This window comes from Phoenix dactylifera, unplaced genomic scaffold (genome assembly GCF_009389715.1).
Source record: "Phoenix dactylifera cultivar Barhee BC4 unplaced genomic scaffold, palm_55x_up_171113_PBpolish2nd_filt_p 001333F, whole genome shotgun sequence".
In the NCBI taxonomy this organism is placed as follows: Eukaryota; Viridiplantae; Streptophyta; class Magnoliopsida; order Arecales; family Arecaceae; genus Phoenix; species Phoenix dactylifera.
This window is the reverse complement of record NW_024068663.1, coordinates 10,612-82,700: the sequence shown is the minus strand read 5'-3', so window position 1 is coordinate 82,700 and position 72,089 is coordinate 10,612. Positions and strand designations below refer to the sequence as shown.

Sequence of the window (72,089 nt, the reverse complement as noted above, 5' to 3'; positions counted from 1 at the left end):
TAGAAGATTTTGAAAGAACTGCACAATGGTGTCATTGACCTCACCCGGAGTCTCCACCCAAGCCCCATCATCAATAGAAATAGATGTGATCTTGCTACGACTCTGAAAAAGCTTCATAGATTGGAAGAAGAACCTCGAATTCTTGTCTCCCAAATTCAGCCACTGAACCCGAGCCTTTTACTACAAAAAACTTTCTTCCGCTCTGCTCAACTCCAAATAATCCTTAGTGAGCCTTGACACCTCGGTGTGAAAAGTCGAGTCAAAGGGATGACGCTGAATCATACGTTGTACCTCCTCCAAAGCCTCTTTAGCTCGCACCACTCGTCGAGGCAAATTTGCAAAGAACTCCTTATTGAACTTTTTCAACTCCCCTTTCAAATGCTTCAACTTATGGCATAGTTGATACATCGGACTTCCTTTTACATCTATAGCCCATGCCTTAGCTACCACGGATAGAAATTGCGGATGCTCAGCCCAAAGATCAAGGAATTTGAATGGTGTTTTTCGCGAAGGTAAGGCAGCAAGTGTTACCACCATTGGAGAGTGATCCGAAACACCGGAGGGAGGAAAGTAAGCTTCAGAGCCTGAAAAGTCACACTCCCATCTCAAATTGGCAAGGACCCAGTCTAGCTTCTTCATAATAGGAGCCTTGTCCTGCCGATTAGACCACATGAAGAGACAGCCATTCTATCGTAAATCACTTAGGCCAGATAGAAATAAACAAGTAGCAAGGTCATTCTGACAAGAAGGCCAACTATGAGAGCCCCCAACCATCTCCTCTTGTGACTTTATAGCATTGAAGTCCCCCATGAGCACCCATGGAGAAGATTCCCATCCCACACTGCGAGAAACTAAATCAGGCCACAATTCACTCCACTTAATAGGGCAATTATCACTATGCACAATCGAGACAATGAAAGAGGAATTCTTAGCAAGATCCCTAACATGCACATGCATCACTTGGTCGGATGAATTTATAAGAACCACATCCACCTCCTGAGGATTCCAACCAATCCAAATCCGTCCATGAGAAGAAGCAATATAGTTGTACAGTAAACCCCAATTTCGAAAGATGGTGTTCGCCATCTTTTCTTTATCTCTCTTTAACTTTTGTTTCCACCAAACCACAAAGTGACAATCTTTCCTTTCGAATAAGTTGTTGCACTTCTGAATGCTTGAAAGGATCATTCAAACCCCTAACATTCCAACAGCCAATAATCATTAAAACTAATAAAAAAGAGAGAAATTAAGCTCCATAAAGGATTACCTCCATTTACCCCCCCTTGAGGAGTAGTATTTCCGCCCTTTCTTGCCCTTGCCACCTGACCCTTTCATCTTCTTTTTTTCAAGCGAGTCCTTTTCCTTAATAGCCAATTGATCAGCAGAAATAGCTAGCAGTTGTGGAGTAGCTTCATCCATTTTGGGTGTATGCTCTTCAACATCATTTTCAGAAAAATAACACTCTCCCTCTTCAAATTCCACATTATCCTGAAGGTCCTCAAAAGCAATGAATGGAAGCGTGGACTTCTCATCCATCCTCTCTGAGCTAGGTGAATGTAAAACAATCGCATTAGATGGTGTTGCTTCCAATTCATGCCCACAAGGGGCTGTCAACCCTTTATTCTCACAATGAGAAGTTGAAGGTACCCCACATTCCACGGGTGACTTTCCTTTTTTACGCCTTGTAACTTCTTGCCATTCACCTTCACTAGTAGAACCCACCTTAGGCACCACTTTGTCACCACCATCGATCTTAGGAATCCAAACTTGCTTTGTTTTCTCCTTGGCCACCTTAGGGCAAGTGCCATTCGAATGGCAAACACTCCACAAAGTCCACATTTACGAGGCAGCCACTCAAAGTCAACAACAACACATATTTGCTCCCCATTAGGGCATTGCAAATCAAATTCCTTAATGAGATCCTCAGAAGCATCAATCTCCACACAGACTCGAACAAAACAAAGTCGCTTCCTTGCAAGGGTGATGTGATCCGCATGCAAAGGAATCCCAATAGCGCTAGCCGCAAAGCTTAAGCCTTGAACCGTCCAATATTCAAGTGGCACATTGTAAAGCCGAACCCACACCGGGATCTTCCGCATATCTTCTTTGGCCAACTTCAAGTTAGGTTGCCATCTTTTAAGCACTAGCGGCATATTCGCCATATGCCAAGAAGCCTTGTCTAGGATGTTGCATGCATGCTCAACGCTATCAAACTTGAAGAAGAAGAAGCCACTTTCAGAAGCTAGAACCTCTTTCAATCCCGAACTACCCCATATCTTATGAGCAATCGAATTTACAATTGGAAATGGGAGCTTATTTCCATCAAAGTAGCCAATGAGAGTAGCCTTCCATACCTCACACCCTTCTTCAACAATGCTAGGAGGTGGTAGCACCTTAACCCGACCTTCTCTCAATGGTGGTTCATAATGCAACGAATGAGAGGTCTTGAAATGTTCTACCAATTGAGGCCCACGCAATACATTAATAAAGCTAGGCTGAACTTTAGGATTTTCAGCCACAATCACACTAGGCCCATTGGTATGCACGGCCCCCACAAAATCATAGCCCACGCTGAGGCCTTGAGCTTGATTCAAACTTGAAGGAGAGGCTAGCTGACTTTTTTTGGAGATAAATGAATCTCCCAAAGGAAACTGATCATTCAAATGATTCCCAAAAGTAGTAGCTTGCACTACAGGAAAGTTACCTAGTTGGGCTTGAGAGACAATGGAAGGAGAGGGTGGATGACTTAATTTGGAGAGATTTGAATCTTCTAAAGCCAGCAGATTTTTGAAATTCTTCCCACAATTACTAGCTTGCAAGGAAGGAAAGTTTCCTTCATAATCAGCATCATTCATAGGTAGTAATTTACTTTCGAAAATAGCTCCTTTGCCATCAATAGAAAAATCTCCATTTGAATTTCGCAGCAGTTGTTGAGGGAAGAGTAGTGCCGCTGTAGGAGGCTGTATTGCCCCTTGAGGAGGCACACCACCATCACCAATGGCTCCAAACCGACTTGCATTCTCACCTCCAAGTGGATGCACCATATGATCCAACCCAGCAACTTGAACGCTACCGTTAACATCTCCAACCTTGGTATTTGGCAACCCCAAGGCTATTCGTGTAGAACTAGCATCCACCACTCCCTTCTTGTGAAGTAGTAGCACCACCATACTTAGACCCACTTGGATCAAGATTCAAAGCACCGCAACCAGGGCGTAAACAACCAATAACTCCACCACCAACAAGATTCTTCTTCACCTCACTATCATTCGAAGGAGAATCCATCAAAGAGGTGAAAAGAAGAGCCCACCAGAACCAAACAATCCTACAGAAGAAAAAAAAACACCAAATAATTGGATGAAAAAGAGGCTAATCTAACTACAGAAGAGAGAAAAGAAGGAACAATCGTAATTAACAAGAAGAATCAAGGATGATCACGAAGGAAGAAGAGAAATAAGAGAGGGAGGGAGGAAGAGAGAGAGGTCCTCATTAGACACCCTCTATTCTTCGAAGGAGGTAGAAGTTTGTTCCTTCTTTCTCAGACTGTGGGTGCTTTCTCCCTCGTGACGCAATAGAGAGAGAGCCTATTATCTTTCTGCCGATCCGCTTTTCGGAAGATGAGCTCGATTTACGGAAACACTCAATGCAGATGAAGCCTCTTAATCTCGGCCTTTCCATACTTTCTCGATTCGCTTCTTTCCGCTACTTTCTTTTTCCGGTCTTTTCTTCTTTCTAAAGAACCAGCAATTTGAGACTATTATACGTCAACACTCACGAATGCATCTTTTACAAGAAGACGAATGAAGATTAGAAAGAATAATAAGGGACTTTATGGCTTTCACGCTGAATACGCTACCTTGATCCGCCCTATCTAATTAAGTGCTTCGGGAAGGTTGTCTACGCTGATGATAAATAAGGCCGGTACGCACCTACCATTGACGGTCAAAAAGCCTTGCCTGTCCGAATCGTCAGCCGATCATGCATTTCTTGATTGCCGAAACAAGCACATACTCATCGGGCCCTCCCGGGTAGGTGAAAAATAGGGGTTTCATCATGATTCGAATCAGGAAGAGGGGGTTCTTCCCTTAAGTAAAAAGGCGTCGATGAGGTACTTCCAAGGAGTAGGGTAGGCCTTTCCGAGAGGTAAGTCAATCTCACTTTGAATCTTTTTGGGTAGGGCCCGCCGGGTGGACTTCTGTATAGTGATTTTGATTCTGGAAGAGTCTACGACAAAGTCAGAATATGATCAATTGAATAGATAGATAGGCCGTCGCTTTAATTATACGGTTAGGCGGGAGAGCGGAACTTCCCCCATCGGAAAAACAGAGCAGTAACGAGAAAGGGAAGGCATCAGTGAGGGAAAGCCGAGGCCCCCTATACTTCGAGTAAAGCTGAAAGCACTACTCCCTTTGTCGCTTGGGACGCCAACCTTCTTTCTAAAGGCCAACTGCAGATCGGTAAAGTCTCTCTCTCCTTTCTATCCATGATCTTTTGCTTTCGGGATTTCTTCTCCCCTTGTCCTTCTCTCTGCCCTAAAAATAGAGACAAGAGGATCAGTGGAAGGGGGATTTGTCAAACCCAGGGAAGGGAAGAGGCCTGCTCTACACCTAGAACAGCGGACCGATGACTGAAAGCACATGACTGAGCAACTCTTGTTGTCCTCCTCGAGCGATCTTCTTCAGCTCTTGAAAATCGGTATGATGGTTCTGTTCTATTTTGGCTGTGATCAATTTCGAAGCTGCTGGTTCGGGCTTTAATTGGATTTTGACGATCCTTGCTTCATCAATTTCGAGCTTAATAAATTATTAATTTGGCTGAAAACTACTAGTATTTCTAACTTGGGATCCGTCTATTGGTTGTGTCCTCCTACTTTAAGAAAAACTTCCTCTTTTGTCTGACCTCTCGACCGCTTCTCGTCGAAGAGGCAGGTGATTGAAGATCCGCCTAAAAAATGATATTTCCAGTTCGACGATAACCCGGGTCCCCTCCTTCTCCGGAAAGAGATCAATTAGTGATTGGGCCATGAAATGGATAATTGAGTTCACCTCATATTGCACGCGATTAAGCATTCCTATCCGCCTCATAAACCTATTTATCGGTAAGGATTTAATGGTTCGCTCCTCCCCCTTTGACCCGACGGCATGAAAAGCAAGAGACCTCCAATAACCGGAAAGTCCAGCAAGAGGATGCTCCTAAGAGAAAGGTGGAACCTCCTGTTGAAGAAGAGCGTGCGGTAGTTCCTGAAACAGTCAGAAGAGTTACCCCTTCATGATATTGTATAGGACAGTGATTAAGAGGATGTCGACGAAGAAATACAAATGGAAGGACCTCCCTCTATCTATAACCACACAAGAACCTGTGGGAGAAAGGACGGAAGCACTAACTTCTACTCCTGTCCTGCTGTGGAAGTAGTGGCCTCGCCCTCTCCAAGCTCTAGGTAAGCAGTTTGTCTGATGGAGCTGATTGATCTAAATGTTCCGCCGCTACTGATGGGGTTTTCGACTCCCCCGCTACCGGATCGCCCGAATCACCTGCTGGATCTACTGCCGGATGATCTACTTTAGTATGGACCAGTGCTGCTACTGGATCGGCGGAATAGACAAAAGCCACTGTTGAAGCGTTGACTTGGTCAGCTGGATTAACGACTGAATCTGGACCTGGATCTACTCGTGCTAGCTTTGGATCTTCCATACATATCCGGATACTTGTTCTGGTGGTTACGGAAGCAAGCTAAGGGATACTACTGGATGTGCTGCTACTACTACCGCATACGCTGCTGACTAAGGACTGGGACTGGCTCCGCTCTGCTCTAGCTTGCTTCGTCATCAATGTCGTAGGCTCCGGTGTTGCATACGGATACTTATATCGACCCGTAGGATACAGAGCAAAAGGATATAGTATAGACAACATTCCGCTACTAAGAAGGGATGCAACTAGTCTAGTAGTAAAGACAGTTAGAGAGAAGCAACTGCTCTAAAGCCGGAAGGCAGGAAGCAGAGGTCTTTTATCCAAAAAAACTACCTTAAACCAGTTGGAATAAGCTATCAATACTGGCGAAGCAAGAAGAGAAGCAACCATATTCTCCATTAGAAAATGGCTACTACTTTTCTTTAATGAGGGGCGAAGCTAGGGATTAAAGCAGGGTATTCTACAACACTAGGTTAAAGCCGTCTTTTCAACTCTAGCATTACTGGGCGAAGTATGGGACAAAGGCTATTCAAAAAAATTGTACACAAGCTTTTTTTAGGATATTTACTAGGGCTCCGTCAAGCTAAGGATACGAGCTCCTAGAGATTTGAGACTTAAAGTAGCTAGCTAGTTAGGAAAGCAGCATTATTACACCTTCAGATGAAGAAGGTTCCTCTTGAATTCAGCTAACAAAAAGAGGAACTCACTTCACTAAAGTCGACGGTTTCAATCAACTCGTCAGTTAGAGGTATAATGAAGCTAGTAGTCTATCTAGTAAGAGAATCAATAAAATGAAGTACTTGCTAGCCAGAAAGCCGATAGGGAAAGCCACAAACATACGCCTTTGGATAACTAATGCTTGCTCCTCTTGTTTACAGCTTAAAACTATTAAATATATTCAAAAGAAAGAGAAGCAACTGCTCTAAAGCAGTAAGGCAGGAAGGCTAAAGTTGCTAGTCTGAAGGCGATGGTTGCTGCCCATTGCTTTGCGACTAAAGGTTCTCCTGTGGACAGCTTGGGCTCGCCCCTACGATGGGGACACACGTGGATATCTCGCTTCCCCGGGGACCCCTTCTTCTCTTTGGGTTGTGGTATTCGACATAGGGAATTGATTTGACGGTTCCATTAGTGTGCTGTTTCCTCTTCCTACGCCTGCCTGCTGCCCCGCCTTAGCTGCTCCCCAATCCTATCAAGATGCTGGCTTGTACGAGTCTACCGGAATTCGTGCTTTTACTCGACAAACCTGTTCAATAGCTGCCTCTGCTTCTTTCGCTGCGTCGCTAGCCGGGATAGGATCCCGATGTAAAACTATAGAATAACCTGCTCAATTCACTGCTGCCGGGGGACATGGAACTGCTCGTCCGACTTCAACGTTTCCATCCAGCTTTTCATCTTGAACATCTGGATCAACAACTGGGTAGGAACAAATGGGGAAGAAAGGACGAAATTCAAATAGTAGACCCTGGAGCAAGTAGCCCGCATCTACTGCAGCTATTACGGCTATCTATGCCGCTACTTTCGCTACTACCAAAAAAGTGGCTGAGTGGTCAAAGGTCGGAGCCTTTTTTCGGTGGTACAAGCGCAAAGTCGACCTAAAAATTTTGGGTTCCAGTTATCGAACTGGATCAACCTCCACTACTCGCTCGACAGAACTACTTGCTTAATCAACTGATGCTTCTGGAACTACCCCGACCTAGCCTCTGCAGGTAATGAATCTCTTGGATCGCTCCTACTCGCTACTTTTTACACCTGCTGTGCTTCATGATTCGGATTAGGAGCTCCGTCAACTATGAAGCGGTCGCTCTTTATACGATGCTCGTTGCTCGCAATACTAACCACCCTGAATACTTCCACTTGCCTGCGCATCTCGCTCTCGCTCGTTTGCTCTTTAACTCACTTCGCTCGCACCACTCGCTGCTCACAGGCTCCTCATCCGGGAGCAGCCTCCATAGGATACAATCCCTCCATAGTCATCCCATCTTTAAGGGTCGGTCAATCCAATGGTGCAACCTTAACATCAGAAGGGGCAGTGGTCGACAAAGAATCGTCGAATGGGCATCTATGTTTCCAAATCTAACATCTGAGCAACATTCCTATCTATCAGGAGGCTTATCCGTCACCTCTGATCCCTAACCTCCTTTCTTTCTTCGGCGGTAGGGTGGGTCGAACAAGACAACTCTGAGTTGCTAATCCGTTAGCCGCTTCCAGGGAATGAAGGAGAGGTGAAGAACCATGAGATAGTACTCATCTTCTTTCCCCCCATCTTGAAAACCTCTAGTGCCTACCCCTATCACTCTGTTCGCTGCCCCCTGCTATGCGAATCCCTCGACTGCGGAATCCAACCTCCTACCATAAAGGAAGGAGTTGATCGGGTTCAGTAGCCCACCCTAACTAAAAGGTAGGTAGGCGGGCTTTGAAAATGCCTTACTTACACCTTACTGATGATGATCAAAAAGCCCTACTAAGTAGAGGACTAGCGTTGAGTTCCCAATAGTTATGACCTTCTCTTTCTTTCCCGCCTCACCCGAACCATTATTGATACGATGTAGCTGACTGATTCTTGGAAGGGGGGAATGAACCTTAAGACTCTTTTTCCTTAAGCCCTACAAGGTCGAATAGGGGTGCTAGCTATGGCCGGGTCGACTGCGGAGAGCCACTGAACTTCATTCTTTTCTCCGGTTTGAAACCAATCCTGTCCTTCCAGTCGAGCAAGGCCCTTATCCCGGCTTTGAAAGGCGAGGACCAGCTCATGAAAGAATTGAGGGAGAAATAACTTGCAAAATGAAACGTCGTTCCTCAGGCTATCAAGTCCAGTTCCGAAGGCGTCAAGTCATGAAGATCACTTTTCTATATGAATTTCGCACATGACTCCTCATCATGTGTATTCCGAACCACTTTTCGAAAGTTTTTTTATTTTCTCTAGTTCCCGTAATTCGCGAAACTCGTGATGAAGAGGGAAAGTCTTCGAAATCTGGCATCTCGCATCGATTTGTGTGATTTTTTTTTCTTTTTTCTTTCTCCTCTTCTTGGGACTTGCTTTAGGACTGTGTTCGTAATCCTCTATTCCCTCTGTTTGGATCCCACCTTGTTCTCATCGTCATCCATTCTTCTTGTGTTGAGGTCGTCTTCCGAACACTTCCTAAAGCATGCTTCTGTAATACCTTTTCCTACTCCTGAGCTACCATGAGTTTAGAATCTTCATTGAGCTTTATCCGCTTCAATAAGGTATTACACTAGCCTTCTCAATAGCCTTACCAGCTACGTTGGAGGAGAAGTTCTAGCCGCTTCCCCCTTTGCCTATCTTCCTGCTCTGCCAGTATACCTCCTTGCAAACCATCCTTCCCATCCAATTCGGTTAGTCTTCGTAAGAACAAACCGTATGCTTTTGTAATCATGCTATTGTAATGGGCAAGTTCCCTATCTTCATTGCTCAGGGCGAAACTCTGCTTTAACAATATCCTCGGGTTGCAGGATTTTTTTCTTTCTGGCCGCGTAGCCCCTTTGTTAGGAATACCAGAAAATCGAAGATGCAGAGAATACGCTGTTGCTGTTACAGAATATGTTGCATATAGTTGAATAGGTTGTTTTGTTTGCGACGAATACGCTCTTTGACACATCTATTATATAGATGCCCAAAGGAGGATGCTAGTGAGTTGTTAAGGAACTTCTTTCTCTAAGACTGACTATTGCTATTAGTAACAGTCTTGAGGCCCTTACTCCACTTATCTCTCTAGATGCGGCCGGTCTTTGGACTTTTTGATAAAAGCGCCAAAGCCATCGAAAGGTAACTGATGCAAAGAAGGAGCTGTTCTCTTTTCACGAATCCAACTGACATAGGGGCAAGATCTTGACTATTTAAGGTATCCCAATTCGATTAGCTCTGACACTAGGAATAGTTAGTCTGTAAGACCTATAGGGCAATTAGACTGAACATGGCATGTCTGACTGATTGACCTCTATAAGCCAAGGAACTTCTTGCATTGCACATAGGGAAGGTGTGGAGCGGTTTTTTATCTTATCATTGCCCTAAAGCTTGGAACTGAACTGCAGTATATATATAAGTAAGGATATTGCTCAGAGTTAGCAGTCGAAGGGAGTTTGAAGTGTGAAGGAATTACCGGTGCGCACAGAGAAGGAGCTGTGAGGGAGAGAATATAGAGAATACGCCCTTGACTATACGGAGGATAAGGAATTAGGCAGCTTAGGGACTGATTTCCTTTCTTATCTTATTGTTGAGACAGGAAAGCAGGCAAAGTCAAGCAGTCAAGCGGGTCGGCATCTATCTGCAGTAGGAGTAGGACGTAGCGCATAAGAGGGTCTTAGGAATCGATCTAGATGCCTAGAAGAGGATGCTATCGAATGCGCTCTTGTCGCAATTGAATCAATAGTAAAGATACCCACGATTTTGACTGCCACAGAAGGAGCTCTTACTATTTTCGCCTTTTTCGCTGCTCTAGATGCTATCGAATCGGAGTTTCCTGGAGGGACTAATAGAGGGAGAAATCAGATTGATGTAGAGAGGAGTAGGAATTTTTTGGACTACAAGATCAAGCCAGATTATAGAACAGGACCTAATAAGTAACATTCCATCCTTTCTTGAATCGTAGCTCTCTCACTTAACCTGACCTGCCTACCACTTAGAGGATTTTTCACCTGTGTCTCTTCGTGCGGCAATGTTGACGCACCACCCTTGGGGTTCATACAAATCAAAATGACTGGAGATGTCATTATGGAACCAGGCCACCAATAGATCGGTGAGGCTTCGTTTTATGATTTATTCTGTAGGATCTAATCATGATCACTCCGAGCAAACCCTGCCTGGATAACCACTATGCTGAACTTCTAAAACCGACGCTCGAGGATTCGCTTGCCTTGCCTTACTAGCAAATGTGTAGATTGTTCAATTGGTGAAGTATACAATCATAGAGCCCCTCCCAAGACCCGACTTAACACTCACTTAATGTTCTCCGCTCAATCCTCTCAAAGGGCGAGGGCACTTCAGCTCTAGTCTCACCTCCTTATAGAAGAATGGAGCCTTTTTTCTTCGATTCGATGAGGTTGCCTGAATTGGTCTAAGATTCAGGGCTGTTTATTCCGTCAGGTGTTTGCCTCTATGGGCGGATAGGCTATAGAGGATCTATCGGCCTACAATAGGAGATAGAGGCATTGTAGCGAGCCTCACTAATACGCATCTAAGGGAGGTAGGGACTACTAATGGACTAACTATCATGAACGAAGTGAGGGAAGGAGTCTAGACCACAAGCCTAGTGTACTATAAGGGTACGGAACTCCAGGATATACTCTCGTTATTACCGTACCGACTAAATTAAGGGACATCTCGATCTCAGGGACGACCCATATTCCAGGACCATACAAACCTGTTACATGAAATGCGCCAAAGCCAAAGCAAGATTTGTTCTTTGAGAGCGATTAGGAGATCATCAGAAGCCCCTTCCAAGCCAAGGCGATCTAATGATCGTAGGAGCTTTGCCCCTTGGAGAGTTGTCGGTTCTAACTTCTGCAAAATGCGCATAAGTTCAAGCTCTACCTCCGCTCGACGGGATCTAATAGTGCATCTGTCAGGAAGGAATTGTGGAGGGATCCCTCGTGTTGTAGTTACATGGTATGGCTAACGCTCCTTAGAGGACAGATCTGCTTCTAATTCACTTGCCATTACTTCATCAAGACCATGAATACGAGCAATGCCTTCGCCTACTTGAAGTACGGTGCCGGTATTCGCAATCTTTACTTATCTATATATTGTTAAAGGGGCCAGGCCAGGTTTTGTTTCTACTTACCGCCCTATCCCCGCTTGGATGGAGGGAGTGGAGAAGGCCTGCTCGCTGAGCTCGGCAGGAAATCTTATCTAGGACCCGATGCTTCGTCTCTTGTTGCTACTTCGGCGGATGCACTTTGTCTAGGAAGGTATCGAAGGTCGACGTTTTTAGCAGCAAGAGATTGGTGCTAGAGGAAGGGCCCTCCTCTTGTGCAATTAGTGAGTTGAGTAAAGTAATAGTAATAAGAACTGTGTCGTGTAACTTCATTCAAAAATGTCCGATTAGACTTTCCGCGGGGTAGCAAAGGAAACTTGCTGAATCAACTCCTTGGAATCGGAGGCCTGACTGAGGGTCGATCCTATGGTAACCTCAACCTAGGAATGCCTGTTTCACTTCCTTGACAGCCTGGTAAGGTACGTGCTATCGGTTCAACTCTTGCCAGTTAGTTTTGCGTATCAGTTCCTTGCTTTCCTTCCCCAGCTTGAAGTTCAGTTCCAAGCCTTAGGTCTGTCGGGTACTTACCACTTCACTACTGGGGAAGAAGAGTCCCCTACCCCACGGAGGATCATGGCACTCCCGAACCCCGTTTTACACCTCGGACCCAAAGAACTGCACTGCTGCTGGCCGAGTCACTCCTTGCTCTTTGCTTTTTTTGTGATGGCATGCTTCTTTAATTCAATCTTTCATTTCATTCAATCATCGAAAGATTGAGCCTGTGTTCAATTATCGTGACTTACCAATCCATCTGTCTATCCTTTTCCTGTGTTAAGGTCTAGTGGTCATTCCTCGCCCTCGATCAAAAAACCAACTTCATTAGTCGTCTGTATTTCCTCCTTATGGTGTTCAGTGGCTCGACTGGACCCACGTCCTTTCGAAATCATCCATCCATCCCATCCGAAAAAACCGAAATCTTCCTACTCGAACAATAAGTCCTTTTGTTTACAAGTCTTCTTTATATAGTAATTCGACCTATTGCTCGCCTTTTTCTTCTTTATCCTTACGAACCGAACCATAGAGGTTGACTCCCGTCTTTGCAAAAGACGACAAATGAGATCTCAGACCATGAGTCTGAGGCTATGTCTTGCAGACTTGCTCAAGTAGGAATAAGAGCATTGGGGAAGGGCTGCAGTTGTCGATTCTAAGCAAATGGTTTTATGTGAAGAAGAGGTGGTCACTTTTATAAAGAATCTGATCCCGTTACGGTTGGGAAAGCAAGTGCCATCCGAGAGTCTGCTTTGTCTTCTGCGGGAACTATTTTATCTAAAGGTAGTAAAGTGATGCCAGAGGAGAGAGAATTGCTTTTTTGAAAAAGCGTAAAAATAAGCTCTTGCTCATGAAGCCCTTTCAGGTGCAGATGAATAAATATGCCGTTTAGCTTTGGACTACTTGGCCTACGACCGAAAGATCCTATCCAATAGGCTGAGGAAAAATAAATAGAAACCCTTATCTTATGAGTGTACCGATGCCATCAGGAGGATCAACGAAAAGGTAAAGAAAACTACTTTGTTCAGTTCAGTAAAGTTGACCGTCTTCCATGCATAGCTGTGCCCGGCCGATGCATTCCATTATTGCTGCATTTAACTGGAGGAGACGGATGATGAGGATTCATCGACATCTCGGAGGAACTGGGATTAGATGATAGGCTATGATCAGATTTTTTTTGCCTGCATCTTGGATTGAAGGGGAGAATTTGATATATCTGATCCATGCATAATATCATGAAAAATGGATACAAATTTTTGACTGCTACTTAGTATCGGCAATGGGTGTCTTACCATATATTAATGGCATAAACAATCCTTTGACGAGCTTTCTCGTTAACAAAGAAAAACATCTTTCAAAGAGGAAGAGACTTCACCAATGGCTGTAATGGATTGCAAATCCCCATTTGCAGTATGAATTTGTATATTGCCATTATAGTGTTTGACATTAGAATGATTCTTGGAGGAATGGGTCATATGGTTTGAGGCTGCAGAATCAAAGAGCCAAAGGTTTGAAGGAGATTTACCATCACCAGTAAGTCTAAGAGCTGAAAAAATAGAGAAGATCATTTGTTGAACCATTTCAGGTGTTAGAAAACCAGAGGCAGCAACTGTAGTTGAAGAAGTTTGTGAAGACATCGTTGCATTAGAGAGAGAATCCAAAGAATCAGAAGCTGGAGAACTAACAATAGCTTGAAATGCTCTTTGATTGCGATTTTGTGGTCGCATCAGACATGTTGTGATGATGTGCTCTTTCTCCTTGCAGTAATTTCAAAATTTCTTCTGACAGTGAGTTGCAATATGGCCAATTCCTTACAACTGCAACATTTAACATTCCTCATATCTCGACCTTTCGCTTCCCATTTGCTGCATAGGCAATATTTTGAGAACCTGTGGAAGCCTTCTGTTGTTCCATAACTGCCTGTGTAAAGCAGCGCTGTTCCCCTCACAAAAGCTCACTCAAACAAGTATCCAAAGATGGTGTAGGAGATTGGCTCATTAAGTTAGAGTGAACAATTTCAAAATCTGGATGCAATTTCATCAGAAACTGATCTCTCTTGCCTATTTCATTGACCTTTTGAATAGCAAACAATGACTCCATAGGAACTTTGGCATACACAATATCAGAGTATTCAGTCCACAAATTAATAAAACCATAGTAGTATTCTTGAATAGACAAGCTCTCTTGATTGTAGTTTGCAATATCAAATTCCAATTAAAACCTTCTAGCATCATTCTCTTGGTTATAAACCCGTTTCAAATAATCCCACATACCTTTGGCTGTTTTATAGGGGCAGTGATTCAAAATTATGTGGGATTCCGTAGTTCCCAAAATTCAACTCCTAATGCGTGCATCCTTCATCTCCCACTCTGCTACTTTAGCACTGCCAGTAAGTCTAGAATCAGACCCATCAAGGTGTCCCTGTAGTTCTTTGCCTTCGAAAAATGTTTGGAATTGAAATTCCCAAGTAAAATAATTCTTTCCTGAAAAATAGATGCAAGAAGACTTAGATTTTTCAAAAGACATGTTGAACAAAGAAAGATTATGCAACAAAATTATGCCACTCTGAAGCTCGAAGAAATTACAGAACCAATTCTATAATGTCCAGTACCAAGAAGACAAGAGAATCACGAAAAAAATGGCTAGGCTCTAATACCATGTCATTATATAGAAAAGAGATTAATTACAACAATTAAGACTCCTTAATCTAAACATGCAATAAATATAATATAGCCTAACTATGGAAAATACATTTTAAAATCAAATCTCTATTTACAGCAATATATACTGGAGATAGGCTGTCATCGATAGCTGGCTTTGACACAGACTTCTTTCCAAATATTTAAAGTATCATTGGGCAAATCTAGATTAACTAGTTAGCTTGATTGGCTTGGCTTAGTTTTGAGCAGATTAGCAGGCATTTTTGACTTGATGGGCTCAGGAAGATCTTAATTTCTTGACCCAATACATGACAACTTCAAATGATGGAATTCCTCTAATTATCTAATATTGTATCCAAACAAGCATATTCTCTAGCCGTAGTTCTCGAATCTAAGTGTGTTATCCTTCTGTGGAAATCTCTACTATTTTATTAAGAGAGGCTTCTGTTGTGGTTGAAATATGGCCTGAGGGTGATCACGCCGGAGGAAGCCGAGAAGACGCCGGCCGAGACGGAAAAAAGGGGAGAAAGGGAGCCATGTCCTGCGCTCCAGGGTACCTACACAAAGTCTTGGCTGAAGATTCCGGCAAAGGCCCTCCGATGACTAAGTTAGCAGAGTATTTTGAAAAAAAAATGTCCCCGAGTGTTTTTGATATGGTTTATTTATAGTCCTCACAAGGGTACCTAGGTGGTTAAGGTATGGTCTATCCTCATCGTAAGAGGAGATGGTCTTGGTCAGGTGGTGTGTAGCCAAGGCTAGGGCTCACTTGGGGCACACGGTTTGGGCGGTCCTTGTGCATGGTATGGTGTTGGCCGGTGTGGCAAAGTATGGCTCTTGGCAAGTGTGGCAGGATATGGCTCTTGGCAACAAGCCATGGTCCTTGGTTGGCATGTCATGGCGTGGTCAGCAAGTCAGGATGTTCGGTCATATGTGCGAGCGTGGGCGCACGCGCGGGTCGTCGGGCAGGCTTGGAGGCCGCGACATGTGTTTGGTGAGATCAGCTCGACTTTTGGCGGGGGCTGAGGTCGGCTGGGCCTCTGGCCGAGGTCGGCTCGGCCTTCGGCGGGGTCCGAAATCGGGCTGGCTCTTAGTGGGACTGAGGCCTGCTCGACTCTGAGGTTTGCTCGGCAGGAATTGGGTGGTTCCACGCTAGAGCAAGACGATCCATTTTGCCTCTCATCAGCTTCAAAGATTCTGGATGAGATTTACTTTCTAAACTAACAAGTTGATACAAGCTGCTCCTATCTGCATGTTGCAATTTTCACAATCATTCAAGTACGCGCCCCCCCCCCCCCCCCCCCCCCCAATTCTCTCTTCCTATCTCTCTATGTTTGTGTCGCTTTTGTCATATTGGTTCTCTTTCCCTCTGCTATCTTTCTTGGTCTTTCTCTCTCTCTCTCTCTCTCCAGCGCCATAAGTGAGACCACTTACACTAGCCCATCCCTATGTCTCTTCCTTTACAAAACCTCCCTCAAGACATCACCTAAACCCCAAGCCCTAACCTCTCTTTCTTTTTATTAGACCAGGAGAGGTTAATCCCCACTTGCTATCTATTCCCACCCTACACCATCTAGACTAGAGCCTAGGTCCAAGCAAACTAAGTCCGAGCTCGCGGAATCATGGCTTTGCCAATAAAAGGTTGATGCGAGAGCCAATGCCGCTTCGAATCGAACCCAATTACCATTCGAGCGATCGTTTAGCAGTCTAAGCGCCTAACAAAAAATTTCCCGGTTCTGAAAGTTAACAAATGAAGGCTAATCTGCTTAACTTGGTGCTGGCCTTTGACTTTATTGCAAGGTTGGGCCTAAAGTTTCAAATATCAAGCCAAATCGAGGGTTGGTTGGGTTCAAAAAAGAACTGTGCGCCTTGGACTGGGATGTGGCTCAATTAAAAAGAACCCAATTATCCAAGCCTAGAAATATAGAGTTCTAATTTGGCATTCATATCCAACCACAAAAGGATCTAGAGAATATAGGAAGATGAGCAACTCTTTAACATTTGGAGCCAGGTTCTAGATGAGCATATGAATTTGTATGCTCTTAAGAAATTGAGAAGCAATTATACACCTACATACATATTCTTTGAACTCAAATTCATGGAAAGAGCCCTACTTTATAAGGCAGAGGTCGTTGACATCAATCACTGCATCATCGTCCCTTAGGTTAGCTAAGAAAATCTTGGGCTCTCATTCCGCTCTTGTAGCATCCAGAATTGTGCTCGTATCCTAAAAGCCTCCACCTTCTGGTTTTTTTAAGATGAACTTTGATGGTAGCATTGAGCAAGGTGGATGCAGTAGCGGTGCTGGGTTTGTCATCAGAGATCAGGAGGCCAGATTAATGACGGCCAGGGTTCGGCGGATTTTCGATTAGTCCATCGTCGGTGCCGAGATCAGAGCCGCTTGAGTGGGAGTCTCCTATGCTAGGCAGGTGCTTGGTGCGGACAGTATTATCCTTGAGAGAGATTTAGCCACGGTGATCGAGTAGATCCAGGATCTAGATTGTGCTGCCAGTGGGATGCGGCTGCTTCACGACATCTGTAGTTTTTGGGTGAGTGCGCCTCCCATCAGGCTATTTATGTTTACAGAGAAGTAAATAGTATTGCGGATTGGGTGGCATTCTATATGGCTCATCACTCCGGCTATTTTATCTGGAAGAACCACGTCTCTAGTCCATATTCCTTACAATTTTTTCTCCTTTCTGACTTTATAGGCTATACCATACTCGTTGTACGTAAGTCGCGGATGTACCAATATATATATATATATATATATATATATATATATATATATATATATATATATTCATCAATTAATATGGGGAATCGTTCTTTTGCGCGAAGTATACAACCCCGGTCCCCCTCTCTCGCATATTTTGTGTGCTTAAAAAGCAAAATAGTTGAGTTGAACTGGAAAAAAAATAGACAACGGGCTTCCCATGATGAACCACTCATTCTCACCTTCCGCCACCCAGACCCAGCCACGGCCTCCGCTATCCATAAACCACGCCCACCTCGCCGCCCTCCTCCAACTCTGCCAAACCCCCCGCGAGCTGAACCAAATCCACGCCGCCTCCATCAAAACCGGCCTCTTCCCCCACTCTCCCGCCTTCTCCTCCCGCCTCCTCGCCCTCCACTCCCGCCCCGTCCTCGCCACCCTCGACGAAGCCCGCTCCGTCCTCGCCCGAATCCCCCACCCCACCGCCTTCTCCTGGAACGCCCTCATCAAGCGCTGCGTCGAAGAACACCACTCCCACACCGCCCTTGCCCTCTTCTCCGACATGCTTCGACGGTCCTCCGCCGCCCCCGACAACTTCACCCTCCCCTGCGTGATCAAAGGGTGCGCTCGGTTGAATGCCGTCCAAGAAGGGAAGCAGATCCATGGGTTGATTCTGAAGCTGGGTTTCGGCCCGGATGGCTTCGTTCAAAGTAGTTTGGTCAGCTTCTACTGTAAATGTGGCGACTTGGTCTCTGCCAGGGAGGTGTTCGATAGAATTTCGTGTAGAGATTTGGTTACTTGGAATTCGATGGTTGACGGGTACGCGAGGAATGGCCAGATTGAGGTGGCGAGGGGGTTGTTTGATGAAATGCCGGAAAGGGATTTGTTCTCATGGGCATCATTGATCAATGGGTACTCGAAATGCGGGGAAACTACAATTGCTCGAGAGATTTTTGAACAGATGCCCGAGAAGAATGTGGTCTCTTGCAATGCGATGATTGATGGGTACATGAAAAATGGGGACTTTGAATCTGCTAGAGAGTTGTTTGATCGGATGCCCATGAAGAATGTCATCACTTGGAACACGATGATCACAGGGTTTGATAAGAATGGGCGTTTTAAAGAAGCTCTTTCTGTTTATGAGAGGGTGCTTGCAGCAGGACTTGTTCCGAATATGGTGACATTGGTTAGCGTCCTTTCAGCTGTCTCTGGGTTAGCTCTGCTCGAAAGGGGCCGGTCAGTTCATAGTTACATTAGGCAGAATGGATTTAGGGTAGATGGTGTTCTTGGAACTTGTCTTATAGATATGTATTCGAAGTGTGGCAGCATTGAGAGTGCTCTCTCCGTTTTCGAGGAGATTCACAGAAGGAAGTTGGGGCATTGGACTGCGATGATCATGGGCTTAGGAATGCATGGTATGGCTAATGATGCTATACAGTTATTCATGGAGATGCAGAGAGTTGGAATAAGACCCCATTCTATAGCATTTGTTGGAGTGCTGAGTGCCTGTAGTCATGCGGGAATGGTGGATGAAGGGCGTCAGTATTTTGATCTCATGAGCAAGGAATATGGTATAAAGCCAACAGTCGAACACTATGGTTCTCTGGTGGACCTCCTCTGTCGAGTTGGGCGTCTAAAAGAGGCGAGAGATGTGATAGACCAGATGCCCATGAGACCAAACGAGATAATTTGGATGAATTTACTTAGCGGATGCAGGAAATATGGAAAAGTTGAGCTTGGTGAATTTGCTGCTAAGCGTGCGATTGAACTGGCACCTGAGGCTTCTGGGTGCTATGTCCTTCTCTCCAACATATATGCTTCTGCTGGCCTCTGGGACAGTGTCTCGAAGATGAGGGGTCTGATGAAGGAAAGAGGAGTTAGAAAGGATCCAGGTTCTAGCATGGTAGAACATGGAGGTGTGGTTCATGAGTTTGCTGTGGGGGATACTTCTCACCCCCAGACTGAAGCAATCTATAATAAACTGAATGAGATGGGTAAAAGATTGAAATGTGCAGGATACATTCCTGACACCTCACAAGTTCTGTTGTGTATAGAAGAGAGAGATAAAGAAGCAGAGTTGGCTCTCCATAGTGAGAGATTGGCAATTGCTTTTGGTCTTATAAATGCGGAACAAGGGTCGCCGATCCGAGTTGTAAAAAACTTGCGAGTTTGTAATGATTGCCATAATGTGACAAAGCTACTTTCGGGTTTTTATGAACGTGAAATAATTGTTAGGGACAATAGCCGCTTCCACCATTTCAAAAAGGGAACATGCTCATGCATGGATTACTGGTGATTTTTCTACTGCTATGACTGTATTTAATCCTACATAAGGTGCAAGTGACATTGGGCTATCTTTAATAAAAGTTGGAGAATTTTTTGCAACGAATGTTGTAGCACCGACATCTGCTATCATATAAAGATCACTTGCTTTGATAATATAAATCAGGTAAGTGATAGAAGAATGGCAAGATTCGCTGACCTTAAAAGTAAGAAAGCGGATGAGTCAAAGGACCACAAAATAATGTGGATGTACATTTTTTGCAGTTTGGGGGCAAAAAACAGATTAAATACATAGGAGAATTTGATGAATCAGGGATGGTCTTTTACTAATGGTTGTGTGCTGTATAGTAACACTTCAGAAACATCTGCTTTATTTTCTTCTATATTGTCCCTTCTCCAAGAGTTGGTGCTGCATTAGATCCTCTGCGTTTCTGCGGTCAACCTGCTAGCCTCGCTTTTCTTTGGACTAAATGAAAAAATCATGGAGTTAAAAGGTTTCTTCAACCAGCTTGGCATCACTTAGTTCAACTGTCACTTGAGCATTTGGAAGAAGCATAATGCTCATATTTTCCTAAAGAAACACTCTTCCTGCCTATGTTTTAAGATTGGCTATGAGGCTTCTCAAGGATTTATCTGCGCGCTCTGCAATGAGAAGCAGATGAACAAGCTAACTATCAAGGTTCATGCAGAACCAAAGCCAGATTCACTACAGAGTAGCAAAGAGAATACTCAATACATTCACGGCATGAAAGAGTTCGGCATATGCTACAAACCCAACTGACAGTGATTTGGCTGGATCAATGAACGACAAAAAAAGCACTTCAGTCTCTATGCTTGCGCTAGGATCTGAAATTTTCTCATGGGCATCGAAGAAACATGACACAGTGGCATAGTCATCAGCTGAAGCAGAATATGTTGCAACAGTAAGCTCGACTTTTCAAGCAATGTGGCTTAGAAGAATACTTGCAGACATCGGAGAGCTATAGAAAGAGTTTACTGAGATATTCGGCAGCAACAATCAGCAATCACAATGGCAAAAATTCATGTGTTTCACAACAGGATGGAGCATATTGCAATCAAATATCACTTCTTGCAAGGATCAACTACAAACAGGGAGATTGTGCTAAAATACTGCAAGACAAAGGAGCAGGTTGCGGACATCTTTACAAAAGCATCGAGACAGCTAAAATTCAAGATTTTATGGGACATGCTTGGAGTATCGAAAAAGTAAATTAAGGAGGGTTAAAATATTAATATACTTTTTGCAGGATAAAATAAACAAAAAAAGTAAAAAAAAATCAAAAATATATCTGGAGCTTACTCAAATGATCTTGATATTTATAGTAGTCTCTAAAAACTTGATAAAAAATTATTATATCTAGAAAGCATCAAAACGTGGTGCTATGTTTGGAGTCCTGTACGTAAACTCGCATGGAGCTTCAGTTACAAATGTGTGACCAATTTACTTGTTTGGATGCTTGCAACTTAAATTACAAAGTTAAGTTGGATGGCTGCAACTTAAATTGTAGAGTAAGTTGAGTTTTGCTTGTCCTGCAATTTAGGGTTGTCTTGCAGTAGGTTGACTTGTGGTTAAAATGGTCATAAGACAAGTTACAGCAGCTCGACTATATATTTTAATTATTTTTTTTTCCTATTCTATTTCAATTAAAATCTTAGCACCACACTCTATGTCATCGCGTCCCTCTTGTCTAGTGCCCCATTTTGACCTTGTCCCATTAGACCTCACTGGTTGCGCCTAGCCATCTCCGTAATCTCTTCTTTCCCTTTCCCTTTCCTCTCCTGCCCCATTCTTGAGTCCTTCCCTGCCACCATCCTTAATGCCTCCTTAGGTCTCCCACCTTTGGACGCCCTACGGCTACCTCATCTATCTTGACCTTTATTGCAACAACTTCCTTTTTACCCTCTCCTCATCTTCTCCTAGGTCTCCTAGGTCTCCTTTTTACCCGCTCCTCAACTTCCTCTTGGTTGCCCTCATTTGCTGTGCTGCCCTCCTCCTTCACCCCATCTCCTCATTCGTCATCACTATCCACATGTTCCACCACTACACTGTTATGCACTATCTTTGGCTCCTTGCCCCCATCTCCTTCACCTTCTCCGCCTTTCTCAAGGCCTGCACCATTGCATGCTCCTTACCAATGGGCGTCTAGGTCCATACCTATGCCCTTGACACTGATAATTTTGATACCAACCTCTTCATTCAAAATACCCTTTATCTCTGTAACAACTCAGGACCTCACCCAAAATGGCTAGCCGGAAGTTATTGTTTGGATTCCTTGATCCTGTATAAGTACCCAAGATCTACCCAGCGAATAACCGATGTGGGACTAAACACACGCCCGCACGGATCCTCACATACTCCCCTCGTTCAAGCCCTGACGTCCTCGTCAGGCTAAGGGTTCAAATCCATTCAAATCTAATCACAAACACCACGATCGGTCCGTGGTCAACCCTAATGGATCCGTGCTGCAGTGTCCCCTAGTCCACATAAGTTATGAGGACGTCAGGCTAAGGGTTCAAATCCATTCAAATCTAATCACAAACACCACGATCGGTCCGTGGTCAACCCTAATGGATCCGTGCTGCAGTGTCCCCTAGTCCACATAAGTTATGGGCCGGGTCCGCTCTGATACCATTTGTAACAACCCAGAACCTCACCCAAAATGGCTAGCCGAAAGGTATTATTTGAGTTCCTTGATCCTGTATAAGTACCCAAGATCTACCCAGCGAATAACCGATGTGGGACTAAACACACGCCCGCACGGATCCTCACAATCTCTATGTACATCAAGTGCTTCGACATGATGTCCACTTGCAAGGTGTTTGAAGGAATGTCTGTTAGCAATACCATATCTTGGGCTTTGTTGATCCTTGCCTATATCAAGACGTAGGACATAGACTCCATTGAGGGGCTTTTCAAGAGGGCCCTAGTGAAGGACATAGTGCCATGGACTACCATGGTCATGAGGTGAGGTAAGGCCACACCCTCTCTCCTCTCCATCTTTTTCGTTTCATCTTTATTTTGCCCAAACTCTTCTCTAAATACAAGAAGTGAACTTTCTTCTAAGTCAACTAATGCAATTTAAGTTGTAAAGCTACTTGAGCTGCAGTGCAACTTTAATTATAAAGCTCCAACGAAGCATAGAAAAACTAGTTGACCAATATCCTCCAACTAGAATGTAGTTAAGTGCCCCAACCACCAATCAAATAAAATCTTTTTTTGTCTTCATATACCAGCTCTTTTTACCTTGAAAACTATTTTATCTTGGTCCAACTACTCTTATTAATTAAAGTAGACCTTTTTCTCTTTGTAAATATGAAAAAGGAATAGCGCATCGTAGAGCAAGGTGAAATGATGGATGAAGTTTTTCCAGCAATTACCAGACAAAGAAAGATGTACTCTCACCAACAAAAGAAAAAGGAAAGATGTGCAACATCTACTTTACTCCAGTCAATCTCTGTATTCCCAATCATGTCCTACTGGGAGGCAAAATTTCAAGATCACACATGCTATGATCACAAGTGCAAGATGGGTCATGTTTCACGGGCTCAGCCCAACTAAAACATAGAAGCAGCCCCAACAGTCACAGCCACGAGTCTTGCATTCTCTTGCTTGAACAATTCACAACCCCAAATAAAAAACTAGTATGGTTAATCCAACTGATGAAGACAAACACACAAACTTTAAAACTACACAAGGCAATTTCTTGATTCAAAATAATCATAAAATTTCATGTCATCAATTAAGATATCTTTAGTTTTATCTACATGAGTATAATGTTAAAACAAGATCAAGCTCTTACGCTAAATCTTGGCCAAAATATATACAAAATATTTACCATATCTCAATTCACGAACAGGGGGCCTGAGAAGAAAACTGGCAAGAAGCTATTAGAGAAATAAGCTTATCATATTTTTAGCAACCTGAAGCCACATGTTGTTGCCTCATTGGTGTGAGTGACCTTGCAAGTGGAAGGGGCACATGTGCTCTCACTACAGTCCCATTCTCCATGTATTCCTTCAATAATTAATATATATATATTTAGGAAATTAAACATGAATATTTTCTTTCTTTTGAGATAATAACATCTTCCAGTTATTTTGTCACAAACATCTTATCCACTTGAAAGAGCCACACAAAGATGTAAGCAACAGGAATATCGAGATATTAAATTTGGATAGTGAAGAAGCATATACAGAAATCATTTTAAATGGATAATGAGATGGGAAGCAATGTACAAAAAAGTATTATGCATAAATCACGGCTTTTGATTATATAAAGATGTGTGCATACATTGGTGGCTCGTTGCAGTTCCAAGCGTAGGCTAATTTCTGACAGCATAACAACATGACCTATCTGTCATTATGATCTGGAAGGACTTCAAATGCCATTCTTCTCATAGGCAAATTAATACAGGAGTACTTGTCATCGGGGCTTTGCATAAAGAAAGTTTACTAAGTGAATCATGTACTACTACTGATCTTAAATTCACCTTTCCCCTTTTCCCAAAAGATCATGCCATTTGTACAGAAGGTAACTTTAAATATCTCCTCGGCCCTTCATTTTTTTTTTTGTTGCATCTTTTCCCTTTTTGGTGCACGATAGGTTTAAAGAAAATGTTCAGCGATTGTAAGAGAATGGGGAAGTGTAATACCAACAGGGAAGGAATTTGCTCACTAGTCTGGTAGGTGTAGAAAGGAGACAGATTACATTTAGATAATGGTAACTTTATTTCAGTGGCAAATCCGATGAAAGATTGTAACTGTAAAATAGAAGTGACAATCACACAACTTTTACTCCAGACTGGTGGCATATTTCTACCTTGTTGGTGGATCTTAAACCATTAGAAAAAGATATCAAAATATTCTGGAAAGAACTCAAAGAAGAGTATGGGAAAAAGAAGAAAAATCTAAGCAGACTAGTGGAGTAGCTGACGCATTATTTTTTTTTAATAAATACCAAAGAAAACGAGTTAGATGATGGATGGGGGGTGAGACAGAAATACAATGTTTAAACTGGAGTTTGGCTAGTTGGATCATACTTTAGTGTGGCATTTATCATATATTTTCTTCCTGACAACTGAATGAAGTAAATTATAGTGAAACAAGCCGTAGTTCCTCCCAGTATAGGCCCTTTTAATGCTTGGGTTAACATTGGGATGGTTTCATAGTTTCGTAAGTTTGAACCTGTGGCATATTAAGTAATGACAACACCTGCCTATGAGATCTCCAAATCACTATTAAAATCATGACCATCAGCATGTCAGTTCGAGATCCAAGGGGTAGTCTCAAGGCCCTTAGCTATTGTTCTTGAGAAATGGTTGAATCAGGTGCATTCCTTGAAAGACATTTATAGGATTTCTCTCTACGACAATTTTCACTTCTGGATCTGGCTAGCTCAGTAGGTTCTGTTCTGTAGCATGTATTTTTATTACCTAAAGCTGCCAAACTGAGAATCCTGCAACAATTCAAAGGGTCAATATCAAGTTGAGAGTTGGTAGTAAAATATTCTCGAACATCAATCATATGATGATCAATGAAACCAATTCGATATGAGGGTGGGAAAACAATGCATGATGGTGAAGGTGAAGGCTGAAAAGAAATACTGATGGTCTAAGATCAACCAAGAAAGGTAAGCACTTTTAGGAAGAGCCACGTGCCATTGGCACAGAATAAAAGAGTCATCCTAGAAAGTTTCAGTACCAAACCTTGGAGAAGAAACATAGTAATTTATTGAGAATCATCTTGCAAAAATTGTCTGCTTTCGGTTTACTAACTGGGTGAAGTACCAAATAGAAAGCTTGACAGAATAACTGAATTTTGAGTATGCTCTTTGAGTGCTAACAGGATGCAGGAGAGTTGTTGATCACATGGTACGGTTCCAAACTATAAGATCTTAGTCATAAAAAACTCTATTGTATGTTAACTCATAAAAGATTATGGTGTCCAACTTGATTGGTGAAAGAGGTTAGTATGGTAAACAATTAGAGAACACTATAGCATTTGGCTAGGATGTCTAAGCAATTTGATATTCTTATTGAAAAGGCTTGGTGAATTATGAACCAAACTATTAATCAATTAACATGTAGAAAGAATGTAATGCAAAAGCTTCCCAAAGGTTGCAGAAGGCCTTGAGTTCTAATACCGAGCAACACTAAGTACATTCTTAAAGCGAGAGGGACAGAAGAAGAGGAAAAGGAAACAAAGGGTCTTGGAAGGATACATGACTCCTCAACCATAATGGACCTACCAATAGCTTCATGTTTCCCATTCAAATTAATATATAAAAATACTCTTATAAAGCCTATCATGTTTCTACATAAAGATTTAAGGCATATAAAATCAAACCCTAGACAATTCTAAACCCTTACAATGCAAACAAACCAAATACTATATCTCTTTAAAGTAACCAAAAATTAAACCAAAATTAATGCCAAATTTGTAATCGGTCCCTTGAAAGGAGTCATATCCAGCTACTTCAAGCTGAAAGAAACAGTTTTGATGTGCCTAAAATAGATATCCAATCAACATTGAAAAGCTCAGAACTTGATCCAAAATTCAACTCAATCAATTCAAAGAGTAACCAAGTTCTTATTGAATCTTAAATTTCAAGACTAGTCCAAGTGCTTACTGAATCTTAAATTTTGGACTTAATAATGACATGTACACTCTAGTATGAGGGGGAGTGTCAAACACCTAATATAGTAATTTCTTCTGTTAGATGTACTATAGGGACATGTTTGTCATCATCTACCCTTGTTTAGTGGTCACCCTAATTTAATAACATAGAAAATTATCCAGTCAAATTTGTGACTGAACAACTCATCTCTTTTCTGTTTCCACCAGCCCTTCTAGTTCCTATGTTCCCTGTTCTTTCTCATACCTTTTTCTTATTGTCTAATAAAAGATCAGCTGGATTTCTCCTGTTGCAAGAGATGACAGCGATTTAAGAACACGACAGCAGGCTGTTCTCTCTGGAGATTGGATCTAGATCTAATAAAGTGCAATAGATCCAGATCAAGTAAGGAATTTTCTTGGCATGTACACGTGATTATCTTCATGACATCCTTGGCACATGCAATGTATGTGAGAGGTAGTGTGGGTGTTTGTGATCCTCCAATATGATTGAAGAGTTTTTTTTTTGTTTCCATAGTTCAACATAAAATTGATAAACACAAAGTTTGAGCATTGCACTTCTCTTGTTTCTCTCCCTTAAGAGTAAGAATTGAAGCATTGAACTGTAATGTATATTTATTTAACAGTGGTTCAGCTGTAACTAAGTTAAGCCTCAGGAACATGGAGACACTCAGAATCGCTAGCATTTTAAAAAGCAGCCTATGCAGCCACATATGCATATGCAGCCTCCCAAGTTCCCCACATAGAGTCTAGGCTGCCTTGATATGCAGACAAGTTGCATAATGGGTGCCCAGGTGGCCCGCATAAGCCCAAGCCTTAGATATGTAGCATTCTACCTCCTCCATAAGTTTTTCTTATTTTCATGGATTTTTATTGATCTGTTTCCACATTTTTCTTTTTTTATTATTATGAATTTATCTATCTTTTAAATATTTATAGATATGAATTTCATAGATGCCTACCTAAGAATGCTTAAGCACCATGTGGTACCTTGTTTGCCAACATCCTACAACTGTTTTTCTGAAACTTTGCTCAGAATTTCAGCAATTTTATTAGCATAGATAACTTGAAAGGTGTTCAAATTTTTAACAGTTGTTTAAACAAATGAAGTGCATTGAGATCGCTTGCCACTTTTTATTCAACACCAAGATCCAACTACACCACTCACACTAAGTCAGCTAGGAAGCTTGTGGAATTCTTCCAAAAGAGAGATTTTTATAGCATCCACTAAGAAATGCGCGCTTCATACTCTCTCTCTCTCCCCCCCTCTATCTGTCTCTGTGCGCGCTTCAAATGAACCAAGTCTATTAAAGTCACCAAGTCATCCATGATTTGCCAATCAACATCAAGCCACATACAGATATGTTTTCAGTTTAGGTATTTATAATGTTTTGTAATTTGTACCAAATTATTAGCAAGTTTATAGGTCATTAACATGATACTTACTGTTTCCTCCACCATTCCAACTTGATGTATGGTATTTAGGAGCATCCCTTTGTCATATGGAACAAAAGCTTCAACTGGTACCAATGAATCCTATGAAAATAATTCCGAATGAAACTCAATGACTAGAATTAAGCCCTCCATATTGAGACTAAATAGATTATACACAAATCTTAGAAAAATAAGCAATGGAAGCAACTTATACCTTAAGTTTTGTTTGAATTGCATTGCAGAATTGCTCTAGACCATCACCATTTATTGCTGATATGCAAATTACACCTTGTTTTTCAGCTTGAGTTTTTACTCTTTGTGGATCATCAGTCTTGTCAACCTGCAGCAAGCATCACACAGTTATAACTACGCAACTGGATTCATGTAGCCAGCATTTCTTATTAGTGCATCTGCCAGCATTTAAGGTGATATCTCGCAATAAAATTAGATAGAGAAAATACCAGAAATTTGCCTTACTACAAAAGGAACCATCAAGAGTGTGACAGTTGATAGTGGAAAAAATTATCATCCCATATATGTTCCTTTTAAGAAAATAAGGTATTAACTCATACTACTTACCAAAATATTCTGAATATAGAATAAGCAAATAGTTTATTGCTATACATAAACTAATAATATTCACAAATATGACAAAGAAGAAATTTAATATAGTCCTACCTTATTCCACACAACCAACTTTGGAATTGACGCCACATATAATTCTTGTAGAACCTTATCGACAGCATCCATCTGTTGCTGAGCTAATGGATGGCTGAACTTGGTAGAATCAAAAAGAAAAAATTCACCATGCTTAGTAACTGGATGTGAATGCAATATAAAGCGCGGTTATTCATTCATGTGACAAGATGTTACCTGATATCCACAACATGAACTAGAAGCGATGACTCAGATATTTCCTCTAATGTTGCTCTGAATGCGGCAACCTGTACCAGAATATTATTAGTAGCGAAACAATTGGACTTTTAATCTTCATGCTCTCTAAGAAACATTCAGTTATTAACCAAGAATAATGCAACTTTCTCATCCACGTATCAGCAGAACTTCATGGCATTCATAAGTTCAGGGCCGGCCCAAGCCCTAGGCGACCTCGGTCGCCTAGGGCCTCGGGCCAATGGAAGGCCTCCGGGAGGCTGACCAAAAGGAAGCAAAGGCCCCATAGAAAACGGGAACAGGAGCTGGCTACGCGTCTTCCCCCTTGATGGAAGGGAGGTGGAGAGTTTCCTGGCCTGCAGAGGGTTTGGGAAGTTGGGGACAGTAGTTTTGTTTTGGGTGGAGAGAGAGAGGGGAGGGATTTGGTCGGCTTGATCCACGTCTGAAGCCACTCTTATCTTTCATCCCTTCTCTTTTTTGGTTTTGGTCTTGGTTTTCCTTCCCTCACATTACTCCTGATCCAGCTGGGCCATCAGGAAGAAAGATAGGGGGATTGGAGATGGACTTCTTGGAGGGTAGAGAAAGAAAAGGAGGGAGGGGGGGTTGAATGGCTGCTGTGCGGTGATGTTGCAGTGGCTGCTTCGGTACTCACTTGAAGGGGAGATGGTGGGATGGGACTTTTATTAATTAGATAGAGTGAATTTTCCATAATGCCCCTACTTTCTCTCATGGAGAGGCTCCTTTCTGGACAAATTCTTTCCTTTACCTTGACCATGAAGTGCCATGGGATAACCTTTTCCTACTCTGCTCTTGCTTGACATGGTAAACAGTATTGCGAAGCATTATCTCAGTTATTTAATCAGTTTTATGAGCCCTTCCTTAAGCATATTTACTTTTCCGTGCTTTCATTCAAAAATTATATTAAACTGAAAAAACTTTTTATCTTGCATACATGCATTTTTGTTGAAATAATGTACTTGATGGCTATCTATTTTCATATCTTTTTTCTAAGTATTTTATACTTATTAAAAAAATTTATTATTAAAAAAAAAGGCCTCATTCACTGAATCCGCCTTAGGCCTCCAAATGTATTGGGCCGCCCCTGCATAAGTTCCAGAACATTAACTGAATGTAAGTTTAAAGTTATCTAAAATACATCAAAGCACTAAGAAACAAACTGTGTGGATTATATTAGATGAAGCATAAGTGAAGCACTGCTACCAGGAAACATGGTTTCCTTAACTATGGATCTCTCATGCCTTTCTTCATTCATGGTTCGATATTCTGGTGTCCTAGGCGTAGAGGAACGCCGGAGAATCTAACATAGACATTACTGTCGAGATTCTGACCAAAAAATTAGACATTCCATACCCTCGGAGAGCGCTTTGTCGTGCAAAGTCACTGACATATCCTGTGTCTTTTTCGGACCCCAAGAATGCTCATTATCAGACAATCACTTATTCACAAACCTCGTGTGGGGCTAATAGTTTTCATTTCCCATCTCATGGAAAACCCTTTTCGCTAGAAACAAAAAGATGAATCAAAAGAGTTCTGCACCATCCGCGTATATCACTTAGACAGACCTCGGAAAGTAACGTAAGCAAGAGTGAAGAAATAGAATAAATATAAAAGAAAAAGCGAAATTCCGAAATAAAAAGGGATTGAATTTTATTTGTACTGTGTCTGAAATGCATCCTGTCTATTCCTATCCTTTAACCCCCCTATACTTTTTTTAATGGAATTTCGTGTGTAGGGGTGAAATCCGTAGATCTACGAAGGAACGCCAAAAGCGAAGGCAGCTCTCTGGGTCCCTACCGACGCTGGGGTGCGAAAGCATGGGGAGCGAATAGGATTAGATACCCTGGTAGCACTTCGAGATATTAGCAAGTAAAGCATATGCATGTGTACCAGGTGTGAAGAGGCAAGAATTAGATGCGACTTCTGCCAAATTTTCACAGGCCGAATGATAGAGGAGATGATGATCCTGTGACAAAGAATGTATTTGTTGCAAGAAGTGCAGAACTCTTTTGATTCATCTTTTTGTTTCTGCTCATACAAAATAGATATGATCTTTTCCAAATTCGGGAATAGCAATGAAGCCTTTTTTAGGCCTATCCAAATTCCTTCTTTTGACTAAAAATATGAAAATGATCTGTTTATGTAAAAAGATATTCATAAGAACTGGAGATAAGGGGCTTCCCCGCTGTATTCCTTTTTCAATGAATGCAACACTTTTTCGAATATTTATAGACCAAAAGCCCTTGGATTCGCTACTGGTTCATCAAATCATTCTTTGCCCGATCCTAGCCTTTTCCTATGGCTTCTGAGAATCATTCATTCCTCGATCCGAACCGAACCGAGCTAACCAACCTTCTTTGAAGAGTCAATTACTTTTGAAACTCTTCCCCCTGTGGCCTCTTTCCAACCCCTCTGCTTTCTGTAAAATGGGGAAACATTAATAAAATTGTATGGATTATACACATCTAGACAATGGAAAAACCATCTTTGTTTTGGGACGCACTGGCTATTGCTCATCAAAATCTGGGAGGAACGGACAAAAATTTGACAATATTTTGAAATTTAAGGTATTTCAATTTGCTTTCCTTTCTGGGCCCTCTACTCCCAGATGCAGCAAAACAGCTAGTGCATCTCCCCTGGCCTAATCTCCTTCATACAGGAATTCTAGCAAACAGACTGGTGTTGGAAGGAGGAAATATCTGCTGACTAACTGCTTGAGGGAGACAGAAAACATCACAGTTGCTTGAAGCCATGGAGTCAAAATGACTAATGTGACAAGCAAATTGATGGTCAATACCATTCATTGTAAACTATGACATCTAAAATGTCTAAAAATACAGTTTCAATCAAGGTACGTTGAACCGGTACTGGTAGGCGTACCAGTCGCCTACTGGTCCGGTTCGAGATGGTTCATACCGAAACCGGTCTGGTACGAACTGGTTTTTTTCTTTTTTCCTCTTCGGTTCTCGTCCGTGCATCCGGGCACAGACGCGGGTAAAAAAAAAGGGCCACAGGGCGGGTAAAAAAAAAGGGCAAAAGGCCATTCTATGGCATTTATGACCCGCGCGTTGCCCCGCGCGGATAAACTGGCCCACGCCCGCACAGGCACGCTGCCCTGTGCAAGCTGGAAAAACGCTCGCGGGGCGATTCCCAGCGCGGGGAATCGCGTCTGCGTGCCGTGGAAATGCGCTGCGTGCGGAAACGCATGGGGCAGAACCGCGCCCACGCGGGGTGCTATGCCTCGAGGGAGCTCGTGGCCCTTTCGGGCCACGCGCTCTGCACCACAGTGCGCACGCTGTGGTTAAAAAAAAAAAAATCGATACCGGTGCGAACCGGCCTTTAAAGGCCAAATCGACCCAAACCATATGGTTCGGATAGTACCAACCGAACTGGTCAAAAAACGGAATGGTTCAAGCAATCTAGTCGATTTGGCTCCTCTCTTCCTCCTCTGAGCCTTTAAAGCCTCTTGAGCCCCCCATGCCCACCCTTCTGAGTCCTCTCTATTCCCCCTCCCCTCCCTTGATGCTCTCCAAGGTCCTCCCTCTCCCTCTCCCTCTCCCTCTCCCTCTTAAACAAAACCTTGCCATCGATCTTTGCCCACATTCACGCAGACCCATCCCCTGTCCCTACGGTCGCCCTCTACTATGACCTCTCACCCTATCCCCACGTCACCACCTCTCTCCACGTCTACGCCACCCTCGGCCTCCTCAGCACTACTTGGAGGGTCAACCAGCATCGGCACCTATGTAAGCCCCGATACTAGTTCGGCGAACCTTAGGTTGATCCCTATAAGTCTGAGAGTCCCCTTATCAATAGCAGAACACTAACACTAGGACAAGACCTCCAACCAACCATAGAAGAAACCATTCAATACCTTGAGGGGTAAAGAGGAAGCTTCAATATTTCATCAGTCAAGTCAAATTTAGATCAAAACACAATTCATTGACATGCCTAGGAAAAGGATTAGAATCCCATGCCACATGGGCCATGCGTATGATGTAATTAATCAATGATTGGATGCGTTAATCTATGGTAGCAACGCAGTCATCATGACATATATGTTTGCAAAAGAATGACCTATACAATCATTGTGTTGGATCAATTATAACAACACATGCTATTGTCTAAAGGGTCTATCAAGTCTAAAAATCCCCAACATGACATGCATATAGAAGTGCTAAGATGATGAACACTTAAAAATATAATAAGGGAACGAGAGCCTATTCGAGTGCAAAACTAGGGTTCAGTACACTTGTTTAGCCAAGTGGAAACATATGAGACGGGTTATGTAATTACCCAGTATCTTAGCATCCTATTCAAGGTCAAAAAACTTGGTCTCTATTTCCATTTCAGCTAGGTTTGTGGAGTTTTTGTTTTGGCAACTTCAGCGATTTTGAAAGTTCCACTCCAAGTTTTTGAGTTTTGGTTAAAAAAAAATAAGCCAAGAAATTTTACCACAAGATTACAAAGTGTTCTTGTATTATATAGGTTCTTTGTGTAGTTTTGACAATTTTACGCCCTAGTTAATATCAGGTATAAGTGAAATTATTAAATATGCTCGTATTTTATAATGTGAATATATATTATTTACTCTTTGAACTTGAATTGTTCAAAAATCAACTGCATTTAGAAATTATGAAGCATTTTAGTGGCTCATGCATTCAAATATTTTCTTCAACTTTTCATAGAATTTACGAATATATTAAGCCTTTTAGCATGATTAAGCATCTCTAATATACTTGACATCAAGTGACTATGTTAGTCCTATGAAATGTCTTGTTTCTAGTTGTTCTTTGTCCTTATAAAGTACTGTAATAACTAACAAGGGCCTTTCTGGAGGTCTTAGCTCATTGAGTATCATGTTTAATGCACATCTCTATTTTCAGTTCAAAAGAAAGATAGAAAAATCACCTAAATTTCACATCTTAATAGTCCATCAACTTAAATAAGTTAAAAATTATCACAATAATTGTTGAGAATAAAAGAAATCTAAAACTCAACTGGCTAAAAGCACCGAAATTAAACTAGAACAAAACAAGTTTGTTTCAGCTGAAACCGACTGAAATGTGAAATTAGGGGGCAGTTTTGGTTCCATGTCAACCAACTGGATCGGTTTCAAAATGAAACTTCAAAAGCTTGGTCTTATTTATGATTTATTGATAATTTGAACATACTTTACAGCATTAATCAATGTGTCCACATAGAATCCCTTGGAAATAAATTATTCCTGCAGGATTAGTTTAGGAATACAAATCCAAGGGATTAGAGAGGGTGTCCTAGTGCACAAGCCTCCCACCATTATCTTGGGGGGATTAGATATATGCAACCAAGGTATGTTGAAACAACACGTACTAGTTTCAGCACCAAAAAAAAAACATGTACCGAAACGGTACCGACACCGATCGGTCCGGTTCGGCTATACAAAACGGTTCTGGCCCCTAAGGGGTTGGAACCAGCCGGTACAAGGCCGAACCGGACGGAACCGGACCGGTTCCATCCGGTTCGGCCAGGACTTGGCACCGAGTCCGGTTTGATCTGTGGCAAGGCTGTGGCTAATGTCACAGCTTATTGGTTGCAGGGTCTGCTGAACCGATCTGTACCGGTCGGTTCAGCCCGAACCGGACCGGTACCGACTGGCACCGGTCCGGTTCCGAGGTATAAAACGGTTCCGACCCAATAAGCTGGTTCGGTTTGATGGTTAAACCGGTGCGAACCGAGCCGGTTCGCACCGGTATATACTCGAACCGGTGCGAACCGCTCGGTTCGCACCGGTATGAGATTGAACCGGTGCGAACCGAGCCGGTTCGCACCGGTTCGGGTATTTTTGGTGGGCCAGAGGCCTCTGGCCAGCCAGAGGCACTTTGAAAGTGCCTCTGGCTGGCACTTTCAAAAGTGCCACACTGGGGCACTTTCAAAGTGCCGCTTTGTGCGGCACTTCAATCGAAAGTGCCGGTGCGGCACTTCGTGCGGCACTTCGAAAATGCCGCGCTGTGGCTCACAGTGGCACTTTTCAAAGTGCCACAGTGCCTCAAACCCTCAACGGTTGGCTATAAAAGCCGACCGAATGCTGAAGCGAAATCCATCAGCTTAGGTGAAGTATTTTGCAGAGAGAAAGGAGGAGGAAAAGAAGAGAAAGGCAAAGACAGGCATGAAAAAAAATTAGAAAGGTCGGAGAGCGTCGTTTTTCTTGAAGAAAAATCCAGCAAAAACTAAATAAGGTAAAATTTCTTTCCCCTACATTGTTTTTTTAATATTTCATTTAAATTGCTTAAAAAAATTAAGTCAAAAATTGCCAAAAAATAGGAAATGATTCAATGATTCTATTTCGTCTTGAATTTTTTATATGTTGTCGATATATGGACGATGTTAATGGTGACATTAACTTTTGTTTTTACAGAATTTATATAATTTAAAATTTAATTAAAAAATTTAAACATTAATTTTTAATTGCAAAAAAATAGAAATTGAAAAAATTTAATGTGGTTGTAGGAATGGAGCCGTCAAGGAAAGGGCAACCCCAAGAGCGTAATATTGGCTGGGAGCATGGGAAGATGCTCGGTGAACGGCACCAGTTTCAGTGCAATTATTGCCACAAGTGCTTCAAAGGAGGAGGAGTAACCAGATTAAAGCAGCACTTAGCCGGTAATTCTCGTGAGATATCTGCATGCTCGGAGTGCCCATCGAGCATCCGTCAGCTGATGAGGAAAAACCTCGTTGAGATCAAAGCAGCCAAGGAGAGAGCTGCTAAGCAGAAAGCGGAGGTGGAACGCCAAGCTGCAGAAGCACCTTCCTATCACTTGATGGAGTCACAGGAGGTCGAGGGTCCAGATGAGGAGGCACAGATCCAGGCTGCCATGCGGGCGAGTCTGGATGATCGGTGGCAGCAGGAGGAGGTGGCGAGGCATCGGGCTCGATTTGGGCCCTCGTTTTTCGAGTCGGGCGTCGGTTCTGGTGGAAGCAGACAAGATCCAGAGTTTCAAAGGACAACCTCAGTCAGGGAGGGCGAGGGCAGAGGACGTAGCCGGATTGCATCTATCCTGGGTGGTTTTGGTGGCCGAAAGAAGTCTTCCGGAGGGATTCCACCAGGTGCGTCAATCCATGATGTAGATCCGCATGCCTTCCCCAGGAGAGATTCGAAGCAGCAAAGGATAGACACAATGTGGAAGAAGGAGAAGAAGAAGGATATGTGGCGAGCTATTGGATCCTGGTTCCACTTCAGCCACATTCCAGCGAATGCTGCAGACAATACATACTACAAGTCTGCCATTTCTGCCATACAGTCTGCCGGTCCCGGTGTCGATCCTCCAGGCCCGAGGGACATCTACGGTGAGCTTCTTGACAACAATAAGGAGGAGCTAGAGAATTGGATTGGCTCATATAAGAGCAAGTGGCCCACATATGGGCTCACTCTGATGTGTGATGGTTGGACCGGTCCGACAAAGCGGGCCATCATCAACTTTCTGACATACTGTGATACGAAGACCTTCTTCCACAAGTCAGTTGATGCTTCAGATAAGGTGCACAACGCCTCATACATCCTCAGACTTATGGAGGAGGTGATTGATCAGATTGGAGAGGAGAATATCGTGCAGGTCGTCACTGATAACGGGCCGCAATATAAGTTGGCCGGGCAGGTCTTGATGGAGCGGCGACCACAAATTTTCTGGACCCCATGTGCTGCACATTGCATCGACCTCATCCTGATGGACATTGGAAAGATCCGTAGGGTGCAACATACGGTGGAGATAGCCCAACGCATCACCAGGTATATTTATAGCCATACTTGGGTTCTTTCATTAATGAAAAAGTATGCAGGGGGAGAAATTTTTAGACCAGGAGTCACACGGTTTGCTACGAATTACATTGCACTTGATAGCCTTATCGAGAAGAAAGGAGCCCTACGTCAGATGTTTGTCAGTCCCGAGTGGCAGGAAAGTAGATATGCCCAGGCCGGCACTGAAGGAAGCAGAATGGAAGACTTGGTAAACAGGCAGTCATTCTGGCAGCGGGCCAATGCGATAGTCAAGGCTATCAAACCATTATATCAAGTGCTGCGGGCCGTGGATAGCGAGAGGTACCTCCAGATGGGCTTTTTGTATCACATGATGGAGAAGACAAAGGCTCAGATCATGGAGGCAGATGTAGCCCATGCCCAGGAGTACATCGACATCATTGAGCAGCGGTGGGGAGCCCAGATGGGTAGGAAATTGTATCTAGCAGGTAAGCGATAATATTGATAATTATACTGATTGATATATTTGTATAATTATACTAAGATGGTGTCATCTATGTGCAGCATACTATCTGAATCCCCGGTTTCAGTACGAGAGTGGAATTGGTATGGATGATGAACTTCTTCATGCTCTGCGTAATGTTATTTATAAGATGGAGCCTGATCCAGAAGTCGCCGCGTCATGTATAGAAGAGGTAACTATGATTTAGTAACATATGTAAATATATCGGATCTTATATTATTGACATACTACAACAAACTTCTTTCCACAGACCAAATTATTTAGAGAGGGCAGCCATAGCTTTGGACAGCGACCAGCTGTCGTGAGCAAGACAACTATGAATCCAGGTACAATACAAATCTGCAAGACACCTCTGCATCTGAATTATCTTCAACTATGAGGCCATCATATATGTAAAATGTAATTATCTTCAATATTTTTGCAGCTGAATGGTGGATTCATTTTGGCGGATCCGCAAAAAATCTTAAGCGGATAGCTATCCGGATCCTCTTCCAAACGGTCTCCTCGAGTGGTTGTGCGCAACTGGTCCACCTTCGGCCTCATCCACAGCAAACAGAGGAACCGTTTGACACAAAAGCGCCTCAACGACCTAGTTTATGTGCACTACAATCTGCGGTTGAGGCTAAAATGCATTCAGGAGGAAGTGGAGCTCAAGTATGCAGATCCCATCTATAGGACTTTTACAGATGATGATGATAATCCTATGCTCGATTGGCTTGCGGCCCAGCAGCACGAGCCCGAGCTTGATGAGCCAGGATCGCCTCGACGACCAGCCAGCATCATAGCCACCGAGGCTATGGTCGATCCACAGCAATGGGCTGAGCGCAACATTCCACGCACTCCTACAGCTGATATGACGTGGCTAGAGGGGAGCCAGTCATCGCATGACTGGTACGATGCTCCCGTTCAGAGAGATGATCCTCTCATGCGAGGACGAGGACGCTCTAGTACCCAGTCGACTCGATCAGGAGGGCATCAATCCCAGCAAAGAAGAAAAGGAAAGGAAAGGGCCCCAATGGAGAGTGTCGAGGAGGAGACTTGGACCAGCAGCGATGAAGGTTCTGGTGATGATGGATCTACTAGCCACGGAGGAAATGGAGGACAGTATGGTACTACTTATGAGAAACAGCCGGAGGAAGATTTTCGATACACCGGTGAGTCTCAGTTTACGCATGCTACACAAGATACGGACCACGGTAGGCTGTCTGATATAGGCCGGTCGGATACCATTGCATATCGAAGAAGAGCTTCTCGAGGTCGTTCAAGAGGCCAGGATGCAGCTGCAGATGACCTCCCATGTGGAGTCGGATCCATTGATGTATCAAGTTCCGAGTCTTCCTATTATCCGCGGCCTCAGCCAGCCTATGGATATGGTGCATCGGAGTCATCTTCCGGTGGCTACTATCCTGCACAGCCCGGAGGGTCTTACGGGTCGGATTTTGGTGCCGGCATATTCGAATGGGCCCCTTATCAAGACACCTCTCAGAGCCAGAGCTTCAGCGAGAGATCCGAGAGTTCTTATGACCCGACGCACATTCCTCGAGGATTGAGCATACAAGACTACAATGCCGCTTGGTTAGAGGGATGGGTTGATCTGCCTCCATATTATGCTGATGATCCAGATATTGACGAGAAGCATCGCCACTCAACCCGATTTTAGATATCCGAAAGTGCTTTAAATGTATGTAATTGATTGTATCTTAATTTGAAAATATTTTATGTTCTTCATCTCATTATTTGAATCATTTGGAAGTAATAAGTTGCATCATCTAGTTTTAACCTTAAACCTAAACATAAAAACATCAAAAAAAATTCAAAAGTGAAAGAACTCCAAAAAAAAAAAAATGACGATGGGGTCGAAACCAGGCCGAATGTGCCCTATCGGTACGGTACCGGTTCGGCTCGGTTCGGTACCGGTACCGTACCATTACCGGAGCCGACCGGTACGTCGGTACCATCGGTACCGCGAACCTTGATTGGTTGTGTCATTTGAATGCCAAGGCTGTGGCATTCAATGCCACAGCCTACGGGCCACGGCGCGCTGTGGCCTTTTTGTCCACATCGCGCCGCGCAAGCACTGCGCATGCACTTTTTTGCTGGTTCTGACCGGTTCGAATCGGTCCGAACTAGTACCGGTGCCGACTGGTACCAGTTCGGCGATCCTTGTATGCAACCTTACCTCCATGTGTGGAGAGGCTATGACCTAGGTCACAATATAGCAACCTTATCATTGTTCTAAGGCTAAATAAGAAAATTTTGAGGATTAAGTTGCAAATATCGAAGACTTAGGATATTTCATGCTTGCTATATTATGCTTATCCATTGAACTGCCACATTGTGTGTGTTTTCCACCTTATACTTATCCACTGAGGTGCCTCCTCGTGCTTCCCAACATATCCATTGAAGTGTCACCTCATACTTTTCAGCTTATTCTTCTTGATTGAACTACCAGCTGATGCTTGGCGGTGCATACTACAATGCTTACTGTACACACCCTAGTCAATATGGGTTTGATAATCAATATTTGAAGCCTGGCAGAATTTAGTTCCATGAATGTAGTTGCTAGATCAAATAGAAAAATTTTGTTTGTTCTTGTTAGCTTGATGATGTAATGTATATTTTGCTTCTGGCAGATTCTGAATAATTAAGTGCGAAATACCATATCTTCCATCCATTAAAGAATATTTGCTTAAAATTCTATATGGGTAAATTCTTGAGAGTCCACAAACCTTCCTTCTTTTACCCCTAGATTAAAAGAAAATTTTAATTATAACTTTGAAGCAAGGTCCGCCGGACCGACCGTACCGACGTACCAGTAGGCATCGGTACCGGTATGGTACCGATTGGAACTGGTACCGAACTGGATATGCGCCGGGGAAAGAAAAAAAAAGCGCGTCCGCGTGCGCGCGGATGCAAAAAAAAAAAAGAAAAACAATGCGTCTGCGCGCGTCCGCGCGCGAATGCATTAATGCCACAGTGGCATTGATGGCCCACGCAAGCAGCCAGCTTGCGTGGGCGCGTTGGCCCGCTTGGGGAACCGCGCGCAGGCGCGATTCCCTGCTGGGGAGTGCAGTTCCCTGTACGGCGAATCGCGCGCGAGCGTGCGATTCTCTGCTCGCGCGTCCGCGTGCAATTTCCACAAAAAAAAAAGCTATGCATCCGGCGCGTTCTGTGGCATTAAATGGCCCACGCGGGCTGTTAGCCGGCGTGGGCGCTCTTTCCCGCGCGCGGACGCACGAAAAAAATAAGCTTGGGCTGGTACGAACCGGGCCGGTTCGCACCGATACAAGTACAGAACCAATCGGTTCCGGCTCAGTTTGGGCTGGAACCGAATTTATATGCTGTACCGGACTGGTGCCTGTCGGCATCAGTTCGGTACGGGCTAAACCGATCAATTCCGGTCGGTTCAGCATACCTTGCTTTGAAGTATCCCTCATTTTGTACTTATAGTTTCTAGTATACACCTACGTACTATAGCCATGTTACCGAAACTGTCAACAAAAAGAAACAAAAAATTTCATGTAAAAGAATGATTACATAATCAGCAAGTACATACCAGCATAGTGGGTAGCTTTTGAATAAATCCTACGGTATCAGTCAGAAGGAATTCATTCCCATTTTTCATCTATTAATTACATATAAAAATATGTCAGAACATACACTTCCTTAAACAAAAGAAACTATCAGATTCAGATATCTCAACTGTACAGAAACTATCACTGTATGAGTGTGGATCTTTAGGGGAAAAAATAAATTAACTTATAATAAAACTTATAGGAGCCACTAAATTGGAAATTAAATGGCTTGTATAAGCACACTTCTTTATCTTGTATGAAAATAGATACATTAAAATGACATTTATATTAAATAACCATGTTGGACAATGCTAGGTAGCATGGTCTGCCGAACCGGGCCGAATCACTCGGTTCGGGCTGTACCAAGCCAACCCAGCATGGGATCAGGTTGGTTCGGCTAGTCCTCCCTCCTTTCCTCTCTTTTAAGCCTTGAGAAGGCTTCTTAAGCCTTCTTAGGCATTCGTTCAAGTTTTCTTCAACCCCCCCCCTTGGGCCAAAAAATGCGATGATTCAAAGAGGATCCAACCCAAAATAAGATATGCTTTCCTTCTCCTACCTCATTTCCTCTTTTTTTTTCAACACCAGAAAATACCTCAAAATTTTCAAAATAAGGAGAAATCATGCCAAAATTTCGGATTGGCCTCTCCACAGTCGTATTATTAGCCAGAGGACACCTTTCAAAGCCAGAGCTTCAGTGAGAGATCCGAGAGTAGTTATAACCTAGAGCGCATTCTTTATGGGATGAGCGTACATGACAACGTCGCCGCTTGATTAGATAGATAGGTTGATATGCTTCCTGATTATGCTAATGATTTGAATATCTACGAGAGGCGTCGAGTGGCGAGAATTTAGATATTGGCATGTAATTGTACTTTAAATATATATAATTGATTGTATCATTTTATATTTTGTAACTCACTAATTAATTTTAGGGTATTTCATGTTGCTTCTTATAGCATGCAACATCTCACTAATCATTTTATATTTTTCATCATTTTAAAATAACAAGATGCATCATTTAAGTTGTATTAAGATGATAGAAACATTAAAAAAATCAAGAAACATCAAATTACACTTAAAATCATTGAAAAAGTTGAAAACAATTGATTACCAATAAATCAAACCTAAAAAATATTGAAAAAAATAGCGTGCTGGTTTGGAATCGGCACGCCTCTGCGTATCGTGCATCGGTATGGTACCGAACCGGCCGCCAACCCGTACGAGTCCCGGTACCGGTTCGGCAGACCTTGCTGGATAGTGCTTCTAGATACACATTTGTAGTGGTTCTTACCATGTAGAAATTATATTCAATACCATCAGTACAATGACTCACAACGTTCATATCTACACCAAATAGGAATTAGGAGAAATAATCTTCAATTTCAATGCAAGTTATGTGGAATGGTTACAATATTATTTAAGTTAAAGAACCAAAATGCAGATAAAAGAGTGTGAAAAATGAATTTCGTTGATACATTTGTCTATGAAGTATAAATTATTGACGTATCTTGACCTTGAAAAATGTTAGAATAAATTGTATGACAGAGAAGATCTTGAAAGCAAACATGTTCACCAATTGTAAGAATCATGAAGTATTGTCAACAAACAACTTACATTTTCTTGAAGACATGCTAATTAGATCCAAGGTATGCCATACCATACTGAACCAGATAGTACGGAGCATACCGTACCGTACTAGTTTGGTAAGGTACATATGGTACACCGGGCATATCGACACTCGATATGCTGAACCGGCCCCCGTACCGGAAGTACTGATACAGTTACGGTAGCACCAGTACAAGGGGCCCGGTACCGAGATGGCATATCTTGATTTTTAGATCTCTAGGTCCTTAGTCATATTGTTCATGAAACTATAGAAGGTTTTGGAAGAGTTTCAATGTTCAAGATAAAATGAAGTTCCCTTTGGTTGTGCAAAATACAAGAAAATGCATCGGACTTTCAGGTTCCATAAGCACAATACTCTCTCGAAAACAACATTTCGCTTTTGATATTGGAAAACCGATCAATAACAATTTTAAGAGGTTTGGTGTGCTAAAAGCAGGGTAGTTGGGTGATTTCGTGCAAAATGCGCGACCATTGAAGTAGTGATAACTTGAAATACCATAGTTCTCAGTTTCTAACTATTGGTTCTCACTATTTATGCCATAGCATTTACTTTCACAATTTGAAGCTCTTAAACATTATGATCTCATCTAGTAATGCTTAACTTTTAGACATAATGTTCAGGTCACCAGATTCAAATGATGATTAGGGAAACAGCTCCAGAGAGCAGAACTAAAACTAGGGATTCTGAATAATTCTGATTTAACAAAAGACACGAGCAATAGATAACGAATATCGAGCAACTGCTCTAAATAGCTTCCAAGATGGGACAAGGAATAACTATGTAACCATTCCTTAAAGATGACTCCAATAAATGCAAATAAGCATTTTATTTTTTATATGATTGTCAAACAATGTGATGCATTATCACAACCATAGATAGATAATGAGATGGATGATAATCGACAGCTATACTAAATAGAAAATTAGTAATCATAACCCAAAAAAGTAAAACGACTATCCATGATGCATATTATACTTTCTATGGGTTGTGTAAGGATTGTGCATACTATTAACTATTAAGTATAAGAATATTCATCATAATTGTTGCTTTGCTTTACCTCTTAAAATCACTCAGCATGCCATGGGATTTAACCTATTATTCCAACCTGTCCTTTGGCAAGGACCTCTATTTCATGCATATTTTAGTTGCATCCCATATTCCGACCTATCCTCCCTTTGATTTCCACACTTATCATTTCCACCTTCCAGCATATTCACTGTCTACAAGTTCATTTCCACAAATTCTGTGCATTAGTGCAGTGTTTGCTCTCTGGCTCCCTACTGTTTCATGCTTCCATCTAAACGATAAGTGAAAATCTCTTGCATGTTTAACATAGTTTTCCCCACTCTACATGTGTAACATAAAATCATACCTGATATCCATTTGTTGCACCCACCACCAACATCGTTAACCTCAAAGAAGATCACATCCTCCACCATCCCGCCCTTCATTCTATATCATGTGCATGCATGTACTGTTAGTTACCCTTGATTTATTTCAAATCAAGGTTCTAAAACTCGGTTTTGGTTTCGGTTCCTGGATAGAATTTTGTTTTCAGTGATAGTTTCGATTTCACAGTTTTGTCAAAAAAAGGTTGGAAAAAACCAAAAAAGAAAAATAAGAATAAAAGAAATCAATGCAAGATGCTTCATATCATTTTATTGTGTTTTGAATCATATAAGATCACAATTGGTGTAGTGAGGGTAATTTCTCTGAAACTGAACTATGTTGAAGCTTAATGAATAAAGTAGATCACAATAATGTATTAATATATTGACTACAAATACCAAACATCGCTTAATCATGCATAAACATAAGTTAGTTGATGCCTCGGATTAAGTGCATAATGCCCACTACATCCTCATATTGATAGAGGAGGCTACAGATCAGGTAGAGGAGCAGAATGTCATGCAATGATGACCATAGTATCAAGATGACCATAGGGAGATTATGATGGACAAATGACTACATATGTCGTACATTAAATACATTAAATCAACTCCATTTATACTATTGTTTGTATATTCACTTATAAATACTTTAATTATTCTTCAATTCCATTTCATGATCAAAAAGATATCAAAACAACGTCAAAATTACAATTAAATAACTAAAATTATCAAAATCATTGGTGAAAAAAAAGAGGAAACAATAATTGAAAAAACAAACAATAAAAAAATAGCATACCAGCTAGATGATCAGTATGCGAGCACATACATGTGTCGGTACGATACCTAATCTGTACTATAGTGTACCGGTAGCCGACCTATACAGGTCACCGGACTGGTGCGACGAACCTTATGTTAAAGTTTTACTATCAGGATGGGATATCTAGATTCTTGGTCATTGTATGACTGCTTTTCTTGATTAAAAAGAGTGACTGCAAGACTAAACAAACATAGTGAAACTTTTGTAAACACTTAAACAAGGTTCTAAGTTTTGTTCAAAACTGGATGGAAATGCTTGTTTCTTTTTTCTTAAACAAATAGACGTGTTTAATGTGCCTTTGATTCACTTTTTTCTTGAATTTTTTAATCATTTTTTACTGAGTAGAAAGCATTATGTGTTCATATAATTCTTTTTTTTATCTTAGATGCTCTTCCTCTTTTCTAGAAATAAAATGAAATATTAAAATGAAACAATGATATAGATCCATTCTTTTATTTACATGGATTTTTCTTGCTTAGGTATGAAGATATACATCATGAATGGTGGCCTCTGCTAGCATCTCTTTGGACTTTCTTCTCTTTCTTGCTAGCAAAGACCCCTAATATAGATATAGTAGGTGCCTTTGCCGATGACCTCCTAGACCGAAGAGGCCCTCCTACAACCTAGATCTACCTAGTAGATCTAGAACTAGAGCTTGACTCGTAGTATAAGGGCCAAAACTGAGCTTTGTGCTTAGCAATCTCCTCCCTTTGCTACTAGTCATTTAGGCTCTCCTGGATAACAGATTGAATCCGCACCTCCTCTTCATCTAGAATGGATGCTTCATAGCCCTCCAGATCCCTCGAATGGTATGACGTGGCTCTGCTGGCCAACGTTCGACCTCCGCTTTCTTAGCACTTTTTTGATTGGCTACCTTGAAATTGGTAAAGGGCTTCTTCATAAGCTGCAGGACCTTTTGAAGGCATTCTAGCAGGGAGACATGTCGGGACCACCACCGACTAGATACTGCTTCAACCTACTCATCCCTCCTCTTAAACTATGTGACACCACTTGCACCTCTAGTAGTGCCATCCTGAGAGCATGACCCTATAATTCCAATCAATGCCACACTCTGGCTCTTTCTTCCTTACTGAATCCATTACAACAAATTTACCAAACACATGTCAAACATTTTAAATCAATTGATATTATATAATTAATTATTTAAAAATAGTGAAATTACATTGTAATTAAAAATCACTAAATTAGTCCAGAAAAAACTTCTAATTTTCTAATATATAATATTTTTTTAATAACTTTTAGACTTCATTAAATATCTTTTAGGTTAATTTTTATTTATTAAATTTATATTTAACTACAAAATATCTAAAAATAATATTTTAATTCAGAATAATGTAGAACTCTACATAAAATGCTACATATATTATTAGTTAATTAATTATTTAAAAATAGTTGCATTTCTACTATAATGCAAAAAATCAGTTTCTACTTTAGAAAACTGATTGTTTGCATTATTTTCATATTTCTAAATTGTTTTTAATCAAAAAATTTAAATATAAAATATTCAAAAAATTAATTTTAGTTCGACTCGATGTAGCACCCTACCAAGGATGTCACATATATTTTTTTCAGCCTATGGGTTTTCACAAAAGACCACTTATTTTTCAAATTTATTCATATTTTGGCCTAGATCTCTATGAGCACGATCATGCACAAACTTAAATACATTGATACTAAATTTATATACAGGGTAGCACGCATACCCTCAAACATGCTACCACTTTTACATAAATATTTTGATAATTACTTTATTTTTTATTATTTTTAATCCAAAAATATATTTTTAATTTAAAAATTCATAAACTTAATGAAAAATCAAGATTTTGGCTGAATTGTGTGGAACATCCATTGATCTACAGCATATCACAAAATTATGCCAAAATTAAAAACTTTGGAATGACCTCATATTTTCTCCATTTATTGCCAACTTTCAGCATGAAAAAGAGAAAAAAAAAAGAAGAAAGGGAGAAGGCTAGTTACTAGTTTTTGGCTTCGATTTGGGCTGAAATCCATGAAATTTAGTACTCTTTTTTAATTTTTTGGAGTGCGGAAAAAAAATAGAGGAGGCCTTCTTTGCCTTCCCCTGATTTATTAAAGGGGAAAAAAGGCTAAATAGTCTTGAACCTAGGTTCAGAGCTGTACTGCTTGGTTCAGGTTTGAACCAAGTGGTTTGGTCGTTGTTCCAAGTCGAGGCCTTTTAGCATCCCATTTCAAGAGCAGTACAATTTCATACGCCTTGAACTGGACAGTTGAGGGTGGTATGCGATCACTGATTCAATACTTCAACTAATAATATGGACCTCACTGCACTTAAATAAGAATGGTTACTATAGCTGAAAGTCGGTCTATGAAATCAAGGCTCAAATTTGTACGCAAAGGTCTTGTCGCATAAAGGTTGAAAATTCACTCATGATTTAACGATGGAATACTATTTTGATGATAATTTACCCTTTGTACATGACCACAGCACACTTTTTAATAGTTTTATGTAACTAGAACTATCAAATGGATGTGGAAGGTGTATGTACTAATGTTTATGTCTCGATTAGGGCTAGAAGTGGGCCGGGCCCCGCCCCCACCCGAACCTAGCCCGAAATATTTTTTGAGCTTTGGGCTGAGCTTAGGCCCAAAATTTTTTGGATAATCTAGGCTCAAGCCCAACACGATCCTGACTCAAGCTCGACCGAGCTCTACCAGAACCTATTCGGGCTCCCAAATTACCCATTGGACCAAAAAAGGGTTGGCCTGAACCCAATTGAAGTTTAATATTTCATACTGTTGCTTCACAAGTAAATAGGCTAGCCAAAAACTAGGCTCTCTTATAACACAAATAAATGATACATGATACATTATTTTTAGCTAAATCTATTCTAATTTATCCTTTCCTCATCATTCTCTTCGAATAACTGTATACAAAAACAAATAAATCTGAGCCTAGAATTGGGCTTGAATTCAGGCTCCGTTTCGGACCTTGTTAGGGTTGAGCCAATGACATACCCAAGCTCGGCCCGAAAAATAAATGGAATCTACGTTTAAGCCCAAACCTAGTTTGAACTCTTTCGGGCCTAGCCCACAGCCCAACCTGAAGTCGGCCTAGCCCGAGATGCCTCGAGCAGGGCCGAGCCCATTTCTAACTCTAATCTCGATATTAGGCCCCATACTGACGATACATTGCAAGATTTGGCATCAAGGTTCGCCGTACCGGTACCGAACCCCGTACCGGTGCCGCACTAGTATAGGCGTACCGAGTGTCGGTACGGTACGGTACGGTATGCGGTACGCCAGGCGTACCGACATTGGTGTACCGATACCGGTACCCATCGGTACGGGTATGGTATGCTTGGTACCGACCGGTACCGATCGGTACAGCGAATCTTGTTTGGCATACTATGGTTTTAATCCTTGCTAGATGGGGGTTGTCCTGGCTGTCATCCCATTCCTTTGAGAAAATAGGAATTGGGATGGAGGCGGGACTGAAAACCCACCTACATAGTGCAAAACAATCCTGAGGTTGGGAGGAAGAGAGAAAGAAAGCGAGGAGAGAGAAAGAAAGAAATAGAGAAAGAAAGGAAAAAAAGAAGATGAAGAAAAAAGAGAGAAAGGAAAGAAGAAGAATAGGAAAGAAGGGAAGGAAATAAGGAAAGCGAGAAGAAGAAAAAGGAAAGAAAGGAATGAAGAAGAAAAGGAAAAAATGAAAAGAAAGAAGAAAGGAAAGAAAAAAAGGGAAAGAGATAGAGGAAGGAAGGAAGAAGAAAAGAAAGAAAGGAAAGAAGGAAGAAATGAAAGAAGGAAGTAGCCAAGATAAAAACAAAGGAAGAACGAAAAAAAAAGGAAGCAAAGTAGGAAGAAAGGAAAGAAAGAAGAAAAAGAAACAAAGAAAGAAAGGAAAAAAAGAGAGCAAAGAAGGGAAGAGAGACAAAGGGTAGCTAATGGATGCTCGATTGGGACAGCTGCCGAGATGGGACGGGACATGGGAGTCCTGTTCCATGAAGAAACCAAGATAGCCCTATCCCACGGAATTTAAAACCTTGGGCACAATACCCATATCATGTGTAGTATGGTGGCAACCATGCCAGTACCTTATTGCATCCATAAAGTACAACCTATGCAGATCAATATGGGTCCGTACATGAAACCTTTATAAAATGGTGATTCCATCAATGTGTGCAGATATAGCCCTCATCCTTTTGCATACTCCGCACCATGGTAAGCAGAATTGGACCGTACTGGCCGATTTCGCCCATCCCGAACCATACCGGTGGCTTACCGGTACGGTTCCACCTTACTAGTACGGTTTTGCCTTACAAACCGGTTTGGTTGAAGCCGAAAAAGAAGAAGAGAAGGAGAGAGCGAGCGGGGCAGAGAGGGAAAAAAAGAGGCCTCCGCTGCCCGCAGAGGGCCGCGGCCACGGTCTCGGCCTCCGCTGCGCCTTCGCGGGCTCCGCCGCCTCCCCCCACCCCCGGCGGCCTCCCGCGGCCCTCCACGGGCAGCGGAGGCCTCTCCTTCTCCCTCCCTCCCCCGCTCATTCTCCTCTTCTTCTTCTCCGGTTCCGGCTGGGTTCTCTCGGTACAAGCCTGGTACCGAAACGGTACTGAACACGCTGAACCAGTATCGTACCAATCTAGTAGGTGACCAATATGCCTACTGGTACCGGTACGATATACCTTGCTCCACACAATCTTTATCACCAACATCAAGTCAAATGGGTATAAGAGAGAAAAATGAAAATATAAAGGAGATCAAGACTAAAAAGGTGACATGCATAAAGGAGGAAAGGAGTAGGAGGACAGAGATGTACTAGATGTTAGAGGCATGGTTGAGAAGGAATATGAAAAATAGAGGAGAAGAATAGAGGTAGAGAGACTAAGAGGCAGGCTTCAACAAATATGCACAATTTCTTTTTGAGGAAAAGAACTGGGCGTTAGCCCTACTCACTAAAAATGGTAAATAGGTGAGCCAAGTCTAACCAGCAGACAGAAATAAAATTGAGATCCTTTCCCTTTTTTCTTTTTTTTTTTTTTTTGCTTTATCAGCTAATCCACCCATGGAAGAAGTCTTCGTAAAGCTAGTGTCTATACTGAAGTTCAAGTCTATTATTTTGACTAGTTGCTATTATTTATTTATACTAGGCTTCTATTGAGCATATGGTAAGTATGAACACCCAATATGATCTAGAGAAACAAGTACAATAACTCAGCCACAAATACTTAGGAAATACTTGCCCAAAGCTTTCCCCTGATAATTTTTCTCCCACACTTCTCATTTTTTATCGAAGCTCTTCTCCTTTACCTTACTTTCTTGGTAAGCAAACAAAGACTCAAGAGAAAAACAGACAACATCCAAGAAAAACATCCTAGTTGAGTTGTGACAATAGCCTTATCTAATTCACTCAAGAGTCAAGACAGTAACCTTATCTAAATGGAGTTCTGGCCGTTTTTTTTGCTAATTAGATGAGTGCTTGAGAGTTCTCTGAGAAAACAGGAATAGAGATGAAAACTTAACACTTAACCTCAAAGAGCATAGCAAAGGCTATTAATTACAATTCAGTGAATGTGCTATAAGTTTCTGGAAATAAATGCTTGGTGCTGACTTACCATGATGTATCAGATACACAATATACTTATTGCTTAAAGCTACTCCTAGTTGTATTTTCAACTAGATGTTTGGATAAGTAGTCTGCTCAAATTTACTCAATCCTTACCTGGACCCTTCTTGTAGTTGGATCTAAGGTTGCAAATAACTGATCCTCTGCAAGAACTTCAGCTCCAGTCAAGTGATTCAAAAGTGTACTCTTTCCAGCATTTGTGTATCCAACCTGAAATTTTGCAATTCAATTTAAACCAAAGAAAATGAGTTACAAAATAAAGTGTTTTTATAACTGAATAATCATCTGTATGTTCTTACCAAAGACACGACAGGAACTGGCACAGATAAGCGACGATATCGATATTGCTTCCGATGCTTCCGGACAGATTCTAACTCTTTTCTCAACTCACCAATCTGTCAATAACAAAACTGGAAAAGTAGAATCTAATAGACCTAATATACCCAAGTAGACAAATAAGAACCTGAAGTTTATTTCAGGTACGTAAATGCGTGATCGGTGGAAAGGTAGCATCTATATTAGGATCAATCTAACTTTTAGTTGAATGTCTGCATAAATAGCAGCATTAGCTCCTTTCTTATCTCTTAAACTTCTATTCCAGTGTTCTTTAAATTCAATCTAAATCTCAATGATGCACGCCATCAATGAGGAATGGAATCCACAATGATTGGAGCACTCTAGATCATGAACCAATAATTTCAACTGCAAAAGATGCATCTCGAAGTTTTTTCACACCACTCTTGATGCCTTAAATCTCAAATGTAACTAGTTATGTGTTAACTGGATAGATTCTATCCTACATAATAACTTCCACAAGGCCCTAGCTTCATTCCATAATTTCTGCTTCGGTGCTTCCCCACAACTACTTAGAAATTTTTGTTTCTCATGTATATGTATAGTCAACCAGGGTGCCCAAACATAAGCATCAATTACCTAACGATTGTTATTCCTTATTTCAAAACATTGACGTATGATTTGTTTACCTTATTATAAGCCTATTTTAGGCCTCAATAACAAAATCCACATGTGAGAAGATCATTTAACACTTATATCAGCATCTATCACTTCATATCTTACTATATCAGCCAAGGTTCGTTGTACCGGTGCATACTACCCTATATCGGGCACTATTGTATCATACTGGTACTAAACGAAGACTTGGTATAGGGAGGCAAACCAAGTCTCAATATGCTGAACCAACCCCCATATCAATATGTAACTACACTATATCAACATGATACCATTATGGGGTCCGTTATCGAGATTGCAAACTTTACCATCAGCTACTGACTAGTATGCTACAACACAATAAGTACAAGTCTTTCAGAAAAAGTACATTTTTCAAACCTAGGCTTTTGAAGATGTATATATCAAGGTCGGTGGAACCATCCCGAATCGGATGGTGCCGGTCGTACCGCGCCGTCTCGGCAGTGGATCGAGATGGTTCCGACAACGGAAACAAAACTCGTTGCCGAAGAGAGAGGAGAAGGAAAGAGATGAAAAGAGAGAGCGAACGGGGGAGGAAGGGAGAGGGAGAGGAAGGAAGAGGGAGAGAGGTGGAGGCCGGCCAGCGGAGGACGCTCCTTCGGGCTCCACGGCCGAAAAATAGGTTTGGGCCCCCTTTTAATTTCGCAATTTTTAAGTGAAGTTAGCAAGCGATTCGCCGACTTTACTTAAAAATCGCGAAATAAAAAAAGGGGTCGGACCCCTATTTTGAACGAAACAGGTGACCTGGCCTGTTTCTTGGGCTCAGAGCCTTCCTCCGCCTTCTGCCTAGGTCACCAACCTCTGCCACCCTCCTCTCTCCCTCCCTCTCTCCCCCTTCTCTCTCTTTTTCTCTCCCATTCGCCCTCTTCCCCGCTTCCTCTACTGTGTCGTACAAGCCCGACATGGCACGGCACAAGCCCGTACCAATCTATGCCGTTAGGCAACCAGTTTGGGGACTAGTACCGGCACAGCAGACCATGGTATATATGCTTTGTCAAATTTGCATACCTAAATAACATAGCTTTAAAGTTAGTTTGTTTCCTTCTACTTGTCAAACATAGAAGATTTATAGTACCTTATGTGATTTAGGGGGGGCGGGGCGTTAGCATAAGAATAAAAGGTTCATATTCACATCAGGATGCATGTGATTGCATGAATCCAATAGCACTAAAATACTTATGTACTTGATCAAGAGCATCGGAGTAATGAGTTTCATATAAGCAAGAAAAACAAAGCCTTAAACCCCTAATTGTTAAGTTATTCAGGATGCCAATCAAATGCCTATAACATGGTTCCCAACTTCCCATAACATAATCGAGCTGAATGAACAAGTTTCATGGTTTATGTAACAAAAGAGAGTTTTTGCACCCAGGAGCATGACTTACTTGAGTGCGTAATATACGCTTGTCCACTTCAATTTGTTTCTCACCCATTCCCTTAACCTTGCCTCCCGCCTGACGTTCAAGGTGAGCCCATATTTTTGTTAGCCTCAGAAGTTGATATTCCATTTGTGCCAAAGAAACCTAAAAAAAAAAAAAAATTAACAAGAAATTCCAAATCCCCAAATATTGCTTTCGCCATGCAGATATTATAAGGTTGTAATGCATATGACAGTGAACAAAATGCAAATATTGTCCAAACTAAGGTACGCCATACCGGCCTGAATCGGATAATATACGGCATACCGTACCATACCAGTTCGGTACCGATATCTGGTATGGATGGTGTACGTCGCTCAGTAAGCCAAAAAAATTTCATACCGTACCATACCGACACTCTGCTAGTGTGGCACTGGTATAGAGTTCGGTACCGAGACAGTGAATCTTGGTCCAAACTATTGTAGTTCAATGATAAATGTAAAAGAACATGAGTTCTTGAAACATTTTCGACAAAAAACAACTAAATAATATATGAGAATAATTAGTTGTACAATTGTTCCTTATTATTGAAAAGCATAACTATAAAGGAACCTAATTCATCACAAAAGGAACACATTGTGCAAAATCATTTCAAGTCAAAACAAAGAACAAACACTAAGAAGCAGAGGAAATGAACTATACATTTAAATTTGGAGAATTTGTTAAAAAGGGTCTAGCAAAAATAAACATCTACATTTGAAAGATGTTCTAATAACCTCCATTTAGCAAGTGAAACCTGGATTTACCATTATTTTCATTTCTAACAACAATAGTTTTCATGACAGAAGCTTAAATCCCTGGCTCAGGTTAGTGTTGGGTAAACAAGCTCAAATTCTAAATAGTAAGGCAATAGAGTTGCCTGTAAAGCAGCTTCATGTGTTGCAGCCCTTTGATTGAAAATGTCCAGGATGAGAGCAGTTCGATCACATACCCGTACATCCCCACCAAATACCTTCTCCAAGTTACGCAGTTGTCTGCATGTCAACATTCCAAATGTAACCAGGATTAAAGCTCTAATTCAATTTCACATACATCAAAAACCACTTCTGTGAAAAGGATGATAAAAGGAATATATATATGAAAGTAAGAGAAATTAATATGAGCATATTTATTGTAGAAATATAGTTAGTGGAGATTTCTAGACATACTTGCAGAACTTTCTTCAGCATCACTTTAAGAATAATAAAGAATGCATGAACCATGCAAAATATATCGTCTTAAATCAACAAAATTGACAAAAACAAGCAGCATTAGGGATCCAAGCACATGGAAATTAAGTGGGAACAAAACTTGATACAACATATATGCTAGTTGGCGAAGATCTTTTAAATCATAATAAAAAGTGCAAATTAGTTTCATTAGTATGTAAATTGTAAATATATTATATGAAATGTGAAAGTAAATTGTAAATATATTATATGAAATGTGTATGTAAATTGTAAATATATTATATGAAATGTGTACGTAAATTGTAAATATATTATATCAAATGTGACTTGGTGGAGATCAAAATAGAAGAAAAGAGATATAGGGAAATGGGAAATCCCATGGTTAAACCGTAGGGATGTAGAACAGAGTTTCAATTGATTATGCATGCTTTCCCTCGAGTTTCTCTGCTCCCAAACAGAGGTCTGGATCTAAGATTGCTTTACATCTATAAAATTGGCCCACACCTTTCATATAAACAGATAAGCCAAACTATAGATTTAATGCAACCAAACTTCCTTAAGGCAACCTTACATTTTTACATGCTTAATTATTCAAAGAAAAATGTCTCAAAAGATTTGTACTGTATGAAAGTAGGATCTTTCCTTATTTATCCTATAGCCAATGCTTTTCCTTTAAATCCAAATTTTTCACCCATTGGCATTGTTTGGATAAAAATCACAAGGCCTTTAGGCCACCAATTTAATATTTCCCACCTGGCCTACAGCCTGATTTAGAGTTTATGGTCCCATAATCTGATCGTGATTCGCAAGCACACTTACAATTTTCCCTATGCTAAGGTAAGGGGATGATAGGGTGAGCCCTAGTGATTAATGAAACAAGAAATGAAGACAACACAATAAATCAAGACATTCAAAAAAAAAAAAAAAGTGATTATATGGAAGCAATCAATTTAGCATCTCTTTCCATCATATGGATATTCCATGCTTTAATATTTCAGTAGCAGCCTTCAGATATTTTTATGCATATCACAAGCACCAATGTGGCTAACTTACATCTCCAGTTTGGCCAGCAAAAAAGAAACAAATTAAGAATCTCAAAAGGAATGTTAGATTCCTAATGTTCCAGATTATGCAACAGATTTTGTAAGAAACTAAAATCTGGTATGCCCAAGGGCAGCCAGAAGTCCTATTTGATGCAGTGCAGCTAAGTTAGAATCAGATTCTATCCAAATGACGCAGGATGGATGGCCTAGTGCAAGCTTCAGAATTACCTAGCAGAAGACTAAAGCAAGCTTCACAACAAAAGTAAATCTAAACCTAACTTTTGAAGCAACTATCAATTTAGAAACTAAAGGTTACAGATCTAGATTCTAAGAAAGAAACTGCAAGAAGGGATACCTAGTAGCTTTCTTGTCCTGCTACCAAGACAGCCTTATTGTTGCCAACGACTCCACCAACTTTCTAGTGCTTGCTTGATTTTTCTTTTTGAAGTCTCTTGATTTAATCAACAAAGGAAGGCAATTAGTTAAATATAAACTTATGACAATATCTTTTGCTCTCTATTACTCCTGATTTTACACTAACCTAAACTTCACCTAGGTAATTTATGAGACTATATGTCCTGCCAGAGGAGTTTAAATGAAATTCCTAGTTTATTTTGACTAAAATCTATTTATAATTTTAACCAGGTTCAGAACATTGAAACATACAGGATTTCAAATAATGAATTTTAATTATTTGTAATTCTATATCTAATTGTCACTTGCAATATTATTCAGTTTTAACTCATCAAAAAATTAATTATATCTAATACCTAATTGCATTTCAATTTCTAATTACAAACATTGTAGTAAATTTATTTTTTGACTCCAAGTTGTGTGGTTATGTGATCAACATGCATGTCATTCACTTTAGAATCCTCCGAAAGCCATGACTAGGATACTTGAATCGGTAGTCCTGCCTTATTTCTTGCAAAAACATAGCACCAAGACTATAAGACATGATGGAAAAGGAAGTTGCTGGTCATATATATGGTCCTATTTACAAGAACCAGCCTCTAAGCAGGGTCCTAACTCGCTAACAAAATATTTGAAATGTTTCTATCATATGTTCCAGCAAAGAAGGGAATTAAGATATTCAATATACAACCAAGAATTTCCATAATAAGGAACCAACAAAAAAAACGAGATTAAAGTTCACCATGTAACCAAACACAGCTGAGGGAGTTCTTTTAGTTCCTAGCCATAATAACAAAAACTAAAAACTAGGATTGGCGATTTGGATGACACAGAAGTAGTCATCCGCTAAAAAATTTATCCTGCACACTAGGTTCTTTTTTACTTTATTTTCCCCTTTTTCCATTGTATGTTCTACTCTAAGAAAATCCAAAGCCAGATAATTACGTTTGTAGATTAGGAATTGATCCATGTGAGCAATGAGGAAAAGCATCAAAGTTTTCTTACATAGACACTTCATAATCATAGCCATATAATCATCAAGCCTTATCCCAACTATTTGTGGTCAGCATTGTGGATCCTTATTTGCCAAGAATTCCTATTTAGGGTCTAATCTTTTCCTTCAAGAAAACAACCTGAACCTAAGCAACACTTGCTCATTTGTCACCACAAACAGGATATGCTGTGTAGCATCACTTACAACATATAACCTAGCTAACCCTTGCTCATTTGTTACTATAACTAGGTCATATCTTGGCACACCATTCACAGTCAATGACCTCGACAACCCTTGCTCACTTCTCACCATAATCAGATTAGGTCGTGGCATGTCATACAAAATAAGAGACACCCTAACATTCTGGATCAATTTCATCATAATTTGACAAGTTTTGACGATCGACTGTCAACCTATCATCAACCCTCCACCTTTCTCATCTAGGCTAGGGACCAACCATGGTAGTGTTCAAGAGACACTTCATGTAATATAAAATTATATAGAGATGTAGTAAATATTTTAATTTTCTTCTCTTCTTATCCAAACTAGTTGGTGTGAATTATTAGATTAGCATAATACCTCTGCTGTATTAAGTTTAACATCTGACAGAAGGCAGATTTCTGTCTAATTTATGATAGATGCCTTATGTTTATTTACTTCAGAACTTTATTTTTTGTTGTTTAAATTCCTTGAGCTGAAACTCAAACAAAGACAAGGTTCTTCTAGCCTTAAAAATCAAAATTTCAAGGTTGAGTCAAGCAAAGATTAGCATAAGATGCTTTTAAAATCTTGCTTTGTATGTTTCCAACTTTAATGGTGGAGAATAAACAATTTTTCCACTAAAGACTATTCCTAAGCACTATTAGGCAGCAATATTGTTCTGTTCGAGAATTAATTCGGCCCTGGTATGGGACAAACTAACCCAGTCTGCCTAGAATGGCTCAATATAGGGTTGGTTAAGCAGTTGGAGCTCAATTGGGCGATATGTACCCCAATTGGGACCTCTAGGTGTTGCTTTAGGGACTAGAAAGCATGTAGGGAACTGATCATTTTTTCTTTCAATCTTGATCTAGCCAAAAAGTCCCAGGTTGATTGAAATTAGTTACAAATCTTATCCAAGAGTCTTAAGTGTGGAGACCCAATTGGCATGTATTAGTCCTACATGAGTTATGCACTAGATAGATCTTGGGTATTTATACAAAGCCTACAAATACCTTATGGCTAGCCTTTTTGGACAAGGTCTTGGGTCGTTACAAATGGTATCAAAATGAACCTGACTCCTAACCCATGTGGACTAAGGGATATTGTATCATGGGCCCTTTTAGAGCTAACCATGGACTTTTATATTTGATTGTATTTGATTGGATTTGGACATGACAAGAATAACAGGGCTTGAACAGGGAGAGTGTGCAAGGACCTGCGTAGGCATGTATTTAGTCTCATATTGATTATTCTTTAAGTAAATCTTGGTTACTTATGCAGGGCCGAGGAGTCCAAATAATACCTCATAGCTGGCCTTTTTGGGTGAGGTCCTAGGTTGTTGCATCAAGACCATTAGGATCTAGGTGTCATGGGCTACAAGATTTATATTTTCATTAGTTTTGAGCCAAATTTTAAATCTTGGACTTAGAAATACTATCCAATTTCAGTCACTTCACTAGTTGTTTATCTCTAATTTAGTCCTAGATGTTAAGAAGGTTATGCGAATTGGCTTGAAAAGAGTCCCTTAACAACCTGCATGGTAAAGGTAATGACTAGCCAAGATATACATAATGAATTATAACCAGCTTAGAAACATGGTATTTCGTTGGTTTCTAAGTCAACATTATGTTATTTCAAGTGCAAGGTATGCATATCTACCATCAATCGCACCCACAGTTTTCGTTGCTCTAATCATATTTAGTTATCAACCACATCTATTTCTTTTCACTTTTACTTTAAAATCTGAACTCATTTTCTGTTACTTACAGCAATAAATTTTAATTTATGAGATCATAACTAGATCTTGTTGTTTTCCAAAGTTAATCTTAGTAGTCCTCTTTATATAACAAATAATTACTATTTTATAACTTCCTTATAGTGTGTTCGTAAGCAGGTTCAGGGAACTGGGCAGGGTCTTCAATACGACTACTGAACAACCCCACCCCCTCAGTTCCAAAACAAAGTGTAATATCAGGCCACTTCATTATAACTAAGGAGCAAGGAAGTTTGCAAGCTGTGCATAGACCCTTTCTGCCATCCCCCCTTCTCTATCTTGCCTCAATCTTTACCCACTTTTCTTTTTCCTTCATTTTGATACCACTATATATCTCTCTTTCACTAGATCTTCAGTTCTGGAAAAGACTAGGAACACAATATGCATAAGAACTTTGAAGTCTTCAAGAGATATGACATGTTCTGTGCCAGCAGCATAATTGGGTGATTATACATTAGCATAATCTTCTAGATAAATCTAATAGGATTGCAAGTGTTATGTTAACCAAGTAGCTCGTTGAAAAATACAACATTAGAACTGCATGTAGAAATAGAACATAATGTATAAATACAAATTAGTTACAGAGGCAACTGACCCGGCAGACAACTCATCATCAAAAATTACAGTCTCGACATTGAGAGCATGAACTGCACTCTTGATTTCAGCAACCTTGCCAGAACCAATATAAGTCCTTAGGTTTGGAGAAGCAAGCCTACATATTTTAAGAGTTCAAACCATAATATTACTATATCTATCAACATTTGCAGTACCATATCAAGATACACTATAAAACTGAACAATATACAGATTAAGCAAACAAACAAAATCAAGAACAAATCTCTGCCAATGTTAGAAGAATATATTCCGAAATCATTTCAACTTTTAATTTATAAGATAGCAAAACCTTAAAACATTGAATTATCATAATCACCAGTTCACCACTCAGGCCATTTGCACAACTCAAGGTTGAGAAAACTCCATGTAAGAGGATAGAGTAGATTTAATGAAAAATTGTCAAGAAGAAGTCGACATGCTGGAAATGATGCTGAATTCGTAGCAAAGGCAAAATTGAGCATGAGAGTTTAAGCTGGTAGGGTAATCTATATTCTTGCTTGAAGTTTAAGCTCATTCCTTGACCTGCCAAAATTCCTCTAGATTTGAAAGAGACTATATGAAGGTGTAACATGATGATTTTGGACATAAAACCTGCTGTCCTCAGTAGCACAAAGAAGCTAAAAGCCAAATGAAAAGTGCAGCCCATGATAACATGAATACGATAATTAATCAAAATAGGAAAGCATAAGCATGTTTCTACTCCATTGATAAAGTAATGTATAATGAAGCAAATTTAAAAGAAAATAATTTTCTTTTCCAAACTAAATGATAAATGATAGAAAGAAGTTTTATTTCATTGAGGACAAAAAGGATCTCATCTACATCTTCCTCCCCTCAAAATTTTGATTCCTACAATCAAGTTTCAGTTCCATGAAGTTCAAGCCCTTCTCCTTCAAAACTTAGTGAATCATGATCTGCCGTGCCGACCGGTACGGGTCGGTACGGACTGGTATGTACCGGTACCGGATGGAACCAGTACGGTACAACTATATTTTTCGGTTCCGACTATTCGCAACCCGTACCGGCCGGTACCGGCCCGTACCGAACGATCCGTACCGATCTTAAATTTTTTTTGGCTTTTGGCCCGAACCGGTTCGGTTCGGTATGGTATCGGTACCGTACTAGTACCGATGCCCACCGATACGTCGGTACAGCGGACCTTGAATAAGTGAATACTTATAATTAATCATTTACAATCAATGGTCTATCATCAAGAATTAACAAAATGGGGCCTATTAGACATATGTCAATTCATACATGATTGGCATAGATAGGACTTGGATCTAACTTTTGGCATGTGTTAAAACCCAGATGTTCATTAATTTTTCATTAACCTCATAGTTATGTACCCCCACCAATGAAACAGATAATTGCCAAAAAGGGAGGGCAAACTAAGCTGCCTTAACAAGGGTTGATTGCTAAATTATAAATGGCCTTATGCCCTTTGTCATCATCAAAAATTCAGGGCATCAATAGAAGTGCTTAGACATTGTAGACTGGGATCCAAGTGGATCAGGCTGGATTGGAGATTGGTCCCGGGTGGCCAAGGGACCTCATGGTGCATATATGTTATGAAGGCCAAATATACAGGTGCATATTGGGTTAGTATTTTTAAATATTTCAAATAAATAAAATACATTATTTTTATGAATGATAGCAATATTAATCATTATAATAATATCTAACAATTAGTTCCAACTATTTAGCCCTTAAATCTAAATAGCAATAATTATAGCATAACTAGCATTTGACATTATTAACATACATATACCCATACCATCTAAAACCAATATTTAATCCAATCATCTACTTGAATTGCTGCATTCGCATGGGCTTGCATGAGAGTAAGCCACATACATGATTGCACAAAGCTAAAAGGGCTGCATATGTGATCGCAGAAAGATAAGCAACAAAAGCAGCTAGACAATGTTAATCCTGACACATGCATCTATATATTGCTAAGTAAACCATCTTTTTCAGCCCATTTGCAGCCTCATGCACCATATTTTGAAACATTTGGCATATCAAAAATCCAATCCATATCTAAATCAGGTTAAAAAATTGAATCCAAGCCTAACAGGTTACTCAGGTTAAATGAAGTGAAAAATAAACCAAACACAAAGCACAGAAACATATATGAACTGGTTGGTTAAGTATATAAAAACATAGTAAAAAGCCTATCTCCCTATAGTCCAACATCATATGCTCAATATGGACAATATAGTCCAGCACATAAAAAGCTTGTGTAAGAAAATAATAACTAAACAGTATGTGCACATTATCAACAACCCATTTTACCATGATCTACCGAACCGGGCCGAACCGTCCGGTTCGGGTAGTACCAAGCCGACCCGGTGCAAAATCAGGTCGGTTTGCCTTGTTTATTCGGTTCCAACCCTGAACCAGTCGGAACCAGTACCAAACCGACTGGACCTGCTGGAAAGGGGCCGAACCGGTCAGAACCGGTGCGAACCGGCCAGAACCGGTGCGAACCGGCCTAGAACCCGCCGGAACTGTTTAAAACCGGTCGGTTTCACTCCAACTCGGTGCGAACCTGTTCACATCAAGTCGACTCGGTTCTGAACCGGGTTGACTGTTTTGGATAGTCTAATGTCCAATAATTGTTGTTGGAAAGTGCTTCGGGCCGTGGACAGCGAGAGATACCCTTAGTTGGACTTCTTATATTACATGATGGAGAGGGCAAAGACTCAGATCATCAAGGCAAATCTGACACATGCCCAAGAGTACATTGGCATCATTGAGCGGCGGTGTAATTACCAGATGGGTAGGAACTTGCATCTAGCAGGTAAGCAAGAACATTAAAAATTAGACTGCATCTATACTTGTATAATTTTATTAAGACAATAACGAACTCTATGTACAGCATACTACCTGAACCCTCAGTTCTAATACAGTGCATATGGAATCATTATAGATAATGAACTTCTGGCCGCTCTGCATAATGTGATTTACAAGATGGTGCCAGATCCAGAAGTTCTGACTCTATGTCTAGAAGATGTAAGTTAACTTAAATGATATGTGCAAGTTAATTAGTATATTCTATTATTAACATAGCACAACGTGGTTCTTTTTCACAGACCAAAATATTTAGAAAGGGCAACGATAGCTTTTAACTCTCGGCAGTTGTCGTAAGTAAAAAAGTATGAATTCAAGTATGTTATATATCAGGACATTTACCGAACATTAGATGGTTACTAATATGGTACTATCTTATATGTAATTTTTTTTTAATATTTTAATAGCTGAATGGTGGATTCATGTTGCATTGTCCGCAAAAAATATTAAGCAGCTAGCTATCCAGATCCTCTTCCAGACGGTCTTCTCGAGTGGCTATGAGTGTAACTGGTCCACCTCGCCCTCATCCACAGCAAGCAAAGAAACCATCTGACATAGAAGCACCTCAACGACCTTGTATATATTCACTACAATCTGAGGTTAAGGCTGAAGTGCATTCAGAAAAAAGTGCAGCTAAGTACGCAGATCCGATCCATAGTGCTTTCGTTGATGTAAGGATGGTCCTATAATCGGATGGCTTGTGGGCCAGCAGCAGGAGCCGGAACTTGATGAGCGAGGATCGCCTCCACGACTGGCCAGTTTCGTAGCCAGTGAGGCTAGGGTCGATGAAGGACAATAGGCTAAGCACAATATTTAAGACTGCAAATGGGTCGGGTTGACCAGTGATCCGACCCATTTTAGAGGACCCGGAGAGCCAGGTCAGGTTCTAAAATTAGACCCGTTCCATTTTTCGGGTCGAATCTAGGTTTACTGAACCTCGATTCGACCTGGACCCGACCTAACTCATTTTTTGGATCAATTTTGGATCGTTTACCCTACGACCTGATCTAACCCTACCCGAACCTGGATTATCCATTTGGGCCCGTAAGCCTACAGGCCACAGCCGCAGGAAAAATCGCTTAATCACTTGATTCACTTCATCACTTCGACAATTCGACTCCGTGAGGGCTGAGGCCCAATCGCTCCACTCTTCATTGCTTCAAGCTTCAAGCTAGACAGTTACGTGCATATTAATATAACCCAGATGAACAAAAGATTGGGTCGGTTAGGTAAGCCTTACCCCTCTCTATCTTGGCTGCAATAAAGTGCGCTGTTTTGGCCTCCTATCCCAATTCCCAATAAAATAAAATAACTTCTTAGTCCCCATCCTATCCTCCAATTGATATCGCAACTCAAAAGATAGCATGGCTTCTTCCTTCCTCTCCTTATCCCTTCTTCGCCCTCTCCCCTCTTCATTCTCACCTAAAAGCCTCTCCCACCCCCACCTCGTCCTCCGTCGCCGACTGCACCAAGCCATCACCGCCCAGGCCAAGAACAGCAACTCCGGCACCGATCCCGCCGATCGCCTAATCGCCGTCGCCTGCTACCTCTACCCATTCCTTGATGGCATCCAGTATAACCGCTACGTCCTGGCCCCAGTTTCCAACATTCTAGGTCCTCCTCCAGCCCCTCCCTACCATCCGCCTCTTTCGCTCCTCCCCCCTCAATGGCTTCCTCCTCTTCCTCACCCTCTACTTCATCTTCGTCTGCAGATCGTCCACCTTTAGCCACTACATCCGCATCAATACCATGCAGGCCATCGTCCTCGATGTCCTCCTCATCTTCCCTAATCTCCTCGAGCGCACCTTCAACCTGCGGGAAGGCCTCAGCTTTGAGCTCCTTCAGAGCGTCGACAAAATTGTCTTCTTCTTTCTCCTAGTTTTCTTGGTCTACGGACTAACTTTCTGCCTCCTGGGACACCTCCCCAGGTTGTCAATCGTTGCTGAGGCTGCCGAACAAGAGGTCATGTGAGTTTCCCGCTGCTCTTCTCTCTTCTAGTTGTTTCGGTTAGGAAAGATTCGATCTTTTACCTTTCTTTGGACCTCTAATTAGTAGCTTGGGTCAATACTTGATACTGGTGGAAAATTCAAGGGAGAGGAATTGAATTTTGCCTCTTGATGAACATGGACCCATTGTTTTTGCTTGGGTCACTGCCCGAACCCAGACCCGAACCAGATCCGACCCGGACCCGAACCCAAACCGGACCCAAATTTTTTTGGGTCGGGTCCAGGTTATATATGGACTCGACCTGATCTGAATGACCCATTGGGTCAAAAATTGTAGCCGTGGATCCGACCCGACCTGACTCGATCTTCTATTAGGTTGGGTCTGGATCCAAAATTAGGACCTGAACAAGAAACCGGATTGGGTCGGAGTCAACTCATGACATGACCTGATCCGACCCATTTGCACTTCTAGCAATATTTCATGCATCCTTCTAGCTGATTAGCCACAATCACAGAGGAGTTGTCACCACATGACTTCTTGTCCGAGACATCCTTTCAGAGATATGATCCAGAGATGCTTAGATGAGGCCCTACACTATCCGGTCAACTCGGTTAGGGGGCAGCATATATCCTCCTAGCATAGCCAGGCAGAGAGAAGTACGAAAGATAAGAAGGCAGCTTTCCAGCATACCAAAAACGTAAAACAAAAGGCATCTGCAACCCCATTGGAGAGTGTCGAGAAGGAGTCGGTTCACTCAGATTCAGAGACTAGGAGCAGCAGTTTTGGTGGTCATGGATCTGCTTATTATAAAGAAAGTGGAGGACAAGAGACTACCATTTATGAGAAACAGTGGTACGATGGTCTTCAATTCACCGGTAAGTCAGTTTATGCATGCTACACAGGACAGAAACCACGGTGCACGATCTGATAGGGTCTACGAGAATACGACTACATATAGAAGACGAACTTTTCGAGATCATTCAGGTGGACATGATGTAGCTGCAGATAACCTCGTATATGGAGTAGGATCTATAGAAATATCAGGTTCCGAGTCGTATACTAGATCCTATTATCCGCAGTCACAGACAGCTTATGACCCATATGGATACGAATAGGGATATAGTACATTTGAGGCATCTTTCAATGGTTACTATCCTACGCAACCAGAGCATCTCACAAGTCGAATTTTGTTGCCAGCATATTTGGATGGGCCTCTCCATAATAATATTATCAGCCAGAGGACACCTCTCAGAGCTAGAGCTTCAGCAAGAGATCTGAGAGTGCTTATAACCCGGCGCACATTTCTTATAGGATGAACGTACAAGATTACAGTGTCACTTAGTTAGACGGATGGATTGATGTGCCTCCTGACTATACTTATGATCTGAATATCTACAAGAGCCATTGCCACTCGATCTAATTTTAGATATCGGTATGTATGTTGTTTTTTAAATATATGTAATTGATTGTATTATTTTATAATTTTTATGTCACTACTAAATTTTAAGATATTTTATGTTGTTCCTTGTAGCATACAACATCTCACTAATTATTTTATAATTTGTATCATTTTATAATAATAAGATGCATCATTTAGGTTAAACTAGAATCATAGAAACATCAAAAAGCATCAAAAAAAATACTATAAAAATATCAAATTAGACTTAAAATTATTGAAAATGATCAAAAAGAATGATTATCAATTAAATATTCTTGAAAACTCCAAAAAAAGGGGCGCGCCGGCTTGGCGTGCCGGTCCATGAACCGGCACGCCTCACCTATACCGGTTCGGTACATTACCGAACCAATACCGGGTGCCGATTGGTACGGATCTCGGTACCAATTCGGCGGATATGATTTGATTCACAATCACATGTAACTTCAAATCAACATCAGAATTCATGCTTACCTACAAAAAAATACCAACATGAGCAAAACAATTTCTTAAACTCATGGAGGGTGGTGAAATATATGTACTGATAGTTTTGGGTCAGTTCATGTTGGTTTGAGTTTGGATGGAGGTACTTTGTGATCCACTTCCACTCCATATTTATGAGGGTCATATGTTTAATTCAAGCCTAATTTACATAAAATAAATTTAGATTCGACAAGGTTTTTTTATTTCAGGTCTGTTCCGGATCAGAAGCTAGTCAGTAGAATCCACTTTCAGCCCTAACTGTAAATTGTCAATGGTTGCTCAATGCACAGCAGTGGAGAAATATGAGTATTCTGAATGCTTGAGCAGAAAACATGAAACAATTATTGCAAATGTTGTTTAGAAAAGTGACAATTTATGGATGACTGATTAGTGGAATTTCCACATAATATTGCATGTTTTTTCACAAAATAGCAATGTTTTCTGCAAATGGCTGATATGTTAGAACTTAGAAGTGCTCAATGTAATACTTAGAATTCAAAAGCTGAGGGATTCATTGTATTACTGAATTATTATAGCAATGAAAAGTGAAGGGGCCATTACTAGTATCAGCTAGCATCAGCTAAGTCAATGACATATACCTCTAGGTTGTGAAACTTATCATTGAAATGCAAGGCAAGCTTAGAGCAAGCATATCGATAGCCAAAAGGAACAATGTTTACTGGAGAGAACTTACTTTTGGTAAGTAGAACCAACAACTAGAAGTCCAGCAGTATCAGCTAATTGTGCAAGCTCCTCAAGTGATTCTTCAATACCAAAGGTATCCCCTTTACTACCTTTACATTCAACTCCAACAAGGTATGCTTTTTCTTCAAAGACCTAGAATTTGAACATGTTCTTTATTACATTCAATATTACTGAGAGAGAGAGAGAGACAATCGTATACAATAAGATGTTTCAAGAAATGATATATAATCGGAAATGTTGATTCAGTCTCTACTTCAGAAAAACATTTCAAATATGAAAAAACAATTTTAAGATATCCAATAATATTCAAGGAAACTCTTATTATTAATAAAATGAAATATGAGAAGCAAGTTCATAATAGCAACTCGAGCTCATGGCAGTATTTTTTTTTCAACTTACTTTAATTAGACCATAGTGTTAAGAAGAGAAACTCAAATATAATAGAGCATCTAGAGATATTTCAAATGTTTGCATATCTAATAGCACAAGGATGATGATCCAACAACAGCATTGCTTTTGCATGAGGCTTGCCTCTCACCTTTTTTAAGTTATTCAAGATTCCCATTGAGACTGAACTTTCCCTGTGATAGAACCCTCCAAGGGTTCGATCCAAGCTTCCAAACAGAAAGAGAATTGAGATTGAATGCCTCAGCAGGGAGCAGGCTCTCTCATCTTATACAGATAAACCTTGCAGCTAGCCCTTAGGGATAAACCTTCAAGTTCATGTATACAACTTGGTATTCTAGGTAAGTTTCCTTCTTCCAAGGTCCGTTTTTCACCATTCATTGTTCCTAATATAGTATGCAATAATCATTAGAAAGCTCTAGTCCCCATAAGCCACTCTGAGATGAATGAAGAATTGTCAAAGCCTGTTTGGAGTACGTGCATGGCAGTTGGAAGGAAGTTCCACCCAATAGTGGTTGAAGGGAATAAGTTTGGAGTGATACATAGACATACATGAACAAGAATCATCACATATGGACAGCCAAGCCTGTTCCAACAATGAGCAAGGTCTTGCTACTTTAAAAGAAGGATTAGCTTGAGGTAACATTTGGACAGATATCTCCATGGACTTCATCGACAGATGGCCCAAATCATATGAAAAGAGCTGATTTACATTGTGGTGGATCGCTTATCCAAGTATACGCATGTTATAACCTTATCTCACCCCGACATAGCATCATAATTTTTTTATTGATCATGTCCTTAAGTTGCATAGGAAGTCTTCATCAATTTTATGCAACAGCGATGTTGTTTTTACTAGCAGATTTGTGGAAGGAGTTTTTCCATCTAAGGCACCCACCTCAACATGAGCTTAGTATACCACCCACAAATCAGTGGCCAATCAAAGGCGGTGAACCATTGCTTAGAAACATATCTTTGCTGCTTTGTTAGTTTACAACCCAAACAATAGGTTAAATGGCTTTGATGGGCTGAATGGTGGTATAAGACCAGAATTCATACTTCAACCAAAATGACGAATTATGAAGCAGTTTATGGTAAACCTCCATCTATAGTTATTCCTTATATACCAGGAGCTACTAATATTTGTCTTGTATATGATAATTAAAGAAGCAAGAATCCTATTCTTGCCTTGTTTAAGGAGAACCATTTGGCTGCTCAAAATCTAACAAAAGGACAAGACAATGAGCATCACAATGAACGACAATTTGAAGCAGGAGACACGGTCTAGCTAGGGTTACAACCATATCATCAATAACCAGTTGCAGTAAGACCATCAATGAAGCTATCTCCCTGCTTCCATTGACCCTATCATATTTTTGAGAGAATTGATCTAGTGACTTACAAGTTAGAGCTACCTCCAGAGTGTAAGATACACTCCGTTTTCCACATCTCCAAACTCAAGAAAAAGAATTAGTGGAAAACATCATGGCCACTGTTGATTTGCCAAGTATGAATCATAGAGGAAGGGTTATAAGTGCAATTTTGGACAGGATGGTGAAAAACACTAATTCTAAGTAAGCACTAAAATCTTCGATTTTCCCTAAGTATCATTTTTCCACAAAATAGCACATAAGTCCTAGCCAGTTAATCATATTGATAACCTCTAGTAAGAAGTTAATAAATGATGGAAAGCCATACGACACTTTCTAATAATGCAAGCTTTCTTTTGTTCTCTTTTTCATCCACTTCCAAGGGAAATACGAAGCAAGGACCCTAGGCAAACATCAAAGCGTTCTTCCTCTCTCATGCAGACATAATCTCCTCGTTTGCTAATCTATCATACAGGATTCAGCGCAGATCCCCTATATGCATGAATTTCAGTATTCCATTATACATGTTAGTGAATTTTTTTGAATCATTAAACAAGAAAAAGAAGTTCCAGAAAATTATGCAAGAAACCTGGAAACATTTAGCGGACTTTTAATTAATTAACTAACCAGATACCAGTACTATGACGCTGAGGCGTATGGCAAAAAAACAATCAGAAGGACCACCATTGCTTTTAATCGCAATCAAGAAATCATAGAAATTGATATGGCAACCAGAATTCCGATAAGAATAGTTCCAGTGACCGAACCCACCTCCCTGCCATTGCGCAGCTTGTACCTATCGTATCGGCTGTCACTTTCCTCGGGCCTCTTCTTCTTTTTCCTGCTAGAAACCTTTGGCGGCGAATCTAAACCGTCCTCTTTGGTCTCCAGAGGAAATCCATTAACCCCGAGCTCGCTGCCTCCTTCTGTGACTTCCTCCGTAGCGCCGGTCTCCACCTCCACCTCTTTGGATTCGGCTCGTCCATCGGGCCAAGGATATCTTAATCCGAGGAAGGTAGAGATGAGAGAGGGGTTTGACCGGGTGGTGGAGTGGTCTGAGAGGAGGCGAAGCGGTTACGGAAGGGAGGACAGAGACGAAGAAGGCTCTCATGGCTGCAGTTTTTGCCCGAGGGTTTCGTTAGAAAGATAGGCGTCCATGTAAGAGTACAACGGATTCCTCGCACCTTCCGGCCATCCCATTCTCACCGCTATTTTCTTTTATATTTTAAAATAAAATCTCCATATAACAAGCATAATATCCGGGCATCCACGCAATGCACAGAAGCAAGGTAACAGAGAATCTTATCTGAATTATAAATATCATTAATGAATATTTGACTAAAAACAAAAAACCTTTTACCTTTTGTATAAATTTGCAAATATTCACTATATGCCTAAATGTTGTAATATTAATCTTATATTTTTTGGATTGTTGCAATATTGCCCATTCTCCTTCCAAGCTCGATGATGCTTGCTTGTCAGCTAAGTGAATGTAGTTCACTAGAAATGCCTACTTGTTAGCTAACATAGAGAAAAGTATTTACTTATCAGTTAATATGGAGATAATTAGGTAATGATTGGATCTATCATCATCATCACCTCTATGAACAAAATGTATCTTTAAAACATAACCCTAACTTTGTCCTCTCCCCCCAACCCTCCTCCCTAAGACAGCCACACAACCTTTATCGGCGACCCCTCAGCTAGCACCACTATCACCCTGTCCTCCTATCCTTTTTCTCACTCTTCCTCTTCTTTTCCTCACCCTCTCTTTCCTCATCTTCTCTTTCTCCCTCTCCCATCACAAATCCCAGTCATGAGAAACAAAAATTAGACAGGCAAGTGCTAGAGAAAGAAAGAGACGTTATCAAACATGAGACCTTGCAAACGGACTTTTGTTCTGTCACAAAATCCCCCTCCCTCTATCCACCCACTTAGAGCGGCCATCTTCTTATGAAGGCCACCACCAAAGCCGATATATTGGAACCCCAAGAGCCCTAAAATAGATCCCATTGGAACAAAAAAAGAGAGTGAGAGAGGAGAGGAAGGTCTGGAGCTCACAAGATCCTTAATAGCGGATGCCTACATGGTACGAATATTTCACTCCCCCCCCCCCCCTCTTCTATTATCTCCTATAATGGTGGGTTAATACAGTGAGGTTTGTTTTAGTTCGATGTATTTTGGTGAAAATGGATAGGAGAGTAGGTCTGATATCTTCTAGCTATATTTTTATATAATATAAAGCAAGTGTTCCTTTCTAAAATTGGGCCAATGAGCAAACTATCTTTTGTTTGTCTATAACTCACTAATCATGAGAGATGAGATGTATGCTAATTGTCTCTTCTCATTTTAAATGTCTATCACTCATTAGATCTTTATAAAGCTATGCCTGAAGGACTAGTTCCCTTGGTTCTTGAGGACTAATAAGTAGTTACAGAACCTCACAACTAGGAGTAATTACGAAGGAGCCATTTGGTCCGTGTATATAATGTTCATCCTCCATGCCTATTTTAGCCTGTGAAAACTATTCTGGAGGAACTGAGACAATCTAAGCACAAATAGATGAAGGCTTTAGAACTTTAATATTATCTCATCTATAGGATAAATCAATAGAAGTATTGTACTTAAGTAGTCGCATAATATAAAAGGTGGTAGTGATCTGCTTGCTAATTTGTATCTACCTGTTGCAACCAAATGTGAAGACCAGGAAACCAAAAAAAAGGGATTGATGGGCCGGCCCGAAGAAGCCGGGCCCATCTTCATTTACGATCGTGCCCGGGGCACGATCGTGGAAGAGGGAGCATCACAGGGGGGGACGGGATTCGCCGGAGGAGACCGAGCATCGGGGAGGCGACGGTTCCGCGAGCTGGCCGGTCATGGAGGATGCCATAAAGCCTCCTTCCTTCAGCGAAGATCTTCCCCACAAATCTGGTGAAGAGGTCTTGGATCCGTACGTGTAGATCCGAGTTTGCTCAAGGATTTTTCCTTCGATTTCTCGCCGGAAAGGTTGTCGGAGCACCCCATCGGACTGAGGTAAGCATGGCTCACTTCCTTGTGTTTCATTTGCTAGGTTTAGGGTTGGGTTGGTTGGGATTTGGCCGGTGAGATCATCGGAGAAGGATCCGAAATAGGGTACCCTTGTTTTGGCTTCTCTCTTCCGGATCTTGCCGCCGCCAGCCGCCGGGTTGGCCGGGATCCATGGCCTTTGGGGGTTGAATCGGGACTGTGGGAGGATTTGGGAGGGATTTCTGGGTTTGATTGGTGTGGGAGTAGTGGATCCGAGGTCTTCTTCCTCGTGATCCCATCCCCTTCTCCTCTTCCTCTCGTCGGTTGGCTATCGGCGGCGCCGACGGTGAGTCGTGGGCCACCATGGCTGCCGTCGGGTGGGGGGGCTGAGCCACCATCATGGTGGCCTTCCGTTGATGATGAAGGAGGGGGGGAACCTTTCCGGTTCTTGGGGGAAGAAGAAGAAGAAACCTCTTCTTCCCTTCCTCTCTTGGCCGGCCACCATCGCTGGCGACTGCAACAGTGGCGGCCAGTGATGGTTCCGCCAGTGGTGGCCGAGGATTGGGAAGGTGGTGGCCGAGGGTTGGGAAGGTGGTGACTGTTGCCCTTGGACCAAAGAAATGGAGGAAGGGGAGATGTACTCCCATCCGTGAAGAGAGAAGGGTCTTCTTCCCTTCTCTCTCGTTCACCCTTCTTTTGGTCTTTTCACCGAGACCGACCATCATCGCCGGCATGACGGCGGCCACAACTGGCGAGACATAGGCCAGTGTGTTGCCCAAGGTGACAATCCAAGAGGGGGGGGTGAATTGGTTTCTTCTAAATTTTTGGTACTTTTAAAACTTTCTTAATTAAGTGCGATGGATGCTCTCTTAGGTTATTTAAGTGAGTTAATCTAATGCAAGAAGAGAAGATAAAGCAAGAGAAAATGAAAGCACAAACACAATACAAACACACCAATATATAGTGGTTCGGTGCTCTCCTTAGCACCTACGTCCACTCCCCAAGCGTACCCTTGGGAATTCACTATAATCTTGCGGATTACAGTTGGATTGTTTTCCGGGCTCACAATCCAAAAACCTTGTTGGTTTTACGGGCTCACCAACGAACCTATACACTTGGTTTTCCGGGCTCACCAAGAACCTTGTTGGTTTTGCGGGCTCACCAACGAACCTATACAACTTTGGTTTTCCGGGTTCACCAAAAACCTTTGTTGGTTTTGCGGGCTTACCAACGAACCTTTGTTGGTTTTGCGGGCTTACCAACGAACCTTTACAAAGTGTTTAAACAAATGAAAAGAAAAGATTTAAACTCCTAGATGAGCATATAAAGCAATATGAACAACAAGAAGAGTTAGAAAGAAATTATCGCTTTGAAG

General features: G+C 41.3%; 3 protein-coding genes across 3 annotated transcripts; 2 read left to right on the top strand and 1 right to left on the bottom strand.

The window, feature by feature from the left end:
- Positions 1-17,544: 17,544 nt before the first annotated feature.
- Positions 17,545-19,617, top strand: LOC103699623 (pentatricopeptide repeat-containing protein At1g08070, chloroplastic-like). The gene has a single exon (XM_008781638.4). The coding sequence runs from the start codon at positions 17,545-17,547 to the stop codon at positions 19,615-19,617; it is 2,073 nt and encodes a 690-aa protein (XP_008779860.3).
- Positions 19,618-19,858: 241 nt separating this feature from the next.
- On the bottom strand, positions 19,859-68,782 carry LOC120108439 (GTPase HflX-like; the record flags this gene model as incomplete). The annotated part of the gene is made up of 13 exons (XM_039122048.1): positions 19,859-20,735; positions 27,705-27,794; positions 27,907-28,032; positions 28,371-28,464; positions 28,566-28,636; positions 40,413-40,481; positions 49,989-50,102; positions 50,192-50,287; positions 52,265-52,402; positions 53,157-53,271; positions 58,488-58,604; positions 65,923-66,065; positions 68,480-68,782. Coding segments are annotated over 13 exons (1,524 nt in total), but the record flags the coding sequence as incomplete, so codon positions are not given.
- On the top strand, positions 34,545-37,300 carry LOC120108438. Its single transcript, XM_039122047.1, has 2 exons — positions 34,545-37,028; positions 37,107-37,300. Exon 1 carries the CDS (start codon positions 35,093-35,095, stop codon positions 36,830-36,832), a length of 1,740 nt encoding a protein of 579 aa, XP_038977975.1. The 5' UTR covers positions 34,545-35,092; the 3' UTR covers positions 36,833-37,028; positions 37,107-37,300.
- Positions 68,783-72,089: the final 3,307 nt, after the last annotated feature.

Coding starts and splice junctions, on each gene's coding strand:
- LOC103699623 (XM_008781638.4), top strand. CDS start 17,545: ATGAACCACTCATTCTCACCTTCCGCCACCCAGACCCAGCCACGGCCT.
- LOC120108438 (XM_039122047.1), top strand. CDS start 35,093: ATGGAGCCGTCAAGGAAAGGGCAACCCCAAGAGCGTAATATTGGCTGG.